At 40.4% G+C, this 71657-nt stretch overlaps 3 protein-coding genes across 11 annotated transcripts in view; 2 read left to right on the forward strand and 1 right to left on the reverse strand.

The window, feature by feature from the left end:
* PDE4A (phosphodiesterase 4A) overlaps window positions 1-10787 on the forward strand; it is a 498332-nt gene extending 487545 nt beyond the window's left edge. For all 4 annotated transcript variants that reach the window (XM_087956926.1, XM_026681997.2, XM_026681998.2 and 1 more), the window contains 4 exons: window positions 2142-2296; window positions 4293-4415; window positions 5439-5621; window positions 7081-10787. In XM_087956926.1, coding sequence (XP_087813052.1) covers window positions 2142-2296; window positions 4293-4415; window positions 5439-5621; window positions 7081-7452 — 833 coding nt within the window. In that variant the 3' untranslated portion in view covers window positions 7453-10787. The remainder of the gene's footprint in view (window positions 1-2141; window positions 2297-4292; window positions 4416-5438; window positions 5622-7080) is intronic.
* Window positions 10788-17367: 6580 nt separating this feature from the next.
* On the forward strand, window positions 17368-34318 carry KEAP1 (kelch like ECH associated protein 1). 3 transcript variants are annotated; one of them, XM_026681948.2, is made up of 6 exons: window positions 17368-17617; window positions 24195-24858; window positions 27455-28140; window positions 28794-28999; window positions 30736-30912; window positions 31739-34318. In XM_026681948.2, the coding sequence occupies exons 2-6, from the start codon at window positions 24316-24318 to the stop codon at window positions 31903-31905; spliced, it is 1779 nt and encodes a 592-aa protein (XP_026537733.1). In that variant the 5' UTR covers window positions 17368-17617; window positions 24195-24315; the 3' UTR covers window positions 31906-34318. The 3 variants fall into 3 exon arrangements, with proteins under 3 accessions (XP_026537733.1, XP_087813070.1, XP_087813069.1); XM_087956944.1 differs by lacking the exon at window positions 17368-17617 and adding an exon at window positions 17640-17882; XM_087956943.1 differs by lacking the exon at window positions 17368-17617 and adding an exon at window positions 17758-18412.
* On the reverse strand, window positions 31737-44676 carry SPC24 (SPC24 component of NDC80 kinetochore complex). Of its 4 annotated transcripts, none has more exons than XM_026681949.2 (7): window positions 44074-44676; window positions 42747-42931; window positions 37840-37984; window positions 35702-35794; window positions 34900-34976; window positions 32802-34569; window positions 31737-32751 (listed from the first exon to the last, which is right to left on the reverse strand). In XM_026681949.2, the coding sequence occupies exons 2-6, from the start codon at window positions 42916-42918 to the stop codon at window positions 34463-34465; spliced, it is 594 nt and encodes a 197-aa protein (XP_026537734.2). In that variant the 5' UTR covers window positions 42919-42931; window positions 44074-44676; the 3' UTR covers window positions 31737-32751; window positions 32802-34462. The 4 variants fall into 4 exon arrangements, with proteins under 4 accessions (XP_026537734.2, XP_087813078.1, XP_087813077.1 ...); XM_087956952.1 differs by having other exon boundaries at window positions 42747-42945; window positions 44074-44195; XM_087956951.1 differs by having other exon boundaries at window positions 44023-44163.
* Window positions 44677-71657: the final 26981 nt, after the last annotated feature.

Raw genomic sequence — 71657 nt, forward strand, 5'->3', positions numbered from 1 at the left:
GATATAACTAAGGCATCTGGTACTGTAACCAAATATGATATTTCCAATAATTGGTGAAAATAGCATATTAGCTTTTGCAGTGCACTTCTGATCATCACTGAAAAACGAGGCATCCAAATTCTACACTGAGTCCAGTTTTAAATTTCTATTTCTTTTGGTTTCTCTTCTGTACCTTGGTCTTAACCTGGATTGAGATTCTGTTGGCCCTTATCCAGATAAAAAAATCTAATGTTTTTGCACTTCTAGCTGGTAGATAATTGTCCTGTGGAATTTCCCTCTTTTAGCTTCAGACTCAAAGAAACATCAGATACAAAAAATGTCAAGTGCGTTCCATGCCTGGAAAAGTCAGTCAAGAAAACAGACAAGTTAACTCTTAAGAGGAATTAGTCCATGTATTAATTCTCATACTACTTTTTTAGCTTAAATGCTTAAGTTCTATGTAGATGGAGGTCTGTGTTAATGAGAAGTATCAGATGGAAGGAAACCATTTGAGAATATAATAGAATCTATCTTTCTTTATCACCAGGTCTTCTTGTCTTACTACCCAAGCTCAAGCTTGCTTTTGCTCAGTACTTTCCCAAAGTGCCAATGAACGAGTGTTGTAGACAGTTTAATGTCAAATAAACTCAGTTGAGAACTTTAACAGATAACAAATTAACAGAGTTGGAAGGGACTTTGTAGATCATCTAGTTCCACCACCCAAGCAGGAAACCCTACACCATTTCTGACAGAAATGGCAGTCGTCTCTTCTTAAAGCTTCCAGTGATGAAGCTCCCTTTGGGGTACTCTAAAGCAGTGATCCCCAACCTTTTTTATGCCGCGGCCCGGTATTATGCCGCTGGGCGCCGCCATCTTTTTTTGACGAAAAAGTGCTTCCGTGACCTCACCGAAGCACCTTTTCATCAAAAAGATGGTGGCGCCACACTTCGGTGAGCTTTTCGGGTAGAAATGGCTTTCTACCCGGAAAAGCTCACCGGAAGCACTTTTTATCAAAAAGATGGCGGCACCCAGCAACCAGCGCCGGACTTGTTCCGTCCGGTCCGCGGACCGGCGGTTGGGGACCCCTGCTCTAAAGCACAGAACTGTGTATAAATAGAATAAAACATCAAATGGTAAAACTGGTAAAAACTCTTCTGTCAAATTAGAATATAAATACCTAAGTCATCTGTATACCTTACTGCAGAAGGACTTTTTCATTGTGTTACAGATGAAAGAAGTACTAATATTTGGGAGTGAGGAAGACCACACAGTGCCAGCAGTTGAAAGTCTATGATTTTCCTAGTCTGTTGAACTGAAACAAGAAACTACCCTAAAATGACAGAAAAACAGAAATTGCTTAAGCTTTATGAAGAACGTCTGAAATCAAAGATGCTGCTGTTTTCCCATCCAACAATTTCCCAGCTAGAATAACTGGACAAAATTGTTTTGTTCTGATCTCTTTGGTAGAGGTAGTGCTTAATTAGGATTTGTCTGATCTTTGAGTTATTCAGATGTATTTCATTAAGCCATAACAGAGTGCAAAGGATAGACAGAAGATATGAAAGGGCCTTGAGACTAATGAGATAGAAGTGTATAAATATATGTATGTAAGAGAGAGGGGAGAGAAAGATCAGCTACTGAATGTAAGAATTCTATGAGTTAAAGTTGTAGCAAATGTGGAATGCACTAGAATGGGGGGAAATTGTTCTGTAAAGGATGTTCCATTTTGTCAGGCCTCTGGCTTCAAAAGAGGTAGTGATTTTTCATGGGATGTTCTTTTTTTTTTGCTTGCTTTTTATTTATTTTTCCTTCCATTCAATTATATCCATTTTCAAAGACTTCCCTGCAGTTTTCTTGGTAATGTATTTTAGAAATAGTTTGTCATTGCCTCCCACCTATAGCTGAAAGTGACTGGCTCAAGATTATCCAGCCGACTTTGTGCTTAAGGTGGGAGGAGAACTCATGGTCTCCTGGTTTTTAGCCTCATGCCTTAATGATTTTAGTGATATTAAACAGGCTCTCAGGTACTTTTTTGATTAGACGGATAGATTATTGGATGTGTTCCATCTGCTGCTTGAAACATCATTGGCCATACTTCCATGAGCAAATAAAACCCTCCTATTCTCCATAACCCTCTCATTGTCTGTGTCCCTCCCTTGCAGATTCAGAGCTAGCATTGATGTATAATGATGAGTCTGTTCTGGAGAACCATCACCTAGCTGTGGGTTTCAAGCTGCTGCAGGAAGAGAACTGTGACATCTTCCAGAACCTGAGCAAGCGACAGCGGCAGACCTTGCGCAAGATGGTCATTGACATGGTGAGCTTGGGATGAAGGTGGGATTGGTTCTTGTGGAAAAACTTGTTTCTTATTTCCTGCAGCGTTTCCAATTAGAAGTCCCATCCTCCTTTACTGGGAGAAACCTAATGCTTCTTGGAAGAGTTATACCTTATACGGAAGAAACATATTTCTGGCAGACCATGTGTAACATGGGAAACGGATGGTTTTGTCTTGGAGGAAAATAATTGTGTTCCCTGAAATTCCTGTGTTTCTCCCTGCACGCATTTCTGCTGCTTCAGAGGTCCAAAAATTAACACAGGAAAGATTAAGAAAGTATACAAAGCCAAATCTCAGTCAGAGGAAAGGAGGCTACCCTGGAAAAGGCTAAGTTAAACTAGTTGTTTTCTTACCAGCTTCCATATGGGGAGCTCCTTGACCAGAAGCTTCTGGTCCTCCTTTTTTACTGATATTTGGCTAGCTTCTTAGCAGGATAGATATCTGAAAGAGACCTCAACCCATTTTACTACATAATAATTACACCATAATGGCAGAACCAATCTCAGATGCCCTAAATGGAAGTGGGCACCTTTCTGAAGGCCAACTCCATGAATTGGTGTGAAAACTACAGGATAGGTAGCAGCTCTACATCTCAAGCAAAAAGGGCCAGCTAATCCAGCGGGGTGTGGGGGGGGGGTATTTAAGGAAAGCAGCCACTTCTGAACACTGCCTGCTCCTTTGGCTGTGCATCATTTAATGTTCTCAGTATTCTTTTTGTTATTATCTTGGTGAAAACCTTGTAGATGACTGAAAGAAGTCCTATTGGGTGATAGTTCTTTAAATCATTTTTGGCCCCGTTCTTGCATAAAAGAACTTCAGCATTTTTTCATTTTTTCTTCTCTGAGGCATCTCAGGTAGAGTTTTGCTAGTATCTTGTGTAAACTGTGACCACCAGGTTTCAACATATGGCACTTGATACTTCCTCCACTAGAATAACTGACATTTCCTCTTTTGTGGATGTTATTATTTTTGAGTGATCTTGATCTTTGTATAGCCCTGAATAGAATTTTCCCAGTATTTCTAACATTTCCTGTCTTGTCCTACACACAGAGCCATCTTCACATTTTAAGGCAAAAACCTTCTTTCTTGTACTTATAAACTTGCATTTTGCTCTATTAATCCATTTGTTTACTTCAATTGTCTTTTTTCACAAGCTTCATGTTAAACTGACGTGTTTCTTCTTGGATATGTTTTTTATGGTCTTGCAAAGTTCAACGTACTCCAGTTTATTGGTGAAACTTCAGTATTTTTCATTGTCTATTTTTTATTAAATCCATAGTTTTAAGTCATATATGAGGATTTAAAAATAGTAATTTCTTTCTAAATTACATTTTGAAGAGATATGGGGAGGAGGGAGAGGTAGAACATCCCCTTTGTTTTTTAAGTACAGAAATTCATTTAACCAAGAATAAGCCAGGTGAAACCGTGAAGATTTTCCCCCTTGTTTACTTTTATTTTATCCTGACAATCAACTGTTCATAGCAATTTCTAATTACTTTACAGAATCTCCAAATTGTTTGGTTAGTACCTTTTCCTAGTCTCCAATAGGAACAGGTGTCCCCCCTCCAAAAAAAAAAAAAATATTGGAAAGGGGGTTCTGAACTGTGTCCTCTAGGGCTTTCTCTAGAAACCATGGAATGACTTAAAAGAATCAATGTATAATATATTGAATCTGGTTATTTTTAAGGATCTTGAAGTTTTCTCATGAAATGGATGATAGATAGGAACTTGCCTTGGATCAAGAACTAGGCTGTGTCCTGAGTTGGCATGTGATCTTGGTAGACTGGTCTTTGAAGTATTCAGAATGTCAAAGTTAACTCAATCTACCACAGCCTCTGGCTTATGGACTCAGCAAAGCTTGCTCAGGATCATATCCATAAAAGTGTCTTTATCAAGTTGGAAGGTGGGCAGGTATGAATGTGTGGTGTGAAAGGAGTGAGGAGCAACATCTTTGTTTATTTCGGTAATTATTTTTCAGGTCTTGGCGACTGACATGTCCAAACACATGAGTCTCTTGGCTGATCTGAAGACAATGGTGGAGACCAAAAAAGTGACCAGTTCAGGGGTGCTTTTGCTGGACAATTACACTGACAGAATACAGGTGAGTGAGGTCCATACACCTTGAATGAAGAGAAAGGGGGGGAAAAATCAGATATGGACAAGATAGACAGCTGGAAGCTAAACTTTTCCCAGACAATCTAAGTAAGGATGATGCAAAACTAGCATTGAGCTTGTCTGAGCTAGTCCAACCTCCTGGCTAAGCAGGGGGTTGGATTAGAAGACTCTTCCAACTTTGTTATTCTATTCTATTCTAAGAAGCTGCCTTGGCAATCTCTTAAATGGAACTCCATTTCTTCCAAAGAAGTGTCGTTTGGGTTGACATCCCAGTCCATCGCTTAACGTTTTATATTGTCAAGGTTAATATTTTTAACTTTGTTCTTTTGTTTAGAATGCTTTTGTTCCACTTGACAACATGCCTCCGAGCATCACAAAAATTTACCAGGGGTTACACTGTATTCACACTGGCCCACCATATACTACAGCATTTTTCCTAGCTGTTGATATGAAACAGGAAATGAATAATGATAACTTTATAAGTTAATTTTGTTAAGGTGGTATGTGCATGCCATTCCTTTCCTGGATTTTTAATTTGCCGTTCTCCTATTGTAGGGGTCTCCAACCTCCAGGCTGCAGCCCATTACGGGACTGTAGCCTATTTGGAACCATGCCATGCAAATGGTGGGCCAACTTGTGCCAGTGGTGGGCCAGCATGCATGCACATGCACGCACTGCTCAACTTCCACAAGTCAAACTGTGCGCAGATACGCGTGCGTGCTGACCCACCACTCACACAAATTGAGCTATGTGTGCATGGCAGCCTGGCATTTGTGCATGGTCCCCTCCCCCTGCCAGCCTGCCAACCACAAAGGCTGGGGATTACTGTCCTATTGGGTTCTGTGCCATAGAAATGTTCCATTGAAGCTCTCCAGTCTTATTCACACAATATCCCACAGCATTCCGTTTTTAGAGCCTTGATACTCTGAACGGTATTGATGGGGGTGCAGGCACAGGTGTCCCACACCGAAGCCTCTGACTGGCCCTTCATTTCTGCCAATTTCCTCAGGTCCTACGGAACATGGTTCACTGTGCAGATTTGAGCAACCCCACAAAGCCTTTGGAGTTGTATCGGCAGTGGACAGACCGGATCATGGAGGAGTTCTTCAGGCAGGGTGACAAAGAACGGGAGCGAGGCATGGAGATCAGCCCTATGTGTGACAAGCACACAGCCTCTGTGGAGAAGTCACAGGTATGTGTGGTAGCTGTATGGGGCCATAGCTCAGTTAAGGAGGAAGAAAGATTCTGTTCCTATTCTCCCTACTTCTCCATTTCTGCCAGCATTCAGAACAGGAAAAACCTTGTCTGGGGGTTGGGTATTTGTTGCTATAGAAACCTTAGCTCCATTACAACGCAGCTTCATCCCAAAGTTGCAGTAGAGGAACATGGGTGTTTCGTTATATAAGACATTTGCAACGAAAAATTTATTGGAGATTATAGTAGGTGGGTCCCTTGCACATCCCCCTCTACCAAAAAATTCTACCTAAAGAAAGTAGCAGAGCTTGATCATTGAACTAGAAGCAGCCGATATTGATGCTCTCCACCATGACAGCATCTTAAATGGCCTTTCGGACCAGGCCTTTTTTTTAATTAGGAAGGTTCATCCTGGACTCTTCACTTAACCAGCAAATTGTGCTCCCACTCCATGAATTAAATCTGCCCTTGTTTACTAGGAATACTTTTTCACCCACTCCACCCCCTTATTGTTTAGGCTGTTAAAGTTATACATTGTGCAGTTTAACTGGGCAAAAGTGAGGAGTAACTCCAACATTTCATTTAAAAATGCTCTATACTGTTTTAAAATATTTTTTAAACTCCCTACGATTCAGAAGTCCATTCCGGTATGAATGGGAATTGCAGCATTTTAAAATGCATGTGATCATGTTTCTTGGGGGGGGGGGGATTTGCTCCAGATTGCAAGATAGCCTTTTCTCTTGTGGGACTGCATCTTCTATATTCTGTTGCTTTTGAAATTTTAAAACAATTCTTACATACTTCTGCAAAAGCATTTTCTTTGTATGTACAATATGGTTATTTCATATACAATATTAGTGCTAATTTTACCATTTAAAGATATATTTGTGTACAGAAGGTGCAGAATTTGCTGTGAAGTTTTACTGAACTCAACATTTCTCCCCCTCCCCCAAGTTTTATATATATATTCAGATCATAAAATTGAAGATATGGAATCCACCCTTTTTGAATGACAAGTATCAAACCAATGGAAATGTTCCATTTGAGATGTTGGCTTTAGATTCCCAAGAATGCTAAATTTGGAAGTATCAGAGCAGACAGTGAATTCCATTTTATACTTACAGTCATGACACAAATTTACCTCTTGAGTAGGAAGTCTTAAGGGAAAAACAGGTTTCTGCATCCACCTGTTCTAAAATTCTATTTGGCAAACTCTTGAATCGTATTTGAGAAACTCGGATGAAGGCTCCAGTAATGGACCGATGGGACATACCCACCTTTTTCTTTCATTGCTTGCATTATTTAGGGACTCTCTCTCTCTGTCTCTCCTCTTTCTCCTCTCTCTTTCTCTCTCTCTCTCTCGTTTTGTGGGTGAACCTTTGCTGGGTGTTCTTCAGTAGTTGGGTGGGAGTGGGCCACTCCCATTGTCAGTCTAACTTCCTCTCCTCCTCCGTCAGGTGGGATTCATTGACTATATTGTGCACCCATTGTGGGAGACATGGGCCGACCTCGTCCATCCTGACGCACAGGACATTTTGGACACTCTTGAGGACAACAGGGACTGGTACCACAGCATGATCCCCCAAAGTCCCTCCCCACCTCCAGACGATGCCGAGAAGGATGAGGAGTCCTGTCTAGAGAAATTCCAGTTTGAACTGACCCTGGAGGAGGAAGGGGAGGACTCAGAACCATCCGAGAAGGACCGCAGCAGTCCTGGAGACGAGGACAACAGCTACTACACAGCCACAGAAGAACAACACGAGTCCCAGGATGGGCAGGACAGACGAACGGACAGTACAGCAGTTGGCACATCCCTTGGCGCATCATGACTGTGGGAAGGGACAGCTGAAGAAAGCAAGCTCACCTACAGACACACACACCGAAGTTTTCATGAGGGAGGGGTGGGGATAAAAAAAAATGGAAAAAAAACTCATTTTTTATTTTTATTGTATTTTTTATAAAATGAAAACTAAGAAAAAAAGGGGGGATGGGGAATACACACAACAACTGTAGAACCAGGTTGGCCCCAGCAGAGGGTAGTAGCCTGCTGCTGTAGTGACTGGCCCAAGCACTCCAGAAATATTTTTTCATTTTTTCCCCCCCCTTCCCTTCATTATTTCTGACTGGTTGTTTTTAATTACTTCATTTTGCTAACTTTTTTAGACTTCTGCAACCAGGAAAGGGAAGAGGGCACTGATGATGTGAGGCATGTATGTAGCAGGTGAGAGGCAAAAGCCAATAGAATTATTTTTAAAACAGTGATTTTGCCTATTTGTAGTAAAAACAGATGAAAGTGCAGGAGCTTGACAACAAAAACTGGTAACCATTTGACATAGATGCACACAGAGAGAGGTTCCCATAGGTCAGTGTTTTCCAACCGCAGCAACTTTTACAATGTTTGGATTTCAACTCCTAAAGTTCCCTACCCAGCCCTCCTGGCTGGGACGATTCTGGGAATTAAAATCCACACAAATGTGCTGAGGTTGAGAAACCCTGCTGTAATTCCTTTGTCCTCCCCATTTAGCTCATGTATTTGTGCCTTTATTTCATTGGAGCTCTTCAGAGGGTGTCAGAATCTTAACTCCTCTTCTCCAAGTGTCCCTTTAGAATAGCTGGAGGTTGGAGTCCAGCGCCACCTGGAGGTCTATATATTTTTTTCAGTTCCCAGGTGGACCTTCAAACATTGGAGAAGGGTGAGAGGAAAAGTATTGTTTTTATTTTTGTAAGTTATTTTTTTAAGCTAGTGGTTATTTATTTTTGTGAATTTACATAGATTTGATTTTTATTATGAACTGATGAGAAAGTTTGCCTTTGAGGATTTTGTTGCTGTTGCTATTGTTCAGGTTTTTTTTCTCCCTTCTTGGAGCAGTTCTGTTTTCTATTTAATGTATAGTTTGCAGGTGTGGATTTTTAATTTTTTGCCTACAATGCCATAGACTTCTCCCAGAGCAAATGGGAGAAGATACTATTTTACAGAAAATGAAACTAAAAAGGGAACAAGAATCAAAAACATTCTATCCAAGTTTTTGAATAGCTGAGTCTTCCTCCGTTCCTCATTTTGCACAAAAATAAAAAGGCAATATGGCCAGGATCAAATATTTATGCTGGCCAACTTGCTTAGACAGCTCTCAGCTGGGGATCTCAGGTGTGAGTATTCCTTCCTCCAGGTTGGGGATGGAATCAGCAGATAAGAGGACTGGAGATAGGGGTGGTGTACGCTGAGTGATGTTTGTATTATCAATGATTTGCAATTTTATCTTCTTTATCTGTATCTGGATGCTGGTTGATGAATCCGACATACAGTGCTCACAGGTTTCTCAGCTACAAAAAGTAGGTGTATAGAAAGGATCTTCTCATTTCCCCCAGAAGAATAGAAAATTAGCAGCCTCTCCTAATGATCTTTATTTTTGTGTGATGTGGTGTATCAACAAGGCTGGAACACAAACATTGATTTATAGAGTTGAAACTGGAATAGGAGAGATGAGTTTGGTTTTAATCCATAATTTCAGAAGAAAGAGCCTGTAACATCCTTGGTTCCAGGTCTCAGACACCCTCGGCTACATAGTAATGGATGGAGTGAGATGGAGCCCATCTGTTTTATTGGCTCAGAAAGCCGTATCACTTAGCTATAAAGTAAGGAGCAAATTGCTTAGATCAGATTTGAGACTCCATTCTAGGAGTTCAGGATAATCAAATGAAAAAGTCTCCTGCCTTGAAATCAGGTTTAGAGACAATTCTGCCAACAGTAGTTAGCCAAAGGGAATCTGACAGATTTCCTTGTTCCTGTAGAGGCTGTGAAAGTAATCTGAGTCTTGCTCCACATGTTACCACGTCAGATCCCTCTTTCCTCCATCCTGGAGGTGTCTGTAATGGCGGTTCTTCCCAGAAAAACAGAGCCTGTATTGGCATGACAGAAAATAAAACTAGGCCCCTCTATGAACCTGCTCTTGATTATCATCTCCCAGGAGAAATCTGTTTGGCTGCTTATTTTCTTTGCCTTAACTAGCGAAACTGATTTGCTAAATGCAGCATCCTTGCATCTTGGCATTGAAGGGAGAGCATTTTCCCATTCCCAAAATGCTTACATCACATCAAATATTTGTTGGTACGCCACTAGTCTTTCACTGGAAAAGGAATGCTGCAGGATCCAACCTTCAAAGTTGCAGGACCACGATCCTCTTGGCATTGTTTCTCTGCCTCTGTGGACTAGTCTTGGGCTGGTTGATGTGTGGGCATATTCCCCACCCCTTTGCTAAACAGCCATGCCTCCTGCTGTTTACTAGTAGGAAGACAGCTGTAGTTTTGGATTTGTTGAGTTTCTTGATGGCAGAGCCATTGAGTGTGTAGCCTAGTTCAGCTTCTCTTCCAGATTCCTGAGGGAGAAGATACACTGCCCCTCCCCCTTTGTCCCTCTTATACGGCTACCCAGCATCAGTGCACAACTCCCATAATCCCCCACACACACACCTTGTAAGAGGTGAGGGTGAAGCAATAACAACTAAGCCCTTTTCCTGCCCCCATCGCTACAACTGAACTGTTGAACCAAAGCCAAATCTCCTCTTTTGCAAAGGTCTCATTCCACACATGGATGCCACCCACTTTGCATTGGCTGCTCCTTGGCCAGCTCTCTTAGCATGCAAGCTTACCAAAGTAAATGTTTCAGGCGTAGGTCAGCCCAAGCTTGGAAGAGGAAGTTGTGGGATAGGTGCTGGGGCTGCTGCTTGGGTAGACCAGAGGGCTGGCCTGAGACCATGACAGCTTTGGTTAGCCACATCATACCCTTGGAGAAGACCAGCTGCACAGAGAGCCTTGGCAAGGTTGCTGTCCCTTGGTGGCCCGCCTGCTAAGAGCTGCCATCCCTGCATTGCCAGTCTTTGCAAGGAGGCCGGTGTAGGGCATCTCCTTTCCAACCCAAGGGAAAAAACATGGCCATTTCTGAACACAGTACTGTAGCTATTTTCTTTGTATTTTTACTTTTCTTTCTTGAAGCCTCAATTGTAAGGGATAAATAAGAAAGAGAATCTCTTTCTAATTTTCTGTATAGCTTTTATTTTTGTATGCAGTTCTGTTCCACAAGTTTGTTGGGTCAGGTTTGGACTGTACATAATTGTGAATAAGCAGATTGTAAATTATTCTAAAAAGTAAAAAGAATCTTGCAAACAAGATCCCCTTTCCCCTGCTGGCCCTTCCTCTCCCACCCTCCACTCTTGCCAGGGGTCACGCTGTGTGTGCTTGAGAGCGTCCAGGGAGAAGAAGAAGAAGAAGGAGAGCTCTGGGAGACTCTCCAGCTGCATTCCCTCAAGGGTTCCTCTAGGGCACAGATCCCATTGCAATCCCTCCTCCTCCTCCAGCACCACACCTTTCTCCTGTCTGTGTATTTATGGTGTAATATAGACCCACTGGACATTGTAGACTTGTCATTTTTCCTTGCAGTGTCGTTAATCAGCTGTTGCGATGTTCTCTCTCAGATGTTACCAAAACCGTTCAACAGCCAAGCTCACAAATAAATCAGGAGGAAGGGATTCTCTGTGCCTCCAACTATGACCTGGCTTCTCTGCAAGGCTGGGTGAATTGGGGAGGGGAGGGGAGAGTTGGGAAAGATGCAGCTGCAGCCTTCTCTGAACTGGCAACTTCTCAAGGTGTTTGACTACAGTTCCCATCATTTTCACCCAGGGTGATAACCCCATGGATGACAAAGGCTTTTGGTTGGATGCATTGGGAGAACACTAGGTTGAGCAAGCTATGGCGGTAATTTTCAGCTGCCCAAATCATTAATAGGAGGAGGATAAATAATATTTCAGCTAAAGGAATGCTCTCCTCCTCCAGTGGATTATTCAAAGACTTTTGAGCCTTAATGCTAGAAGGCAATTAAGCACTAACTTCATGAATGGAAGGTAAAATAAATGAAATAATTTATTTCAACGGATTAGGCTAGATAAAAGGGGAGGAAAAAATGGCCCTACATGTGAAGGATGTGCCTTCATATATTGAGACTCTGGATGAGGATCCAACTGAGACCCTGTAGGTAAGAATAAAATGGTGAAACAATAAAGTTATTACTGAGGAGCGTGGTATAGGCACATCTGGATTATATCTCCCTGGGTTGAACTGTGGGATCCTTGGGGAGGGTAATTTTATGGGAGACTTTAAGAGTTCCCAAATTACTCAGTGTTCTTGTTTCATGTTGGGGATTGACTCTTAGATCTGGTCCTGAATCCTATTATATAATATATTGACACGCTGTACAAATGAGAGGTGGAAAGGGGGTGGGAGGAACAGTTTTGGAAATTGTGGACGCATGTAGTAAAAGAAGGATGGCTATAATAACTAAAAATATTGAAGTTAAAAAGGCTGCAGCACAAAAGGAACTTAGCCTTAGCAACATAACAGGCTTTTTGGCAAAGGAACCATGCCTCTAGTCTCCTTACCCTATGCAAAGAGACTGCACAAATCCAGATGAGCCCTAACAGGCAACAGATTTTTTTAGAAATCCCCTTAAACCTTTTGCTGTCTCGAAATGGTCAGTAAATCAAATTCTAAGGTTAATAATACATATAGTACATACTAAGTTGGGAAAAAATTACATGGATATATTTGAGCACTCCCCCCACAGCTAAACCTGGCCAAACTGAGCCAAAAACATTTATGCAGCAATGTCTATATTCTCAATCATCCAGGTCACAGTTAACCCAAAGGTGGTTTTTTTCAGACTTTTTCAAAGAAAAAGTCCAGTTGCCTCCTGAAAAAGAACCTTTGGGACATTTACACAGCAACTGCCTTCTGGTAGGACAAATTTGGGTGGCTACTAGCAATAGCACTTAAGACTTATATACCGCTTTACAGTGCTTTACAGCCCCCTCTAAGCGGTTTACATATTGCTCCCAACAATTTTGGATCCTCATTTTACCCACCTCAGAAAGAGGTGAGTCAACCTTGAGCTTGATGAGATTTGAGTGGCCAAATTGCAGGCAGCCGGCAATCAGCAGAAGTAGCCTGCAATACTCCACTCTAATCACTGCACCACCATGGCTACTACATGCAGGCAAGAGAAATGAACCTGCTATCAGCTACTAGCTATTGGTCAACAGGTCAAGCGTTCTTTTAAATTAAATTAAAGCCTATACTCACTTGCAGTACATTCCTTGATATTCTTTACCATATGTCCTATTGCCATTTTTCTTTACGGGTTTCAAATGCAAGGTCATAATCCATTTAGCTTAGCACATGCTGATTCATACAAAGTACCATCACTCAAGGCCATTTCATTAGTCAGTTTCTCAAATTTCCAGTAGTCACGCTGCATTATACGTAAGAGCCATGGTGGCAGAGACTAGAATGCAGTACTGTTTGATTCTCACCAGTTCAAGTTGACTCAGCCTTCCATCTTTCTGAGATTGGTGAAATGACAGATTGTTGGGGGCAATGTGCTGACTCTGTAAACCGCTTAAAGAGGGATGTAAAGCACTGAAGCATTATATATGTCTAAGTGCCATTGCTGTTATTACTTCTATAATTCAGTGAACCAAATTTCACTCAATGATCCACTTTCTTGAACCATTAACTTCCCAGTAAGACAATTGATGGTAAAAAAAAAAGAAGTGTAAACTCTGCTAGTCTAAACTGGAGATTGTACAAATGAATGACTGGCCTACTATTTTGTAAATAGCACTTAGGCTGTGAATGGGAGAAGCATTGCCAACTCCTACATTTCCCTGTTGATAAGTATGATCTCCAGAAAGCAGCAAGCAAAGTTTCCAATTAAGTATCGCCCATTTGCATTCTCCAGAACAAATCCTTGGTGAAAATAAAAATCCTGCACTGTCACTCTGAAAAAGCCATTCAACATCCTAGGAGGTTAGAGGTTACTGGCAGTAAATGGAAGGGAGGGCGGTGATACTAAGTGAGAGAGCAATGTATGCTGGTTGGATACTAGTGGCTACAATTGCCTTTAGTACCCAAGTGAGTCTAGCTTGTCACTAAGAACATCAGTATTCCTCTCAAAGTACACATACAACCTTGCCCATGAGTAGAAAAGAAATCCTGTTGCATATGGTGAGAAGGCCTGCCTTTACTTAGCCCAGAAGTCCATCTACTCAATTCTTCCTATGTTCAACCTGCTTTATTCTTATTCATCAAGGATTGGGGGAAAATGGAAAGGATCTTTCAAAGGTTATTTTGCAATTATTAGTTATTTAATTAGAAAAGAAGTACATATGTTCTGTCCGTGTACATCGCAGAAATAAGGCATCACTATAGCAGTTTCTCTGGGATGCATGGATTGATTCTGGCTGAAGGAAGCAGTCCTGAAAATACCTTACTAGCAAGTCAGGCAGTGCTTTATAGAATTTTGAATTACACTAAAAAGGCTGATAGGAAGGCAGTGTAGATCTGCAATACCAGCATAATATGATCATTGCAACAGATGCCAGCTAATATCTGGGCCTTCGCATGATGAACTTGGCTAAGTGGAGCTTTTGAGTGATCTTCAGAATGGTCTTCCACGTATAGAGTACAGTGCATGACTGGAATGATGGCAGCATTAGTTACAGCTGTGAGGTCCTCCTGCTCCTGGTAGGACTGTAACTGGTGTGGCAAAACTTAGGGAAAGGCCTCCTGGCCATGCCTTCACCTGCCAATCTATCAATAACCAGGAGGACCTCTCCAATAAAGGGTTTTATTGCATTAACCTTGTAGCAGGTGGAAGGAGATATTGCTGTTAAACGAGTTGCTCCATTTTTATAGATCACCAAATAAGACTCAGACCTCCAGATCTGGGATGATGCCCCTTATGAGCCCCTCTATGAGGGAGATGAGCGATTAAGAAGATTGATAAATAAATAAATACTACAGATCTCCTCCTTCTGTGCCTCTCCATCCAGAGACAACACTAGGGCAATCACAACACCTCAAAGTACGAATGGCAACTCCATCTTCTTGCTTGAACTCAAGATGCCAAAGGTATGCTTGGTGTAGCCAAAGACCTATGGTTGGCAATGGCAATTGCTTCCGATAAAAAAGTTGACAGAAAGAATCTGGGAATAGAAGCATCAACATAAGAAGGAAAATTCATCTTGAGACAACTTAAATTGCATTGGGAGGGAAAGGCATCAATACCCAAAGCACCATTCTCAGGTGGATGAATAGTTATTTCTCAATATCATCCCAGATTTGGAGATCTCAGAATGACCTTTATTTGGTCAGCTGTAAAAATGGAACAGTTCCTTTAACAGCAGTGTCTGCTGCCTGTCATCTGCTATAGTTAATGCAATAGAACGGGGGTGTCAAACTCAAGGCCCACAGGATGCTTAGATGTGGCCCATGGGGCCACCCTGGAAACAGAAGGTCTGGGTCGCAGTGCCTCTGCCAACAAAAATGGAGCTCGGGGGGTACGTGCGGCCCTCACAAGCTTCATTTCAGCTGTGAAGGCCTCCTGCAGCCCTCTGCCAGCAAAAATGGAGCACCCCTGAGCTCTGTTTTCACTGGCAGAGGGCTGCAGGCCATCACATTCAAAAACAGAGCTCACAAGGGCCACGCATGGCCCTCCCAAGCTCCGTTTTTGCTGGCAGAGGGTTGCAGGAGGCCACCACAGCTGAAAACAGAGTTCGGGAGCCCTTTTTGCTGGCGGAGCGCTCGGGCCACAGGTGCCCCCAACACAAGTGATGTCAAGCTGGCCACGCCCCCCGTCAAACACAACCCTAATGTGGCCCTCAATGAAGTTGAGTTTGACACCCCTGCAATAGAAGAATCCTTCATCATCTCAATTCCTCCTTTCTACAAGTGAGACCACTAGAATTGCATTTAAATGCTTTGCCTCTGCTGTCATCTCCTGGACACATTGTGCAACCACAAGTCCCAGGAAGAAGGGCTATCTTTGCAGCTGCAAGCTTTCAAACTCTTCAGCAGAGACCTGTTTTGCTGCTTGCTGAGGCTGAAATCAATTGCAGAAACACAATTCTGATTATCATACTATAGCAGCTTTCCTTAAGGTACTGCCCCCCAAACCCAACCTTGGATTGGGATTATGGGAGAATTAACTGGGAAATTCTGAGTTATAGACCCAAAAATCTCAAGGATATCAAGTTGGGCAAGACTCTGGTAACTCTTGTGAAAATAATTTGAGCCCTATGTAGATGAAGGAAGTAGGTAGAGATTGCTAATAAACTTTGCAGTGGAAACAGCAATTGTTGCTGGTGCTATTCATCTGTGTGGCAAGGACTGTGGTGTTCCACCAGTCACATACATGAGTCATGCTTACAGGCCCTTTGATAATTAGCAAAAGAACAGATGGAAAATGGAAAAGGATCCAGACTCCCAGCCAAATACACTATTATCAATGTTCCAGGAGAACAGTCACATTTATGAACTAGAATAGTGAATTCACAATGGAAGTACAAAGGACTGCAGAAGAATCTGACCATAAAATTTTAATGAAGCAAATTAAATTCAACAGCCAATGGATGGGATATGGCTGTCAGAAGCTTTGAGAACCCATGTGTACATTAAAAAAGACATAAGATTTCCCACTAGAAATGCTTTGGCAATGTCCCTGTGGCCACTTGAATTCCACCATTTAGCACTGCATGAAGATTATGTGAGATTTCAGATATTTGGCAGGACGTCTGTAAAGGATAAATAAGTTTTATCTACTATTTGATTCATCATTCACTCTGTTGATGGGAGGCAATATTACATCTTTTTAAAAATATCTCAAACGACTACATACTCACACATCTGCTGAATTTTGAAAACATCTGTGTAGCTGAATCCAAATTATAACCACAGCTGTTTAAAACAGGGTTTCTCAATCTTGGCATTCTTTTTATTTTTGCATTTTTGAACCACTCATCACCTTCAAAGAGGGCCTATAAAATGTGAGCTTCAACTCCCAGAATTTCGCAGCCAACATGAATTCAGGGAGTTGAAGTCCACCCATCTTAATGTTGCCAAGGCTGACAAACACTGCTTTAAACAATTGGGAATCAGAACTGACAAATCCCTACACCCAAATCTCCAAAACTGAGTAGGTTTCCATCCCCCACAAATGTGTAATGACTCTTCCATTTTCCATTTTCCTCTTTCCATTTCTTCTTCCAGAGAAACCCAGATTGAGCTCGACTCTCAGCAATGGAAGCTCACCGGGTGATTTAGGCCAATCTGAGGGGAAAGTGAAGCGTCAAGGGCTCCTGGAAGAACATTAGAGCAACTAAATCTCGCCAACTGCAATTAAATGAACCGCCACAATCTCGTCAAATTCCTGTCGTCAGCTCAAAATGTTGATGGGAAACCCGGGAGCCGTCCGGTTGGGATTGGATTTTCTTTATCCCCACCGCCACCCACCCACTATTGGAGCGCTGCAAGCTCCCCTCCTCAAATTAAAACCCCCTTTGAGTGCCTTAAGGGGTTGCCCTCCTCCCCGCACCCTCACGCCGGCATTGAAAGTAATTCCTGCAACCCTAAATTTTGCAAACGTCTTTGAAAGCTTCCGCCGTTGCCGCCCGCTTTCCTTCTCGGGCCAGATCGGGAAAGTGAGCCGCAGCCCGCTCGAGGCTCCCAGCTCTGCGCGAGAGGAGTTGGAAGCGCTTCCGCGCATTTGCAATGGGCGTACCTCCCTCCCTCTTGTCTTCGCTTTCGCCTTTCCCCAGCGTGGAACTTCCATTCCCTTCCCCGGGTTGGCCTCGCCTTTGGATCCGCCTCCGCGCCCGCCCGGCCCCGTGCTTTCTTTCCTTTAGCGATCCGCCTCCCCTGAGAACCGAGTCGGCCTGTGCTTGGCAAGCTGAGGGACTCTTATTCTGAAAGCGGGGCGGCTGGTGCTCTCACTTGCTTAGTCATGGTGACTTACACCCCATCTTCTTCTCCTCCTCCTTCTCCCGCCCTCCCCACCCGCAGCGGCGGCTGCCTGCACTATGGAGGAACAGAGGAGGTGGGGCGCACAGCTGGACGGAGGTGGGGAAGGAGGCGGCGGCCGAAGCGGGCATCGGGGGCAACCATGGAGGGGTGAGTAGACCCTCGCGCCAGCGCTTCTGGACCCGTGCACGGGCGGGAGCTTGCCGCGCGCGCTGTGCCGCGCCTCGCTCTCTCCATCCCTTCCCGAGCAACGGAGCGCGTTAGAGGCTCGGATCCACCTTTCTGGCGGGGGTTGGAAGGCTGCGCCGGGGCTGCAAGGCTTCCTTGCTCTCTCCTTCCCGTAGCTCCGAGGGGCGACCGATGGCGGGGAGGGAGAATGGCTGGAGTTCTTGTCACCCGCCGCGAGCGGGACAAGGTAGCTCGTCCTGGGCTTCGGAGCGGCGGGAGCCCGAACGCCGCCTCCGCCTTTGTTATGTGGTGGGCACGGCGGCTGTTGTGATTACGAGAGGGAGAGGTGCGAGGGGGTGCAGACTTCCGGCCTTTGCCGTTGGAGCGGGAGAGACGGGCGAGCTCGAGGCCTGGAGGTGGCGGCGTCTCTGGCTCGAAGTTGGAAGAGCGCAATTTTGAACCGTGCCGGTGGGATCTCGGGTGATGTCGGTGTGAGTCTGATCCAAGCGCGTACAAGGGATCTCGGGCTGACGTCTTACATTCTGTGAAAGAAATGAACGGCCCGCAGTCTGGACAGGGAACACAGTGGGGAAATCAGAGCATGCTGGGCCGAGTTGTCCTGGTGGAAGAACACGTGTGAGCCGTAAACGAAATGGCCGAGTTTGTAGGTGGCTGCCGGAGAACTGTACTTAGATATCGGGCAGCAGTTCCGTGTCGTCCAGCCGTCTGGGCCTACCACAGTGACAGCAACCAAGCTCCCTTCAGCGTCTCCTTTAGGTGACCTCATCCTTAATTGTCAGCTAAAGCTTGGAGAAGCAGGGAATACAGAGTTGTGAGGAGAGGTAGTGTGTTGATGGATTCTTAATTGATAATCTGTAAAAAAAACATAATTCAAAATATATTGCACACTGTGATTTTTGGAAATTCAAGATTTACAAAAGTGCCCCCCCCCCCCCCAATTTCTTAGGGCCCTTCCATATCTGTTGCATTTCAGAAATGCTACATAGGAGTTTCATTCTCCTTCAAGCCCAGGTGCCTGAGCTAGTGCTGACTTGGAGCTGCAACTCAGCACGTATTTGAAGGCCTTGAGTGATGCTATCTGAAAAGCAACCGGAGAGATGCAACTTTCTATCTTGAAAAAAAATAGTTCATTTCATTTCCAAGCTTCCATGTTACTATGGTTTTTATGTTCTGTCAACTGTTATGGAAGGAAGTGCTTCTTGATTAAACAAGGCAAGTAAAATTGGGAGCAAAGATTACCTGTCATACTTTGGTTTTCATTCACAACTAAAAGAGCAAGCTGGAGCTTTGTGGTGTTCAAATAGTTGTTGTTTTGCTGATCCAATAATACTGTACTTGATTAATCTAGCAACTAAAGCAGGAGATTGTGCTGACTACAACTTTTAGTGGTCTTCACCTATATGGATAACAAGGGTGCTGGGCATTGTAGTTCAGCAACACTTGAGGACCACAGGTATTCCACAGGAAATAAAGTTAGGTCTCCTTTAAATTGAACTCAACTCCGGGTGACTACCTGGCATTTCCATGTAGTTTTCTTGACAACAACGTATCAGGGGTGGGTTTCTACTGGTTCTGTCCACCTCTGTAGAACCGGTAGCTCTGAAGAGCAGCAGACATAGAACAGGTTCTGTCTGCTGCTGTTTTGGCCCACCCCCCTGGCCGGGGTCTTACCTGATCTTTATTTCCTGCTTTTTCAACCGCAGCTGCTTTGCACGACACAGCTGCAGTTGAAAAAGCAGGAAAAAAGGACTTTTCCAACCACTGCGCACTTGCACGCAGTCACACTTGTGCAACTCACACACAGCGACAGAATTGGTAGTTATACCAGTCGGATCCCATCCCTGCAACGTACAAATAGCTTGCTGCTGCCTGAGGTGTTTGTTTTTTTTCAATTGTTTTCCAGTCTGGAATTTTTCTGTGTTAAGTAGTAACCAGGTAGGTCCAATGCTGCTTAGAGTCTTGAGCATAATTATAAAGTTTGCTTTATTTAAAAGAAAAAAATATTTTGGTATGATTTAATATTCCTAAACTGTAGAATGGAGTAGTCAGAAATAAATTCTTTGCTCTAATAAAGGTTGCACCAAAGATTGATCATTTAATTTCTATTACCAATGTGAGCAAGCCTAGAGAAGCTAAATTGGGAAAAGGAATTCTAACAAGGAATTAGATCAAACTGTTGTAAGTTGGAAGCAGGCAAATACTCATTTGGCTTAATTGTGTTTTTAACATCTTCCAAAAACCGATGGATAACATAATAGCTTGACTAGCTACAGAATAAACCTAGGAATGCAGGTATAAAAGACTCTAGATTCATAAGTTTCTTTCTTGGAATCTCTGCAAGCACAACAGTTTTATGTTATTCTCATGCGAAATCCTTGGAAGAGGCCTTCCTGCTCCAGGTGTAGAGCAGAAGTGGTAATTGGCAAGGTTTCTTGGCATGGTTTTCAACAACTCTCAGCCTATTTCTGCTCAACATGCACACTTGTCCTCTCCTTAAAGAAACTGTTCCTCAGCAGGAATGCAAGAATGGGGTGGGTTTTTTGCATCATCGTTTACAGAGAGCAGTTGAGTGAGGCACTTGTATCAAGTTCTAAAGTTGATCTCCTAAAAGCACATGACTTTGGAAGGAGGAAGGCTTTGTTTACCTGTAGCAGTAGATAATGATCTGGCCTTCTAGATTATCCTCCTGGGCTTCATAACATGGTCAAAGTGTGCTTACTTAGAATGATTACTGCTTTAATTGGAAGTAGTTGCAAGATTTAAAGGAATATGCACATATGTCCATTTTATTATTTCACATATATTCATTTGTTTGTAGTTTACAGGGTTTTTTTCTTTTATTCCAAACTCAGATCTAGAAAAGAATTAGAAAATGGCCAAAACTTTGATGGCCTGGCCAAACCTAATACTGATATGATTTTTGTGACATTTCTTTACTTTATTATTAATTTATATCCCACCTTTATTATTTTTACAAATAACTCAAGGTGGCAAACGTATCCAATACTTCTTTCCCCTACCCATTTTGTCCACAACAACAAACCCCATGAGATAAGCTGGACTGGGAGAGTGGCCCAAAGTTACTCAGCTGGCTTTTATGGTTAAGACAGGACTAGAACTCATGGTCTCTGTTTCTAGTCTGATGCCTTAACCCAGGGGTATCAGATTTGCAGCGTCACGTTGTCACGTGACATATTGCAACATTTTCCCCCTTCACTAAACCAGGGATGGGCATGGCCAGCACATGACGCATCCAGCCCACAGGCTGCGTGTTTGACACCCTGCCTTAACTGCTAGACTGACAATAGGGTAAGTTCTGACAACTCTGAATTTGTATGTTATAGCCAGAATTTCAAACATGCATGGCAGTCAGTTCTTGACTACTTTTGCTTGCTACAGTTGTTGGGGGAAAAACATGGATGCTTCTTCTAAGGATATATATCATATTTACAAGCATCCTTGGCTGGCTCCTAACAAGTCAGAATCAGAAGCTGTGATTTCTTTTTGGCATCTATTCCCTGAGTTTTTGGGAAGGAGAAGCCTGGTTTATAATCCATTTATTAGAAAAAAATATACATATTTAGACCCTAAAGAGAGGAACCAAACAGAAGCATGTACTAGAATGATGGTCCAGTCATGATACGTCACATTTTGTGACAATTCCAGCTAACTCCAACATGTAAATATTCCCATTTCATTTAATACATGACTTTCTGCTCTGATGCTAACATTTTGGAAGCAAATCTTGTATTTGTATTAGATCAGGTTTAGGAGCAACTGACGTAATTATGGAGATGCCCGGATATGATTGTTTTGATTCCCTTCCTAGGACATGTGCAACGTTTGTCCACTGTTCTTTCAACATCTCTTAAAATATTTGAAGATGACTACAGCTCATCTACTGAATTAGAAAAAATACACAGAAATACATCAGATCTTGTTAGTACCTCACTTATGTTATTAGGCGATAAGCCCTTCAACACTGGAATTATTTTGGTAGACTATTGGATTTATTACTTTTAGGAAAGCGCATCCTTCCCTTTCTAACCCATCATAGAATATGGATACTGGAACTATGATAAACAAGAGTTCTTTAGAACCCTTCTAGCACACTAGACTGTTTGGACAAAAGATGTAACCATATAGCCTTGTTGTTCCAGGTGCCTTTAATGTGCTCATCAAGTTGAGTTTATCAGTGTTAAGATGGGTAAGATTTACCCTCTAACAAATTCCATATGCTGATATTAAAGCCTGCTAACTACTATGTTTGGTCTGTACTGATGATGTAATTGATAACATTCTACAGAGAAGATTCTGCCAATAAAAAATAATTTTATATTAAGGCAGCAGCTGTATTTTTTAAAAAATAACAAATTGTTGAGCTGGGATACTTGCACATCTAAATTAGGGTATATGTGGGCAAACTGATGTTCACAAGTACAATAGTGAGAACCCCGATACAAAACTTAAATTTTCCCATTTCTTCATATTTTCCAACTTTACTATATTTTTGTTATCTTATTAAAATAAAATTTTAGAATGCTGTCTTCCCCAAACCTCTTTCAATTTTTCACCCCTATCCTGAGTATTTTGTAACCCAGAGGAAACCAGATACTTCCTTGTGCCCAATTAGATGACTCAGTTAAGACCATGTTTCTGGCTTTATAATTCATTTTATAGGTGTGTGCTTCAGAAGAAAAATGCATCCTCTCTGACACAGTTAACATTTCTAGTTAGACAGAAGAAGCCTGTATTTGTTTATGTTGGACTGAGTGTTGCTCCTAGTCCTCTCATTCTGGTCTGATGAAGTCTCGATTGCTTCTCTTCCAACATGAGAGGTCTGTCATGAGAGCAGAGCTTTGAATCAGAGCAATATCTGTGGGAAAAGTGAGGTAGTTTGTGAATTTTGCTCGGGAAGGACATCAGGAACTGGTAAGACAAACCATCCATAATGGGGCATATCCATCCTAAGGACTCTATCTAAAATTACTACATGGAGAGTAGGAAATGGGTATTATGAAGAAATTCAGTCTTAAATAGTTATCTCCTTGGCAACTTGTAGCTTGTTTTCTTAGGTCATGGGAGGCGAGTCAAGCTTGAGGAAACGGGGCAAAATGTCAAAATCCTCAATTCACATTCCGCACAAAGGTAAAGAGATTTCAGGCTGCTTGAATTTAATTGCTACTGTGCTGAAATTGCTGGATCCACCAATCAGATTAGAAGCACAATACAGTACATTTAGGAGCAGCCTGTCCTTTAAACCTGGAGCCCATTTTGAACCTAGGGGTTTATGTTCAATAGCGATTAGAATCTTATGTATGCTGATTTGCCACCTGAAAGCCTAAACATTCCTGCTATATGCTGTCATCTTGTTTTGGTGGAATAAGCCAGGATAATTTTCACTGTATGCACCAGCTGGACTGGATTCCCCAGGCATTTGTGTTTGGCAAGTTTTAAATCCCTGAACATATAGCAATGGTGTGTGTAGTTGTGTATGAAAGCACCGTTCTTGTTGCATGTGACCATGTAAACTGAGTATGCAGCTGCTACAGTAATCTAATCAAAAACCCATGCCCCCCGCCCCCGGCTCAATGCAATGCCATTTTAAAGAATCTTCATTGGAGAGGCACAGTAAATAATTGCTGTCCATCTCGCTGCAAATACACTACTCGCCTTCTGTTAAATTTCAAGGGCCTTTTGTTTTTCTTCACTTCATTGGATTGATTTAAACTTTTGGTTTAAATGCCTTTCATAAATAAGCCACGTCTGTGAATTAAAAGAAATGGACAGGTAGCAGTGAAGCGGTTTACAGGGATGTCTTATTCTTCAAAGCCTCATCCATTATGAGCCAGCTTGCGTATTTAGTCAGTTTCTCTTGGCTTCCAGTTTGGCCTGAATACAAGGGCAAGCCACTTATGAAAAATCTTGCCATGAAAACTTCAGGGACTTGTCCAGGCAGTTGCTAAGAGTCACTACTACTTGTAGGCACCCTGAAAAGCCGCAAACTATTGTGAAGGAGGAATATGAATTAATCTTACAATAGTATATTGATTGCAGTGCAAATCGTGGAGGAAATACCTACAAACCTCAGTGGCCCTGGAATGACTAAGCAGTCCTAAGGTATAGCCTGCTGACTCATAGTGACTGTGTTAAGTAGCACAGAATGGCACTGTATGGCACAGAAAGTTATCTGTGCTTCCGATTGACCTGAAGGAACGCATGAAAAGGACATCTTTGTCCCTCTTCTAATTGAAAAAAAAAGGGAGTGGATAGCTTAATCTGAGCAATATTCCCTCATAAGTATTTTTATTTTTAAACTCTTTTTAATTCTATTTCAAGTGTATCTGATATTCTTTGAAGCGAAGATTGCAGGTTCTGTGTCTGGCAAACCTCACATATATGTGTGCCCGTTTCACAGATGTGGGAAGGTTAAGGATGATCTTCTGGAGTGAGGCAGCAGTGCAAAGCCAGAAGTGAGATGTTGCCTTGGGTCGTACACTACCTAACCAAACCTCTTGCTTCTCTGTCCCCTGTGCAGGTATCAAGACTTCGCTGCATGGCAGGCCTCTGTAGGAAGGCCCTCAGCTTAGCTGCCTCTGCTGGTGCCCCTGTTCTTTTCCTGCATTCCTTCGTGCAATGACCACAGGACTGCTTCTGTGATGTATGATCCAGAGTGCAAGGCGGAGGTGACTCCTTCACACAATGGCAGTCGCACCTTCAGCTACACCCTTGAGGATCACACCAAACAAGCTTTTAACATTATGAATCAGTTGCGCCTAAGTCAGCAACTTTGTGACGTCACCTTGCGGGTCAAATATAAGGACATTCCCCCGGCCGACTTTCAGGCCCACAAGGTGGTGCTGGCCTCCTCCAGCCCAGTCTTCAAAGCCATGTTCACCATGGGCCTCCGGGAGCAGGGTATGGAGATAATCCCCATTGAGGGCATCCACCCCAAAGTAATGGAGCGCCTCATTGAGTTTGCCTACACCGCCTCCATTTCCGTGGGTGAGCAGTGTGTGCTGCATGTTATGAATGGGGCCGTCATGTACCAGATAGACAGTGTGGTGAAGGCCTGCTGTGACTTTTTGGTGCAGCAGCTGGACCCCAGCAATGCCATTGGCATCGCCAACTTCGCTGAACAGATTGCCTGTACCGAACTGCACCAGCGGGCACGGGAATATATCTACATGCATTTTGGAGAGGTAAGACCCTGCGCAAGGAAAGGGCACCAAGGGGAACAGGAGGAGACGGGGTATACCGGTGTTCAAAGGAGGTCTGAATCAGAATATGGCCTTGCTTTTGACTGCCTTTCACAATTTATTTTCTGTTCTTGGTTATGAAAGAACAACTCTTCTATCTCTTCCAAAGAGGCAAGATACTATTTCTCCCCCTCCCCCCCCTTTTTTTTCTGTGCTGCAAATCTTTCCTAGTTACCACCTGGATGTCTGGTATAGACTCATTGTGTTTCTGCAAACATAAGGGGCTGGAAACTTGTTGTTTTGTGGTAATTGCTTAATGAACCCTGAAAAGTTGGAAAAAATAATTCTGTAGCCATCAGTGGCTTCTGCCTCTTTTCTAAATTTGCAAATAGAATGAAGCTAATGAGTTGGTTCATATGTTTATTAAATTTATATCCTGCCTTTCATTCAGGAGTCCTAAGTGGAAGAGTCCTTCCTTTTTTTCTCCCCACCACCTCTTCCCTATCAGAGATTGGGCGTAAGTATAATAGACCCAAAGTCATCAAGTGAGCTTCCATGGCTGAGGCTGGTTAAGAAACTGGACCTCTCTGTTCCTAGCAGAGCCCTTAGCCATTAAACTTGCCCACCCCCAGTATTTCTGCTGGGAGACCCAATCATCTGGCTAAACAGGGCAAAATAAAATAGGGAGACTGTATGTCACGTGAGACTCTGCAGGAAAGGGGGTATTTTCCTGTCCGTATGCAAAATCTGTCCATAGGTTTTGTGTCAATGAATGTAGCGCTGCTCCATGTTTGTTCATAATATTCAAAAATATCCTCCCTCTTTTTTTTATTTTGTCATCTTCAGAAGAGAAGTTGGCGGTCTTGTTGCTAAGGTCCCAACAATAACTAGCCTGTAAGAATTTTGCTTGCTTTCTTATTAAATTACAAGAGTAAATGCCAATCTCTATTTTAGGGGGAAGAATTGAGAATACTGTAGACTGTCAGGAGAGGTATGGCTTCCTCTTTTTTCATTGCAGGGTTCATTTTCCAGCCATTTCAGAAGCCTAGAGGAAACAGGGTGTTAGCTATTTCTGTGTTAGATCTGCCACTCCCTGCTGATCCAGCACAAACTAACATGGATTGGCAAAGGACCCTGGCATTGCTTTTTTCCTGCTCCATAGAAATCCCTTTGATTTCTATGCTGAATGCACCAGAAAGAGTTTTGTCATCGGAGACTAATAAAGCTTTGCTTTGTGTTATTAGTGAAAGCCCATCCAAAAGGGCTGACCAAGTAGAACAGTATCCCTAATTTTGTAGCCCATATGCCTTCCTTGGGTTTCCTTCATTGTCAATCCCAAACATGAGTGATTAGATAAAGGAAAGCCAGGTAGTGGTTACTCCCCTTCATCTCTCTGCACATCCTTTGTTTTTGCACAGTAACTTGGTTAGAATTCCTGGTTGCTGTTGGCAAAAGATTTAAAGGCAAAGCTGCAGCAGAGGCACGGGAAGAAATCATCAGATAGAATACCCAGGCACACTACACATTTTTTATGTGTGCAAAGCATTACCATAGAAATGGGACACAATATGATGATTGGATTGGTGGTATTTTGTGTTGTACAGTTGTGCAGTTTACAATGTTTTGGCTGCAGTGAACAAGCCATATTTGGGTTTGGATTAATATAAACATTCAACCTTTGTGACAAAGATGGGGAATTTACTGTTTAGAGTCAGTCCAATAAATTGACCAGATGTTCAAATGCAATGACAAACTAAACCTTCCACAGGGAAACCTTTTGTTAGAAACAAAGTTAATTCAATACCTGGATTTTATGAGACCATAAAAGAACTTGTATGTAATCCGACATCCGTTTTGTATCTGAAGCCTAATCTGTAACTGCCAGCCTCAGAATTTAAGATTGGGTTTCATCAGATACAAAACTTGCAAAGATGGCTTGAATTCAGCCAGTTGTGAACAATAGTATTGAGTCTGTAAGAATCCACTCATTCTCCTTTTAGGATTTTTATCAGTCCAAAACCTTTGCTCTAGGCAGCCTTAATGACTGACAAAATAAAAATCTGCTTATGGATTCTAGAATGCTGCTAGATCATCGTTTCATACTGATAATTTCAGAGGCTATAAATTCTATTTTTTTTTCAAAACTTTATTTATATTCTTTAAACTTAGGGCAGTTCTTCATAGCAGCCTTCAACTACTGGTTGATTCTAACTGAAGATGAACCTGGTTTTAAGAAATCTCTGTTTGGATTTCAAGTTTTGACCATGATGCTGGTCAGATGTTCTTTTTGGACCTTATTTTTTACGGGTCCTGAATGGTGGATTCCTCTGCTTCTTTATCTTACCTGCAAGTGCTAGAAAAGCAGTTGCCAGTTGCTTTCTTTTCTGCAGATCTCTGCAGGCATGTGTTTTCCCTCTGTGTGACATTCAGCCACCATCCAATGATCTGTGCAGAAAGAGTCCTAGAGCTCATCTAGAGCAGATTTTGCTTGCTTCTGATGAGCATATCATCTGTCTGTTGTTGACATCATCATTAGAAGGGGAAGCCACCCTTCCAAACTTTTGTGGTTTTGCTCACGGTCTCTCTTCTCCTCCGGTAGGTGTCAAAGCAGGAGGAGTTCTTCAACCTTTCACATTGCCAGCTGGTGACCCTGATCAGCCGAGATGAGCTGAACGTGCGCTGTGAGTCAGAAGTCTTCCATGCTTGCATTAACTGGGTGAAATATGACTGTGAGAACCGGCGCCTCTATGTCCAGGCCTTGCTGAAAGCTGTGCGCTGCCATTCCCTCACGCCACACTTTCTCCAAATGCAGCTGCAGAAGTGTGAAATCCTCAAGTCGGACTCCCGTTGCAAGGACTACTTGGCCAAGATCTTCCAGGATCTCACCCTGCACAAACCCACTAATGACATGCCCTGCCGTGCACCCAAGGTGGGTCAGCTGATCTACACAGCAGGGGGCTACTTTCGCCACTCCCTGAGCTACCTGGAGGCTTACAATCCTTCCGATGGCTCCTGGATCCGACTGGCTGACCTGCAGGTGCCTCGCAGCGGCTTGGCTGGCTGCGTAGTGAGCGGACTGTTCTATGCAGTGGGGGGCAGGAACAACTCTCCCGATGGCAACATGGACTCGGATGCCATTGACTGCTATAACCCCATGACCAATCGGTGGTCTCCCTGCGCCCCTATGAGTGTGGCCCGTAACCGAATTGGTGTGGGAGTAATTGATGGTATGATCTACGCGGTGGGCGGTTCATTTGGGAGCACTCATCACAACAGCGTGGAGAGGTAAGGGAAAAATCTTCCCAAATCTGGCTTGTATATTCTGCTCCCTTGCAAGGCAGCCTTCACAAATGCGAAATGGACGTAGAAGGCTCTAGAGACCCGGGCGATGTAATTTGCTCTGGTTGTATCCTTTTGAAGATTTCTCCTGTTTTTCAAAAGTGACGTTTTTATTCAGACCTGGCACGAAGAGACTTAAGCAGGTTTATGAGAGAAGGGGTGTCTCGAGTATCTGCACAATGTGATTGGATAGCTTGGGCTGTTCCCATGTGGAGGAGGAAAAGAGATTGATGCTGGCTTTCCCATCAGCCTGTCCGTAGTAATATCGGAATGAGGCCTTCCTGGCAAAGGTAACAGGGACACCTGGATTTTTTTCTCCAGTACTTAGAAGTATTGATAAAGGAAGACAGCACATAGAAGAGTTAATGGTGCAGATGAGATAGAGTGTTTTGGAGAGCCTATAAAATGGTAGTAGAGGGCCTGAAGAAAATCCACCGTGCTTCATCTCCTTCCTGTTTCATCCTTCATCCAGCTTTCTCCCTTCTTCAGTGGCTGCAGGGAACTGGCACAGTAAATCAGCAACTGTCAATTAGCATCCTTGTTCAAACAACCTAGACAGCAGAAACAAGTACCTGATGTAGCTTCTCTTTTTCCTCCAGGTACGAGCCGGAGCGTGATGAATGGCAGTCGGTAGCTCCTATGCTGACGCGGCGGATTGGGGTCGGCGTGGCTGTGCTGAACCGTCTCCTATATGCTGTGGGGGGCTATGATGGCACTAACCGCCACAACACCGCCGAATGCTACTACCCAGAGCGCGATGAATGGGAGACAATTGTGTCAATGAAAACTATTCGGAGTGGAGCAGGTATGTGCAGCAGCAGGAACTCCATACTTGGGGATACAGATGTAAAATTTCTGCAAACTACAGGGTGGGAAAAACTGGTCTTTTCTTTGTATTTTAATGGAAATTTAAAATTTGGGAAAATGGCAATATATGTACTTTTATAAGAGTCACTTTCACATTGCGATTCTAAGAATGTGCAATATGTATAACTTGGTTTATTCATGTCCCTCTTGTCCCCTCTTTGCAAGATCTTTGCTCTTCTGATGGTCTAGAACAGGGGTTCCCAACCACCGGTCCGCGGACCGGTACCGGTCCGTGGAACAAGTCCTACCGGGCAGCTGGTTTAAGCCGCCTTTTTTGATGAAAAGTGCTTCCGTGAGCTTTTCCGGTAGAAAGCTCACCGGAAGCACTTTTTCATCAAAAAGATGGCGGCGCCCAGCTAATGCCGGTACCGGGCCGCGCCATAAAAAGGTTGGGGATACCGGGCCGCGGCATAAGAAAGGTTGGGGATCACTGGTCTAGAAAGTATTCCTGTAACAAGTTGTAGGGCACCATTTGGGGGAAATAATTGACAGCAACATAGGAATCCTTTGTCATGCTCCTTTCATAAATCTAAGAAAACAAAGTTCTTTGTTGCTTTGCTTCACTTTTTTTATTCTCTCCAAAAAATTTCATTTTTTTCTCAAAAAAATAAGGCAGGGGCAATTATCCTCTGAGCTTTTTTATGTCTAACTTCAACAGAGAATCTTCATAGTTGCACATTGTAACTAGCTGCTGTCTTCTCTCTTTTGTTGTTCCACCTCCTCAATTTAAGTCTGTTATCTTGGTGGAGGAGTAAATTTGGGCTCTATGACTTTGTTCTTTGTTGCCGGGGATGGTAGCGGTATCCAGAAATGAGTAGGAATACCTAACAGGCAGTTATGTAATATGTTAGCTAAGCACTTGGTATATAAAATCCAAGCAGAATTAGATGCTGGCAGCACAGAGTTCAAAGATGTAACGGCTTACGATATCATCTGGGAAGGTTGAATCTTGAAGAAATGGGCAGAATTCTTGGGTGCAATGAGCTGTACTGGCTATGGGCTTGATTCCTACCAGTTGCTAGAGATTGGCAGCAAGCAACCTTTGGTGAGGTGAGAAGAAATCACAAGCTGCCAACCTGAGTGCCTGGATCGCAGTCATGTGACCGCAAGAGTGGCGCAGTGGACAGAACCTTCACACTTCAGTGCCATTATAACTTTGAATGGGCCCTGGACGACTACCTGTAATACAATAAACTGGACTATGGTTGGGTGGTGCTTCAGACCCAACTGGTGATAGTTGTCCAATTTAGTTTTACACTGGAGTTCTGGATCTAAATTGAAATGGATGAACTCGAAGTTGATTTTCGTTGCAGCAAGAGTAGATTAGCAAGCTCATGCCTGCTAATTCCATGGTATTCATATGCTTGGGGAGATTTCCCTACATTCAAAGACCAGTGTAGATGTTTCCTTGCTTCTTGTTTGATGCCAAAAAATGGACATTCTAGGTCCAAGAATAACACTGCCTCCTACCTGAGAAATATTGTCCAGGATAGGTAGAAAAGATTTCCAGGCATTGCTAAAAGGCCCTCCAGGCATTGTTAAACTCTAACCTAGCCCTAAATAGGCTTTCCACTTCAGATTAAGGTTGCAAGAGATCCTGATCTTGAGAATGTGTTATCCCCTGAGTGTTTGAATAATTCATGCCTGTCTTAATGCTGTTCTTTCCTAATGCAGGAGTTTGTGCTCTGAATAACTGCATATATGCCATGGGAGGCTACGATGGAACAAATCAATTGAACAGCGTGGAGCGCTATGATGTGGAGGTGGGCACCTGGTCCTTTGTGGCACCCATGAAGCACCGTCGGAGTGCCCTCGGGGTCACTGTATACCAAGGCAAGATCTACGTGTTAGGTACGTTGGCCAAGGATTACAGCAAGTTCTTTTTGGCTGGATGTGGGAAGTACAGGCAGCAGTCACACAAGCTATGGGCATTGGTCCCAGGGATAGCTTAGTTCACTTGGTTAATGGGGTGGAAACAGAAGCCATATTTTGTTTGCTACAGTTAATAATCTATTCTTGCACATATTTACTTGGATAGCTTAGTGAGCTCTTGAGTACATTACATGGAGACACACTGGGTTGAAATCAATGATACAGATGTGTGTAGAAGTGCTCTTACTTATTAACGCGCACACTCTATCTCCAAATAGCAGTTTTGGTAAGATTCCCCCATGTAAGTGTTGAAGCGTTTCCATCTGCTGAAACACTGGGCTCTTGGAAATCTTGATAAAAAAAACCAGGACAAACATAACATTCCATAATAATTACAATTCAGGGCCATTTATATTCTTATTTGTATGATGCCATCAAAATTTTGCCCCATTCAGCATGAGAAATACATGTTGCCACCTTACAGAAGACACACTGGATATAGCAAAGCAACAGGATTTATACCAGCAAGAGGCAGGTTTTTTTCCAGCTGGACGTCTTACATGTTCATTATGGCTAAGACTCTTCCCATCCTCTTTTTCTTGTTGCTGAGATTTCACATGGCTTTTGCCAAATAGAGCTACTTTCTACCCAGAGAATTAGAGTTGTACTGTGAATACAAAGCTGTCCTGCGCAGTTGGAAGACAAGGCTTTGGGGTGCTGCTTCTGATTCATCTCAGTTCAGTCAAGGGCCTTCAAGGTAGCCTCTGGCCTCTCTTGGTTCTAATTGCTAATTGTTTTCCTGCAGGTGGCTATGATGGACAAACATTTCTGGACAGCGTTGAATGTTACGATTCCACTACAGATACTTGGACCGAAGTAACTTGTATGACATCAGGCCGCAGTGGGGTAGGCGTTGCCATTACCATGGAGCCATGCTGCAAACAAACTGAGCAGCAAAAATGCCATTGTTAATGGTAACGTGGAATGTGCTCCACTTCCCTTCAAATGGAGAGGAGAAAAACAAATGGGAGAAGATTCAGTATTATAAAATACCTGCTGCCAAGTTGTATTCTGCCAGAATAAAGGAAACGTGCCAAAAAGATGAGAAATGCTTTAAATCCCATTTGAACTGACCTTGAGGCAGCCATGAAGAACAGCTTTTGCTCTGTGCTTTACAAAGGGTAGCAGCTACAGTAAGTCTGTTGCCTCTCCATGCTGCTCCTGCCTCAGTTTGGGATGGATGCGTCAGTGAAGAAGGAAACCTCTCTGGGACAACTACAGGAAAGCTCAATTCACAGCGGCTGTCTCTTTTCTGGCCCCTGGCAGTGAATGGACCTTCAGGAAATGACCTCCAAATCGGGATGGGTGGAAGTATTTTGTACATAATGCAGCCCTGAGCCCTCCTTAGAAATGTGTATTATTCATACAGTTTGGCGGCCAGTTCAAGGTTAATTTTTTTGCTTGTCAAGTTTGTACAGGTGCAGGTGAGGAAATGGGAAAAGTTGTGAGGCACTCTTCTGTGGTTGCTGATCTGCAGGTAGAGTGCATTCAGAAAGTATTCAGAGTCAGACCTTCACTTTTGTCAATTTTGTTATGCTGCAGCCCAATTCTACAATGGTTGAAATTCCTTTTTTCCCCTGATTAATCTACACTCAGTACTCCATAATGACCAAGTGAAAAGAAAAAATTTAGATGTTTGTAAATTTATTAAGAATAAACTGAAATATCTCATTGGCCTAAGTATTCAGACACTTTACTCAGTACTTTATTGAAGCACCTTTGGCAGCAATTACAGCCTGTCTTTTTGGGTATGCACACCTGGGTTGGGGGATTTTCACACCTGGGTTGAAAATTGGTTGAAAATCAACTGGGTTGATTGCACACCTGGGTTGGGGGATTTTCTGCCATTCTTCCTTGCATTTTTCCTTCCTTCAAGTTCAGTCGGGTTGGATGGTGACCATTAGTGGACAGCCATTTTCAGGTCCCTCCAGAGATGTTCAATAGGGTTCAAGACGGGGCTCTGGCTGGGCCACTCTAGGACATTCACAGAGTTATCCCTAAGCCACTCCTGTGTTGTCTTGGCTGTTGTTTAGGATCATTATCATGTTGGAAAGTGAACCTTTGGCCCAGTCTGAGGTCCTGAGCACTGTAGAACAGGTTTTCATTGTACTTTGCTCCATCTGGCTTTCCCTCAACTCTGATCAGTCCCTGCTGTTGAAAAACCACCACCATAGCATGATGCTGCCATTACCATGCTTCACTGTTGGGATGGGCAGATGATGAGCGTTGCTTGGTTTCCTCCAGACATAACATTTAGAATTGAGGCTAAGCAATTCAATTTTGATTTCATCAGACCGGAAAACCTTGTTCCACACAGTCGTGACAGTCCTTCAGATGCTTTTGTGCAAACTCCAGGTCGGTTTTCCTGTGTTTTGCACTGAGGCTAGCCGCTCTGCCATAAAGCCCATATCGGTGGGGGGGGTTTCTAGAACTTTGTCCCATCTACACATAGAATCTCTGGAGCTCAGTCAGAGTGACCATTGGATTCTTGATCGCCTCTCTTAATAATGCTCCCCCAATTGCTCAGGTTGACCTGGGGACCAGCTCTTGGAAGAGTCCTGGTTGCGCCAAATTTCTTTGATTTGGAAATGATGGAGACCACTGTGATCTTAGGAACCTTCAGTGCAGCAGAAATTTTATTATAGTCTTCCCCAGATCTGTGCCTTGCTATAATCCTGTCTCTGAGCTCTGTAGGCAGTAGTTCCTTTGACCTGAGGGCTTTTGCTGTGCTACAGTATGCATTGTCAGCTGCAAAAGCCTTCTAAGGAGAGGTGTGTGGCTTTCCAAATCATGTTCAATTTAATTTGCCAGAGGTGGACTCCAGTCAAGCTGTGGGAACATGTCAGCAACCATCGAGAGAAATGGGAGGCACCGGAACTAAATTTCAAGTGTTGTTGCTAAAGGTCTGAATATGATATGAATATGAATATAAATGCAAATGTGATATTTCGGGTTTTTTTTTCTTTTTAATAAATTTCAGACATTTCTAAAATTCTGTTTTCACTGTCATTATGGAGTACTGAGTATAGATTAATGAAAAAAAATGAGTTTCAACTATATAATCGGGCTGCATCATAACAAAATTGACAAAAGGGTCTGAATGCTTTCTGAATGCGCTGTAGGTGAACACTGATCACTACAACTTGAAAACCTCAGGTGGACCTTTGCCTATGCTGCTTTTCTATTACCCCACAAGGAAGGGCTTACCCAGATGGCTACCTACGTTTTTCCCCCTGACCTGTGGATGGTACATCCTCTTAGGAAACTGGTTTTGAAGTTCTACTCACATGAATAAAACACTTTTTGTGATTAGTATTAATATTTATTTTGCTTCAGTCTGTATTATTCCATTAATACTCTTCAGAATACTGCTGTGCCAAAAAGTATAACACAGAATGAGCCACTGAAATATATTTTACTCCTAGGAATATCTACTATATTATGTACTGTTTGCCAAAAGCTTCTTTATTCACCATGATGTATTCACCAGGTTCCAGAGGTAATCACTGATAAAGCAAGGAGAATGTTGGCTACTGTCAAGGTTGATAGATTGAGCAATATCTGGTCCATAATGGGCTGAGAACAAAGGAAAAGGTTAAGGAAAAAGTTACTCAAGTTTTTTCCCTGATCCAACCCCCCAGTTCCATGGAATGAAACATACCAGGCTCCACAACCAAGAAAGGCACATTGAGATTCTTCTAAGCAGTTTCCTTTATGTTCCTCACCTATAGAAGAAATCTTTCCGAACTAAAGCAAACTACTTGCACCATAAAACAAACTGGGAGCTATTAGGGAGGAGCTGTATTCACTCCCTTTCGCCCTCAAACTATAATAGTGGGGTGTTCTGCTTCTCTGGAATTCACTCCCTCTCCCCCTCCTGGGAATCCAGACATTACAAAAGGATACTTCCTTTGATCAGGGGTGGTTCACAAGAATAGTCCCAGTCAATCTGGCAGATCTGATAATACAGATGTACAAGATACCTGGCAGACATAACAAAACATGAGTTCCTTGTTCTGGTGCAGATCCTATCAATATCTACAACTGCTGAAATCTGTTCATAGGCTGTGTTGGCTAATGATTCACAGACCTCATGTCAAATGAATCTGGAAAATGCAAAGCAAGGGAAAGCTGGCTGTGTGGTGATTTCCTGGAGTGCTGCTTCTTGTTCAAAGCAGGATGTCTCAAAGTAGTCAATATCTATTCCCAAAGGGAGTAGTAGTGGTCTATTAAAGTAATTTTTATTAAATTATCTTCAAAAAACAAATATTTGAAGACTGATGAATAATCTGAGGTTTCATGAAGGGGTTGTTCAACTGAGGAGTTTGGGGACCCTGATTAAAAACCTGCTTTTTCCCATTGTCCCATTTTAAAAAAAGCATGCAAGTGTTCCAAGTGTACTATATGCATTAACTAATTACAAATGTCCACAAATGTATATTTTTACTTAAGTCCATAACTTCAAAGCAAGTTTGTCAATCTACATGTATCCCCTTGGCAAATCAAAAGGAAATTTGGGAGGGGAAAATAACATACATTAACGTAACTTTTTTATGGTTTGATCAGTTTTAATAATTTAGAATGGTTATATGGCTGTCCAACTCAAATTACTTGCATAAAGGAAATGGATCGCCAAGATAGAAGCCGAGTAGCCTAGTCTTGTAATTCAGCTTTTGCAAATGAGAGATTAGGTAAGATTTTTACTCACGTAGCTGACATAGATCTCTCAGCTTCTTCTGTTGCGTTCTGCTGCTGCTGCTTGCTTTCTTCTCTCAAAGTCTCCAGCTCTTTTCTTAATTCAGTATATTGTGTGAGTGAAGGAATCCAAGTAATTCTCCAAACTAACAGAGGTCTTAATAATACTCCAACAATAATAGTTTCCATATTGTGGACAATGGTGCTGTGTTACCTGAACCATGTTTCAAAATAAGTGCCTGGAAAACTTTTTATCCTTGGTATTTAGGCACCAAAATACACTTCTACACCAATTAATCCATTGGTTGTCCTGTTTTCTTTTGCAACAGAATCAAAATCTGAGCAAGAGAGTTAAGTGAACTGCTCCCGGTGGAAAAAAAATGCAAACTGTCTCAACCTTTTTGAAAAGGCCATACATGGAATTGTTTATTGACTCACTTTGATTTTCAAAATCCAAATGAATTAAAGCAAAATCTAATTAGTTTATAGAACATGTCATTGTTTTCTTGCCCTGAATAAACTTTATAGATGGCAGGTGTGATTGGAATCCTGCTCAGAACACCAATTTTAACAAGCCAAAGAAGATTCTTAGACAACATAGTACTCAATGGATAAAAAATATTATAACAAATAAAGAATGTGCCCTAAAGGACAGTTACCTGCAATAAACAGGAAAGACCTTAAAATGTTAGAAAAGAAGACTCTACCGTCCATTTTTTTTTCTTTCACATTCTAAAACCACCCTTGCCTGTAATATTTCCCAATATACCAACTTACTTTTGCTAAAATGTCCATGTGACAGAAGCCTGGATTCAGCAAATTGTCCAGCTCTGATTAATGGAGAGGCACTTATACATATACACCAGATTACCTTATACCAACAGTTAAGGTAGGTGGCTAAAGGGCCAAAAGCAACTAGACCAGGGCTTCCAGCATCATGCGCTGGCCACGCCCAGGTTAGCAAAGGGGAAAAAGGTGATATGCCCCGTGATGATGCCGGGACGGTGTGAGTTTGACACCCCTGAACTAGACCAACAACAGGTAATTCTTGCTTAATGATGGTAATGGGACCAGCAACTCCATCACTAAGCAGTTGACATCATGAGACACTGGCTGATGATGGCTCTCTCCCAGCACTTTTAGCTGCTAAGTGAATTCCACACAGTTGTTAAGCATGACATCCTATGGTTGCCATTTGTGATTTCCTGCCTGACTCCCCATTTAACTTTATAGGAAGTGACAGGGAAGGTTATGTTTATGTTATAAAGATTATAAAGTGTTGGTTATGACCGCTAAAGCCCTGCATTGCATAGGTCCAGACTACTTGAACCGTCTTGTCCTGCTAAGACACGGTCGCTCTACTCATGCCAGCAAAGGAGGTCTGCTGAGGACCCTGTCAATCAAAGAGTACATCACTGGAGATGGTTGATGGACTAACTTGCTGACCCCACCTCCCTCCTGCTTCCACTCCGCATATTACTGTATTACCACTGTTTATTTCTGTTCCATTCCTCTACTATTGTTATATTTACAATTTTATCTTTTTTTTTCTGTTTTATTGTTGTACGCCATCCAGAGTAACCCCACAGCAAAATGGGCACCAAATTTAATAAATAAAGAATAAATAAATGGCAATCACCTGACTGTAGGATGCTGAGACAGTTGTAAATACAGGCTAGTCACCAAGTACCAAATTGTAATCAGGTCATCTGCACTTACACTATGATCATCAGAATTTTGAGGATCAGTTGTAAACTCCAGTCATTCACCTCCACTGAAACTTTGAGTGGTCATTGAGAGGCTGCTTGTAAGAAAGAACTATCTGGACTTTTGGTTTCAACATCTTTAGAGCTATGCCGACTCTTCCATGGAGCCTAATAGGACACAATTTCTGTCAAGCCAACAAGACATTTACAGGTGGCTCAGATGCTGGGCTTCCTGTTCATGACACCAGAAATACTTGGGGGGGTGGAATTATCTTTAATCCTAAGGTAGGACCATACAACAAAGATAAAAGTTTATAGCTAAGAAACTCACCATGCTGTTTTACATATATTACATCGCCTTTTCCTGCATACAGTACTTTATTAGGATAAATAATGGTTGATTTAACTTGCTGCTTTCTCACCAGAAGCCAACATGAAAGGATATTTAGTACTGATCCTCAATTTTTCATCCTTTTTATTTGTCTGAAGCAATTTTTGTTCAATTTTCTGGAGCTTTTGCATACTCGCCTTCAACTCCTCTTCCCTGTCAGAAAGTCTCTGTGCCACTTTCTCCTCAGTAATCATGAGCTCTATAGTGAAAGCAGAATACAGCATATATCCAGTTAAAATATAAATGGTTGGCAAAACCGAATTTCAGCATTTTCTTTCTCATTATCTATTAAAATATTCAACAAATTTCTACAAATTCTTTCTTCAGACTGCTTATTTTAACTGCAGCCAATGATTCTTGAAATACTTTATCAGTTTTCTTCAATTTGATGTTCTCCAAACATAGAAAGATTTATCATAATTCTTGCTAGTATAGCAACAATTCATTAATTTGACAACCCTAGTTTGGGGGAAATAATCCATAAAATATACAACATGGGTGTGCAGTATGCACCATGAACAAACCATTATCTTTAAAGAATAGTTGGTTTCAAACGACCCATATCCAAGCTAAAACATGTCGTTTGATTTATGTGACAAAATGGATCTTACTTGTTTACAATGTAAATTAAAATACAAATTTCTGACATGAGGAAATAGTAAAAAAAAACAAAAAAAACCAAAGTGGAAAATTTCTTTGATGGCAATGTTTGCAGTGATGATAATGGAAATGGGGAAAGAAATGAAACAGGAAAAGGACATGAGAAATGAATGTACTCATTGGTTATTCAGTTGTGTAATCATTGCTGTATTAGGAAGCTCCCCGGTGCTTCCTATAGATACCAATGGCTGCTTTCTCTGCTTTTATCACATGGAGATCAGTAGCAGTTCAGAATGGGAAGGAAAGGCATGGGAAAACCAGTCAGATAATAGATGCTGAGAGCTGCAAAATTGGTAATGGTGGGATCATGAAGATTTATTTATTTTTAACAAACCAGGGCAACATATGCCAACCTTGCACGACTTGTCAGGGATTTTCCTACAGGTTTTAATAAATTGAAAGAGGGAGCACCCAAAACTTTCCAACTTTTTCCCTGCCAAACCTTGACCATTTCAAAACAGTAGAATTTCCAAAACTACAATTTGATTCATGTTTAAAACAACATATTTTCTCCACTGGGTACACAGCCATAATCCAAATTCAGTGGGCTAAAATAAACAATTGGAATACTAAAGAAAGGTCAAATAAGCACCTCTGGATCAATTTAGTCTTTGAGTTTAGCAATGTGAGAATGGGTAAGCTGTGGCCCTTTGGTGGCCCATGCTCACTTTCAAGTCTTTGACTTGAACTCTTTACAGTAAACTTAAAAAAAAACTCAGAGGTGACTTCCGGTTTGGGCTTCAGCGATGAACCGAAATCCACGATCGTGCGCAGTTTCGATCTGTGCTCCCCGCTTGAGCTTTGGATTCGGGGCTGAAGCCACCCCGTAGAGGTGGTGAAGAGGGGGGAGATTGCTAGCTGAGTGGAGGGGAGCCGCATCTCTCCTCCATGGCTGGTCTAAACTCCCTTTCCTGAAGGCGGTTGCAGCAGTGGTCAGAAATGGCCACCTCAAAGAGGAACCCGACTGGATAAGAATGTGCAGGAGGAAGTCAAAGAGGAAAGCAGGACAGACAGGGCTAAACACAGAGAATATCTAAGCAAGGCACCCCGAATCTAAAAGTATTTAGAGGGATACTTCTGAAAGAAGATTTCTAAGCGGCGAAGGAGAGAAAAGGAGGTTAAAAATCCCTTTTCCTACTTTTATATTGACAATTACAAATGGTATGGAATGTTAAAAGGAAGATTTAAATAAGAAATTTGTGTTAATCTACTTTGACACTAATAGGCAACTTTAAGCTGAAATCTAAGTGTCAAAAGGAGAATAAAGGTGTTTTGGGTTTTTTAAATAAAGGTGTTTTGGGTCATTTTAAAGCCCTAAAAAGGAGAAGAGTGGAGGAAAAAGGGTGGAACTTGGAATAATCAAATAACGGAATGCCACCTGGAAAAACAAAGGGAAACTTCAAAAAGACTCCCAAGGATACATTGTAACTGAAACCTTACTAAAAGATACAGTAACCCATGGAAAGGAAAAGAAAGAAACAAGAAGGAACAGTCTGGGATTATTTGGTGATTTTAAAAAAAAAGTTTTGGCTTTTTTTTTTTAACTTAAAGTCAATCAGATGGTTGTTTAAAAGTGTTTAAAATGGTATCACTCCTGGAGGAATGAAAAATGAGTCTTAAAAAACAGAAAGAAGATGCAGAAGAGGGAAGAAGATCCTTTGACTTTGTATTTGAATTTTTTGAAATGGAGATCCTGAACTATGAAAAGCAAAAGGAAAAGCTTCAAGAGCAAGAAGAAGGGCAGGACAAAGAAGAAGCCATTTTTAATGATCAAACAATGCAATGTGGGGTGAAAAGGGGAAAAGGAGCTAAAAGTTTGAGATTAAAGGGAGCAGCCAAAAAGAAAAATAGTCTGAAAAAGAAGCATAACAGTAAGGAGACGCAGAAAAGAAAATTACAGAAGGGAAAATTAGAGAGAAGCATATAAAAAAAGGGATGAGAAAAAGGGGGGGGAGATAGAAAGGGAAAGAACTTGTGAGGGACAAAAGCAGGAAATAAAGAAAAAGGGGAAACATACTAGGATTAAAGGTATTTGCTCAGCTAAAAAACACAGAGACAATGGCTAAATTAAGTTAAAAGTGAGGATTCGGCAAAGGTACAAAAGATAAGTGTTGTGACAGTAGAATATAGTGATGAGTTAGAAATGAAATAAGTAAATAATCTACACTGCTCAAAAAAATAAAGGGAACACAAAAATAAGACATCCTAGATCTGAATGAATGAAATATTCTTATTAAATACTTTGTTCATTACATAGTTGAATGTGCTGACAACAAAATCACACACAAAAATTATCAATGGAAATCAAATTTAGCAACCCATGGAGGTCTGGGTTTGGAGTTACACTCAAAATTAAAGTGGAAAAAAACACTACAGGCTGATCCAACTTTGATGTAATGTTCTTAAAACATGTCAAAATGAGGCTCAGTAGTGTGTGTGGCCTCCACGTGCCTGTATGACCTCCCTACAATGCCTGGGCATGCTCCTGATGAGGTGGCGAACGGTCTCCTGAGGGATCTCCTCCCACACCTGGACTAAAGCATCCCCCAACTCCTGGACAGTCTGTGGTGCAACGTGGCATTGGTGGATGGAGTGAGACATGATGTCCCAGTTGTGCTCAATTGGATTCAGGTCTGGGGAACTCATTACTCTGAGAAGCACAGAGCAGAAGACACAAGCCTGAAGATGATGAATGAGACTTCATCAAAACGTTGCCTAGATACTTCCAATCTTACGCGGAAGAAAACCCAAATAACCAAAGATCCACATACAAATACCCGCGAGAACCTCAGAAAACACACACACACACACACACACACATATATATACATACATACATACATACATACATACATGCTATTTTCTTAGAATTTTTTTGTGTATTTTCAAGGGGAAGTACCAAGCAGAATCTGAATGATGAGATTTACATGATATAAAATAGATATTAGAAATTTGAATGTTATAATTTTAGAATGCACAAATTTAATGTTTAATAAGATTTCATATGATACTAACTATAAGATTCAAAGGTGTTGCACTCCGATTGGCAATCATAGGGGAAATTTTGCTTTTTAAGAATGTTGGAAGAGAACATATGAAATTGTAAACAAGACAGACAAAAGTATAAGTATAATGAATAAAAAGATATAGAAATTTAGGCAAAAGAAATGCAATTGAATAAGAAGAAAATGAGATAACTATAAAAGAAAATTAAGAGAAGTAAAAGGAGAAATAATGAGAAGTTGGAAAAAGAGTGAAAAGATATGAAGTTGAACACATAAGATGAATATGTATATGAAATTGTGTCTGTATGGAAATGTGATAACCTGGAATCATGCTGTATCAAATAAGATGTTTTATTTGTTATGTTTTGTTAAAAACCAATGAAACTTTATTTAAAAAAAACAAGAGGTAAATCTTTTTAACCTAGAAATGTAGGTTAACCTGGAATCATGCTGTATCAAATAAGATGTTTTATTTGTTATGTTTTGTTAAAAACCAATGAAACTTTATTTAAAAAAAACAAGAGGTAAATCTTTTTAACCTAGAAATGTATAATTCAAATATATTATATTTTAATTATATATGTGACTTATATCAAAGTAAGACTGTTCTATTTTCAGCATACAATACTTTGAAGCACTGTTTTCCAAAATAGTATAAAATTTAATTTTATCTCTGGTCATCACTGGAGGTTTTTAAGAAGAGACTGGACAGTCTCTTGTCTGAAATGGTATAGGGTCTCCTGCTTCAGCAGGGAGGCTGGACTAGAAGACCTCCAAGTTCCCATCCAGCTCTACTCTGATTAATTTGATTTTTATTATAACAAATGTTGCAAATCACAATATATTTCAAAACAAAAAAAATTAAATCTCTTTGTGTGTGTTGTATATTTGTATAAAACCAGTGGCTTGTCGTCATTGGTTGCACTGATTATTACTGTTAGAATAATTTAAAATGAGCATAGAACCTAGAAAATTGAGCTCTGATTCTAATTACATTCATATATTTTATTTTATTTAAATGCCACCTAATATTACACAGCTTTACAGTGACATTGGACTTAAATCTTTACTGTTTTGTCAGTCTATTTCAATGATTCTAACTTAACTTCCATTTTTAAAAAAATAACTGCTTCATACTAAACCATTTCCTACTTTTTAAAAATGCCACACAATTTACACGGTTAAGCAAGCCCTGATCAGATTATCAGTGGTTAAGTTTAAATTTTCCTCTTTAAGTGACAAAAGTACCAACAAAGTCTTGACTGCAGCATTAAGTCAGGAAAAGCCAAAAAGTACCTTTGACCAGCTGTTTTGCGGTCTTCTGGGTATTCAAGAGTTTGTCAATCATTTGATCCTGTTGGGACAGATTCTGCTTCAGTATGTCCGCTGTCTTGCCTTCTGTCAGCAGTTTGAGCACCTCCCTTCTCACTTTTTCCATATATTCAATTCGTTCACTGACAGCAGCCATTGCAAGAGCCAAACTAAGGGAAAAATCCTGATGTTTGAGGGAATCTTAGTAAGGCAAGGCTCCTTAGGAAGGAAAAGTGAATACCTACCAAGTTTATACCTGAAGCCCAGTATAAGCCCTTTATTACAAAAGGCAATCCTTTATTTCAGAAAGTTGTCCATTAGAGTTACTTAAGTTAATTATTTGTTTTCTTGGTTTTGCTCTTGATTTTTCATTTGTAGAACAAAGTTATATGATCCTCTCTCTGGTTTGTCCCTTTTCCAGGTCTGTATTTTATGTTTTCCAAGAAAATATGCTCACTGTAATATTAGGATAGTATAATGGCTAAGGTGCTAAATAGCTTTTCCATGTCCTCCATCTTCACTGATGGAAACTCACTGGGTGACTTTGGCCTACCATTCTCTCTACCTACCTACTTTAAAAGATTGCTGTGGTCAATAAATGAACAGGATGCTATGTACACCACCTTTTCCTCTTTGGAACAAAAGATGGGATATATAGGTAGCCCTTGACTCACAACCATTCGTTTAGTGGCTGTTTGAAGTTACAACAGCACTGGAAAAAGTGGCATGACCATTTTTTTTTTACTTATCGACCATTACAGCATCCCTTTAGTCAGGTGATCAAAATTTGGACGCTTGGCATCTGAAGTATGCATTTATGACAGTTGCAGTGTCCCAGGTCACGTGATCATCTTTTGTAACCTTTCGACAAGCAGAGTTAATGTAGCCACCATGTCACTAACTGAACAACTGCAGCGATTAGTTTAACAACTGTCCTGCTTAGGAACAGAAATTCTGGGCTCAATTGTGGTTGTAAGTAGAGGACTACCTCTGCTAAAGGGCAGCAGGACTGCTACTTCTGAAGAAGAAATGGGATATATGAACCAAACAAACAAACCAAGTTAAAAGGGGGCTTCTTGTATACAAAGCAAAGCCTACAATAGCACAGGAAATGGTGGGAATGGTCCAGCAGGCAAACCAGCTCCTTATTGACATGCACTTCCAATACAGCGCTAAAACTGAATTTTGGGCAATTAATACAAGCTCCGAGAGACGGTTTCCCTCTCCCGGACTTCGAACGCGTGTACGTGAGAATCCATACCGTGCAACTGCCCACCCTCGCCACTCGAGCGCAACTCCTTCACTCCTTTACCCAACGCCGCCGACCCAGGCGAATCCAATCCTGGCGCCCTTAAACCTATTAGGAATACGCCACTCCTATTGGTCGCCGCCAAGATCCGCAGAGGGCTGATTGGTCGCCTGCATCACGTGGCCCCCCAAAATGGACGCGTTCAAAAGTTCTATTCCGCATGCGCAATCCGCCACTGTCTTGCAGGTTTTCCCGAGTTTCCAAGAAGTAGGAAAGTTAAGAGGTGCGCACTGCTGCAATTTTTTTCGACGCTCTTATTAAAACTAGAGTGGATTTTCTCATGGTAGTTTCTGATATGAGGGTGTAGTTGATCGTCAGTAGATATTATAACTGTCTTAATCTTGAAAAAGAGCAAAATCTACATCGATTTTCAGTTTTTCGCCGAATTATGTCCGTTGAACCTTTTCATACTTCTGCCACCTTCTGTTCACGCATGTGCTTAACGATTTTCCCCCTCCCACTTTATGCGCATGCGCCCACTACTCTCATCTTCCCCACTCAGCAAATGGGTCATTTTGAAAGGTGTGCTCTGACCTTTAACAGACGACAGAGGGCGCCACTTCGCCTCACGGATCAATTGTCTAAAACTAAAAGCTTAAAACAGCACTGAAAAAGAACAGACAGTTTTGCATAAATTTTGCATATTTCCAGCTATGTGTATAGATGCCAAATTAGAAACAATCCTTGGTAAACCAGTATGCCTTTATCGTCGGAAGAAAAGGCTCTGATTAGATGATCTATCATGAATGCTAAAAATTGCTGGGTAATTCTAGCTGTTGAAATGGGCAGTTCTTTAGCAAGAGGGCACTTTTAAATTGAAATGTATTTTCATGTGTACTTTATTTATATAGTGCTTTTATCTTATCTTTACAATAGCAATAATTAATAGCAAATATATTTATTTAGTAACCAAATTATTTGCTGAACAATTTTGAGGGCCCAAGTATAAAACTGTAATATAGTTTCCTCTCATACACATATGAAACTGTAATCCCATTAACCATTTTATGAATTATTAAATAAAAATATCTTTTTTAATTATCTATGGAGATTCTCGGTTTTACAGGTCATGGTTGTTCTAAAAAACAACTGGATTTTTTTAGTTTTTTCTTTGAAAACGTTTCGTTACTCATCCAAGAAGCTTCAGAAGTGAAGAAGCTTCTTGGGTGAGAAGCAAAATGTTTTCAAAAGGGAAATCAAGAAAGTGCAGTTGCCTTTTAGAAAAAAGCACCGTTACATTTAATTTTCATTACAATTGTCTGAGCCAAGATGTAAAAACTCTATCTGAAGAAGTGTCCATTAGCTTCATGTAGCTTCATTGTTCATCATTATTTTCATCATTAGCTTCATTATTTGAATCCTATATGTTTTTTGTTTGACCGTCTAATTCTTTATAGTTAACCAGACCTGGCAATATAAATGGGGTTATGTGTATCATGCAACGTTTGAAATCATCTCATACAGACTGCTGTTGCATAGTGCTCCTAAACTGCTCAATTGAAGATTTAGCAGCTGCATTTGGACATCAACACATGTAGTTGGTGCTAATGTTGAATTGCCTTTTCAGGGGCATGTTGTTTGAATCCAACCACCTCAATTAACTAATGATTCAATGTATCTGCACAGTCAGAAAAATGGATAGTTAGATTAAGCATATTTGGGCAAAAGTAGCCACAGTGAAGCCCAGATTTCTCTCCTTAAAAAAGTAGCTATTGCTTTTTCTATTTCAACAATCATGTTGAGCAATTGGATCTCTGAACACTGCTCCCCCTCCCTTCATGCTCTCAGGTTTAACCTTGATAGTGGTTATTCACAAACAGATCCTGCTCTAACCCAATGATATCTATTTATATTCTGAAAAAAAAACTGGACAAGTAACATCATTCACACATAGGAGTTATTCTTCCATGTATTTTCCAAAGTAATGTGCCATTTTATGCTACAAGACCCTTCTACAATCCATACAAGCCATATATGACAACTCCAAGCAAAAGACACTTGCTGGTAACCAAAAAAAGATAATAATGTAAAAACAGAGAGGAGGATTTCACGTCCCCCTCTCCTCCCTTCCCCCCTCCCCATATTTTCCCAGTCAGATTAAAGAATTTGAGCTTTAGCAAGGGAGCTTCAGAGGCAGACTAAACTAAAAAAGCTATCAAGGCTTTTTAAAGTTCAGCTCCATCTTTGGAAGCTTGAAGTGAAGAAGGGGTTCTTTTCACTCTATGTGATTTCCTTAGCTTATTGAATGCTTAGATGTTCTGGGTTATCGGCAGCAACTCTTTTCTAAAGGGCAACTGTCAGGAATGGAATGACCATTATCCTGTACTTCGAATGTCATTACCTTCGGATTTCATGGATATCTGCCAAAGCAACAAAGTAAGGCAAGAACAAGGGTCAGTGAAATCAACAGTAGTAAAGCAAAGTCATTTAAAATCCAAAAGAAAAAGGAGAAGTATACATCAGAGGGGGAGAAACAGAAAAGGAAGAAAAATATGAGGCCAAAGAGTAGGAAGAGACCAGCAATATTTTTGTCAGAGAAGGAAGAAGTAAAGCAGACAAATTCTGGCTGTAGGGCAGACCCAAATAAAAGAGCTTATTACAATCTACTCTAAAATGAATAAAGTAGCAAAGAAGCACTCATTTTGCACTCCATTTGTGTCTCAGTGCTGCACAATGCAATTTCTTGTATGATTTGTGTGTTGTTGTTTTTCCAGAATGGTTGCTTTTTTAAAATCTGTGTTCTCTATGAGGCCCAGTCTGACTTGCTTGGGAACCAAATCATCTTCAACTGCATAGTCTTTAAAACTAAAATTGTTACCTGTCTGCTTAAGATTTCTTCTTTGAGGTCATCATATCTAGCAGGAAGGAGCATGGGAAATTGTTGTGGCTCGGAGGTTTGAGCCTGCTTTGTCAGAGGACACAGACTTGGATAATGAGGAAGAGGAGGATTTGGCTCTGAGGTTTGAGCCTGCTTTGCTAGAGGACACAGACTTGGACAATGAGGAAGAGGAGGATTTGGCTCTGAGGTTTGAGCCTGCTTTGTTAGAGGATTTGGAATTGCCTTCCTCCCCAGGACTTTCCTCCTTGACAGGACCTTCCCCCCTGATTGTGCCTCAGGTGTTGGCAGATAATCAGGAGAACGTATCAGAGCCTCTGACTGAGGATCAAGCCGAGGAATGCTGGCTTGATGCGAGGCAACGGCGCAGGCAAAAGTGTAAGTTGCAACGTAACAGGAAAGGACGAATTAGAGACTGAGATGAGGGACTGACACACCCCACAGAGAATAAAAGTGGGTGTGTTCGCTCTGAGAATTTGTTCGGGACAACGTGTTAATTTGTGAGAGCAGCTCCAATGGATTCTGTGTGTGTGGCGATAGCCTGTGATTTATGTTCTTGCTTTATTATCGGACTTGGCAGACAGCTTGTGTGAGACTGCCAAGAACTTGCCTGGCCAAAGGAATTTAACCCTGTCATTACTGGTCTTGTCTGCTTGTGTATATTCCTTTGGAAACTTGGACTTCTCACTTCGTTGGCACAGGTGAGACATAACAGGAAATCATCTGTGTTCTTGAGCAAGAGGGAAGCATCTTAATCCCCTGGAAAGAAATGGATTTAAGTCTACCTTCCTTAAACGAAAAGGCTAAAGTATAAAATGCTATAAGTAAAGGTTGTCCCACAAACCTTTTGTTTTTTGATGGTGAGTTTTATTCTGTTTGTTTGTTTTACAGCAAGTAGCCATAGGGCCACAAAATTTTAGTGGGGAAATTTCAAAAAAGGGATGATGAGTTTCCCAATGATTTTTAGGTAGATAACCTGATTGCCTAAGCCCTAAAATAGACTACCACCTTTTTTTTTAAAAAAAAAAAGGTAATATCCCCCAAATTCGATCTCCCCTCCCCTGCCCCCAAATAAAGAAAAATCTTCCCTGTGATTTTGCATCAATTCTACATCATGGCTTCATGTTATTCATATAATTGGCCCAGATAATATGGCCACTTGCCTTCCCTGTCCAAATTAAATATTGACTCTGGCCTTAAAAAAAAAAAAATCACCCCTTTGTGATTTAGAAGATCTTCCTCTCTGCTCTTGGAGGCTATTACTCAGGAAATATCATTTTAAAAGGACATGGAGAGAAATAATAACATTCCTAGGGTCATTGCCACATCTGGACCTGTTACAGTTCTAGATGGAGTAGGATAGTAGATTGCAATCATCCAATGTGATCCATACTAGAAGTCTTCTTAAGGCTGTATTAAAAATTTGTCCATGATTTCCTTAGAAATATGCTGAGTAAGTGACAAGGTCAAGCAGATCAAGAGCATCCCTAGGAAAGTATTGTGGAGAAAAAAAATATTCCAACTTTAAGAACCCGGAGAAGCAGCTCAAAAAAGGATGAATCAAGGATCCCACCTGAATGCTGAAACTGACAAGAGAACTGTGAAGAAAGAAAGATGGTCAGAAATCAGATTCCAAGAAATCTCTTGAAACTTATCAGGGGGGACACTGACAAATAATTGCCATTTGTGCAAAGAGAGGCAGGAAGAGGCAAATAGGGTTCAGAGGAAAGGGGACATGGGAGACCCCTGAAGAAAGAAAATCAGTTTTCTCAGTTGCCTATGCAAATCAGTTTGCATATCCAATCTAGAAGGGAGGGAGGGAGGGAGGAAATGAACAGGGCAGATTTGTGTGTGGCATTTTCATAATATATTTTAGATACTGCTATTTAAAGTACAATGGCAGGCCGCTTACCAACCCTTCTTAGCCTCTATCCTTTTCCAAGATAGAGAGACCCCCCCCGCCGCGCGCGCGCGCCTTTCCCTTTTCTTTTTCCCGCCCCAGACGGCTTCCCTGAATGTGGTAAAGAGCACTAGATCTCATGCGGATTCCCAGCACGCGTCCTTTCCTACCCTCTTGTGTTTCTTCTTGTAGAGACAAGAGGCGCCTGGTTACGACCCCAGACGCGCCGCTTCTGCTGCGAGAGGCAGGCGCAAGCGGCACGAGCCAATCGCCGCATCTCGCTGGAGACTCCCCGGGGGGGGAGGGGCGCGGGGGGAGGGGGGGGGGGACGAGGCGACGTCAGTCACCATGGACAGCGCCTACAGTAGCTCGGCCCCGCTTCTCTCCCCAGCTCTCAGACCTCTTCTGCGCCCCGACCTCACCCCGTTTTTTCCCCTTTTCTCTGCCTGCCCTTCTGGAATTGCAAACCGGTAGTGTGCTTGCTTTTGCAAGGAAGGGTTGCTCCGAAAGAAATCGGACACCACATTATCCAAACAGTGCCGAGACTGGGGCATTTTCCGAAGTAACAAAAATCTTTAAAGCTAGACTTGTGATTATATTACTCGTAAGGGACAATGGGTGTGTATGTGTGTACAGGGATGACACTTTGGCCGAGATTTCCCTTTTAGAATATTTTTATGTGGGGCTCTCTTTTTATTCCCCCCTTCCTTGAAATTTAAACCACATTTTACAAGCTTCCTGTCTCAAAATACTCTTCATCAACCTTGCCTCATCTAAAAAAAAAGAAAAGAAAAAGCTAAGTAGGGTCAGATCTGGTTAGTTTTTGCCATACATTTCAGCAATCTATTTTTGGCAGCAGGATCAAAACGGATTCCGGGGATCCCACAAAGGCTTGGATTGCAGTACTGGGGCCGCAGGCAGCTCTCCTGTCAAGGAAAAGAAAAAGATCAATCTGGACTAAACATATGAATAAGCAATGTCTTATGAAAGAAAAGAAATTAATTGAAGAATTGAAGAATGAAGGTACATTATATTTGAAAGAAAAAAAAAAGGTTGCTGGGGATCAGTTTAAATATCAGTTTTGAAAGTGCCTGCCAAGTTTGGATTTCTCCATACAATGAAATAAATAATTCTAATAAGCTAGGAGTGTAAATTCTTTTAGTTGGTCCACATGAATATTACTTGCACTAACGCTGAAAAATGCTTTTCCTCAACAACATCCAATTTACTTGAAGAAAACCAGAGCTCAGCCTCTTCCCTTTCTCCTCTAGTCATCTTCAAGCTGGTACATACTGAATGAGACCTTACCCTTGAACATAGCTTGGTAGTGTCAGGTGATCAAACATAAAAAAGGCAACTGCATAAATATTTACATCCTGGTGCATTTTAATAAATCAATCACATTCTCAGGAGAGTTTTGGATGACAAGATGCTTCAAACAGTCTGCCACGAAGCACTGGAGGAAATCTCTTTGACAATAAGACACATTTCTCCAAACACGTCAAGATATAACTTCTTTTGCGGCTCTGCATATGTTTGTCTGTACTGATGCATGCATATATGCAGGGGCATTTTCCTATGTGTGTTTTTGATCTTCATGTCTCTGCAATCTTCAGTTCAAAATGCAGCCACTAGAAGAAGATTTCCTAAAACCAGGCAATCAAAATTGCACTATTCTCATTGGTCACCATCTACGCTGGTTGCCAATTTACTTTGGAATGTTGGTTTTGATGTTTTGGATTCTAAGGAGCACAGAGACATAATATCCTCTCCTTTCATAAGAACTTGCTGGAGAACATTCCATCAAGAGCATCCATTATGAATACACTCCTTTGCGTTCTCCTAATATTTGAGGTTCAACAAATGGACATGGAAAAAAAGCACTTTCCCAGTTGTACCAACATTTTATTTTTCTGTTGCAATTATGGACCCCTGAATAAATCAGTGAGTCTCAGAGTGTAGTCCACTAGCCTGCTGCCCCATGTTTCCATATTTCTCTTCAGAAGTTGCAGAGCAATGGAAAGACATTGAAATAAAAAATGTCTCTCCCTAGTTAAACAAAAAACTCATCCCAGCACTTTTGGAGGGCGGAGCTGGCGTCGCGATGATACGGCATGCGATCTTGGAGGTCTGAGATCGCTGCCGATATCTTTGCTCCTGGACGATCCTATCGGATCTAAACCATCCCGAAGAGACGGTGAAAGTGAAGAGCGCATCCTGTCGATCCCAGGGATACCGCAAAGTCCCTGGTAGATCCAGGAGAAGCTCTTCTTGCCAGCGGCAAAGAGGCAGCCATTAAAGCTGCTGAAGTTGGGACAGCTCCAAAACAGAAGAGAATAGAAAGAGAGAGCGTGCCGGTTTGGTGAGAACTTTTTTTTTATTCTAAGATCTGAAAGGAAAGAAGGAAAAGAAAGAATCTGTAAAAGTTTTGACAGAAGTGATTAAGCGGCGATTTTAAACAGGAATGTCAAAGTAATGTGTTGTTTTTTTTCTCATTGCTGGATTTTGTATTTTGAAACTGGACTGGTTTTTTCGTTTACATCTATTTTTTTTTCTCCTTTTTGATTTTGTAATATTTTAGGCTAGAGGCTCCCTTTAGTTATTTCTTTTTTAAATAATATCTTTTTCTTTTTTTATTAATTCTTATTATATCTTGCTCGGAAAAGGAGGGGGAAAGTGAGAGCAAATAAACTTTGTAACACTGCCAACTAGAGGCTTGAAAATATTCTATTTCCCTGTGACCAGACAAAGCTGAGAAAGAAAGAACTGAGACTCTTTTTCAAGGACATTGCTATTTGATAAGATTGAGGGAAGAGCATGGGAGAGTATTATTGCAGGTGCTCTTCTGGGTTTCTATCAACAGCTGAAGTCTGGTGTTGAAACCTATGGGGGGGAAAGGTGATAAGTTTTTGGAGAAGAGAGCTATAATAAGAGCCTTGGATAATTAAACAAAGTGCAGTGTGCCCTTTTTACTTTTTCTAAGTTGTGCTATCCCTCCTCACCAGCTTTATTGTATTTCATTTTATCTTTTTTTCTTGTAATAACTATATGGGTTTTTGGCTTTGTTGGAGCTTGTCTTTGTTTTTCTTTTTTTCTTTGGAAGTCCAATCTTTACGTTTGCTTTTTATTTTAAAGGGAAAGCCTTAAAAGCCTTTTTTCCCCCTTTCCTGGTATTTTTGTTTTTTCATCTACCTTTCTGGTTTATTCTCATGCACTCTTTTCTATTTGAGACCTTTCAATTGGATTAAGGTGTTAAAGAACCTGAAGAATTTTTCCTTTTCCTTTTTTTTCCTTTTTTTTTCTTAAGCCTTTTTCTTCATCTAACTATTGATTGGATTAAGGTATACAAGAACCTGAAGAAATTTTGTCCTCCCTTTTTTTTCTTTTTTTATCATTATTATTGGGCTTCTTTTTTTTTTTACTATTTTTATTTTGAACTATAATTGGTTACTTCACAATTGGATTAAGGTTTAGAAGAACCTGAAGATTTTGAATTGCTTAAAATGAGTAGGAAATTTACAGCTCCTGGTTCTTCAACTTCTACTTCTTCCTCTCCACCATCCGGCGGACAACGTTCAATACAGACAATGTTAAAGCAAGAAAAAGAACAAGAAAAAGTGACTCTGCAGATGATTATGCAAGGAATTCAAAATATTCAAGCAAGATCAGAGAATATTGAAAAGAGAATAGAGAACATTGAACAAAGAACAGAGAACATTGAAAAAAGAACAGGGAAAACCGATGAAAAAGTGGAGAACATCCAACAAATGATGTTGAAGTACAATGAGAGATTCCAAAAAATTGAAGAAGAAGATAAACAAAGAGACAAGAAGATTGGAGATATTGATAATAGATTAACGGTGGTTGAACAAGATAAAAGTGGTATGTTGAGATGGGAGATGGATAGATCAGAATTCTATCTTAGATTCCAAAATGTAGAGGAAGAAAAAGGACAAAACTTAGCTGAGATAATGATAGAAATACTGGCTGAAGCTTTGGAAATAACTCAAGAGAAGATGATGGATGGAATAGATGAGGTTTATCGAGTTTTCACAAGATATGCGATGAGAAATAGCTTACCAAGAGAAGTTCACATTAGATTTACAAAGAAAGCCATTAAAACGCAAATATTGCAAGTGGCAAAAGAGAGAACTTTGAAATATAAAGATAAGGAGATTGTGGTCTTGAAACAAATACCCAGAAGAGTGAGACAGATGAGAAGAGAATACCGATTCCTGACTAAAATGATACTTTAAAAAGAGGTGAATTATAGATGGCTGATTCCAGAAGGTTTAATGTTCACATGGCAAGAACAGAGACATAGAATCGATTCAATTGAGAAAGCAGAACTTTTCCACGCATAATTTTTTGGAAGGAGAGAAGAAGAGGCAGAAAAAGAGATCTCACTAATTGAATTCCAAGAGGACTGCCAAATGGCGACTGAAAAAGAAGAAGGTGCAGTAGGTGGAAAGGTGGAAGCCAAAGAACAATGTGAACTAAGATCTACAAGAGCTGCTAAACCTAACTATAAAATATAACCATGGAAGAGAAAAAAATGATTACAATTAATATAAATGGACTTAACTCAGCCATTAAAAGAAGGAAAACCTTTCACAAATTAGAGAAATTAAAATTTGATATAATTTGTCTACAAGAAGTACATATTAAAAAACAATATGAACAATTGTTGGTGCAACCAAAATTAGGGAAAATATTTACTTCCTTGACACAATGCAAGAAAAGAGGAGTGGTTTTATATATTAAAGAGACTACCCCAGCAAAATTGATTTATACCGATGATGATGGAAGAATACTAATGGTGGAAATAATGGACAATAATACGAAAACACTCCTGATTGCAATTTATGCTCCGAATGACAAACAAGAAGAATTCTATAAAAAATTACATATGAAAATAATTGAACTGGACTATGCTAATATAGTTATGGGACATTTTAATGGAATTGTAGACAATAAATTGGACTATACAGCACAGAAAACAATAAAGCAAAACAGAAAGACTCTCCCTAAATCTTTTTTTTAAATGGTAGATGAAATAAACTTAAAAGATACATGGAGAGAAAGAAATGCTAAAACTAAACAATACACCTTCTATTCAAATAGATACTTATCATGGTCCAAAATAGATATGATATGGATGTCAATAGAATTAATAACTAATATTCAAGAAATAAATATTGAAACAAGTACTTTGGCAGATCACAATCCAATGACAATTAAATGGAAAGGACAAAAAAGAAGATCTAGATGGATGTTAAATAATACTATTTTAAAGGAAAAAGACTTCACACAGTGGATGGAGAAAGAATTGGCTTTTTTCTTTAGAGGAAACAAAAAAGAAGATACATCAATTCAGAATGTACGGGATACAATGAAGGCATATGTTAGAGGCTTGATAATAGACTATACAAGGAAAAGAAATACCATGAAAAGATTAGCCTCTAAGGCCTTAGAGGATGAGAATAAAAGACTTGAAAAAGAGCTACAGAAAATGCTACAGAAAAAGGATATCAAGCTAAAAATGGATATAATTAAACATAAAATGGGTCAAATAGAAAAAGAAGAATTAGCACAGAAAATTAGAGGTGCTAAACAGAACTACTTTGAAGACGCAAACAAACCAGGTAGATGGTTAGCATATAAATTGAGAAAGGAGAAAGAATCAAGGAAAATATTGCAATTAATAGATGATCAAGGCCAAGTTTGCCATGGTAGTAAAGAGAAGAAGGAAATCATTCGAGACTTCTATGGGAAATTATATATGCAAGAGAATATTGATGAGGAAAGAGTTAAACAGTACTTACAGAATGCTAATTTACCTCAGATACCTAAAGAGATTGAAAAAATGTTAGAAAGCAATATAACGATGATGGAGTTAACTGAAGCACTCAAGAAGCAAAATAATGGAAAGGCACCAGGCCCAGATGGACTTCCGGCAGAATTTTATAAAACATTACAAGAATCGTTGAATCTTCCATTGCTAGAAGTTATGAATTAAGTTATGTTAAAGAAGAAGATACCTAAATCATGGTCAGAAGCCTATATTACACTTATTCCAAAAGAGGAGGCCGACCCATTACAAATTAAGAACTATAGACCCATTTCTCTACTAAATGCAGATTATAAAATTTTTGCTTCAATATTGGCAGAAAGACTTAAAAAAATATTTAAATAATTTTATCCATCCTGATCAAAATGGATTTCTGCCAAAGAGACAAATTAAAGACAATATGAGAGTAATCTTGGACACCTTGGAATACTACGAGGCACATCCTGAAAAACAAATGGCTCTGATATTCCTAGATGCACAGAAGGCATTTGATAATGTGAATTGGCGATTCATGTTATTACTGTTGGAACAGATGGGTTTTGCTAGAAAATTTATTCAAGCAATAGAAGCTATATACTATAAGCAGACGGCAAAGGTAATGATAGAGGGAGAACTGACAGACTCTATCAATATAAGAAAAGGAACAAGACAAGGGTGCCCACTATCACCTTTGTTGTTTGTGTTAACTTTGGAAGTGCTAAACAGAAATATTAGAGATGAAAAGAATATAAAAGGAATGAAAATAAAAAAGGAAGAATTTAAGCTGCAAGCATTTGCAGATGATCTGGTTTTCATCTTAGAAGACCCTTTAGAAACAGCATCAAAATTGATAGAAAAGATAGAGACATATGGAAAGGTGGCTGGTTTGAAAATAAATAAAGATAAGACAAAGATCTTGACAAAGAATATGCTATCAAGACAAAAGGAAGAACTGGCAGACCTATTGAAAATTCAAGTCACGAATAAGATCAAGTACTTGGGGATATATTTGAAAGCAAAATGTAGTACATTAAAAGAGAATAACTATATCAAACTTAAACAGCAGATAGCGCTAGATCTGGCAAAATGGGAAAATTTACAACTGTCACTAATAGGGAGAATTTCAACAATCAAGATGAATATATTACCCAGAATTTTATATTTGTTTCAAACAATTCCAATTAGGCTTGGAAAAGATTACTTTGAAGATCTAAATAAAATTGTGTTGAAATATATATGGCAAGGTAAGAAAGCGAGAATAAAGTTAAAACTTTTGCAAGATGCTAGAATTAGAGGAGGATTTGGTTTGCCTAATTAGGAGTTGTACTATCAAGCTACAAATCTGATGTGGGTTAAGGAATGGATAACACTAAGAAACACTAGATTGTTGACATTAGAAGGACATGATTTGTTGTTGGGGTGGCATGCTTTTTTGGTATAAAGGAACTAAAACACAGGGGTATTTTAGAAGACATTATATACAGGAGTCTCTGTGGAGTCCAGTCTGGTTATCGACTATTGAAGCATTTTCTTATCCTATAATATACAAAAAGGAACAAACAGTTAGATATGGTGAAATATTGAATGAAAAGGATGAACTCAAATCTATACAAAAACTAGAGGAACAAGGTATAAAGATGAATTGGTTTTCATATGCGCAAATATATTCAAGGTATGATAAAGATTCTAAAACAGAAGGTTTATGATAAATTGACTGATTTAGATAAGATTTTGACAGGTACTGATGAAAAGGTTATTTAAAAACTGTATGGATATTTATTAGAAATTAAATTAGAAGAAGAACAAGTTCAGGAAACTATGACTGCTTGGGGGAAGAATTTTGGATATGGGATCGATTTAGAGAAATGGCAAAAATTGTGGTCTCAAAATTATAAAATGACAATGTCAACAGCATATAAAGAAAATTTGTATAAGATGTTTTACAGGTGGCATTTCCCCCCAACAAGAATAGCAAGAATGTTCAAGAATAAATCCGAAAAATGTTGGAAATGTCATCAGACACCTGGCTCATATTACCATATGTGGTGGACTTGTGCGGATGCTAAAAAATACTGGACTAAAATCCACATGTGGTTGGAAAAAATGACAAAAAACATATAGATTTGAAACCAGAGATATTTTTATTAGGAATTTTACCTGAAAATATATAGTAAAGGCTTGAAATACCTGATTGTAAATGTGTTGACAGCGGCTAGGATTGTATTTGCTAAAAACTGGAAAAATGAGAAAACACCATCACAGGAGGAAATAATTAAGAAAATATTGGAATGTGCTGAAATGAGTAGATTGACATTTGAAATTAGAGAACAAGAGGATAAACAATTTTATAAAATTTGGGATCTTTTCTATCAATGGTTAGATAATAAAATACAGTAATGAAATATGTAGACTTTTACAAAATAATAAATATATAAAGATGTACTTCTTTCTTATTATATCTACAAAATGATTTTGGGATAGATTTGGGATGATAATATGAACTGTTATAAAATAAACTAAGTAAATTATGATTATCTTGTAAAACATGAATGAATTAAAGTATAGTCAAATGATTGATTAATAATGATACCAAGGTATTTAATTTTTGATTGAAATATGAGATTATATGCAATGCAATTGTAATTGAAGACTACGAAATGGAAGCACAAAACAATTTGTAAACCAACCGGCACACTGTATGTACACATATGGAAGATAGCTTGATGTTTTTATGTTTTGTTTGTTTATGTTTGTTTTTAAAAACTAATAAAAATTAAAAAAAAAACACCTCATCCCGGCACTTTTAATAGCACAAGAGTTGTGCTTTGGAGTTAATAATTTGAAGATTGTTTGCATTGCCTAAACTTTTAAAATCTACTTTAACTAAACACTGATTCCAAAACTGAATCCAAAATTATTTACCATATTTTGTATTTCCATGACACATAAAAATAACCACTTAATACAAGCTTGATCTTCAAGCATGTTCTTTAGTAGAAACCACTGAGTTCTAAGAGACTGGGGTGGCTGGATGTTTGGCCCGATGAAAGACCTTGTTTAGATACTGTATTTTTCATCACTTGCCCTATTTTCACTTTTGTTTGGGGACATGTCTAATCCAGCTTTCCCTAATACAAATCTAGAACTTTAATCATTGCTCTGCCTATACTGTTGCTGCAGTAATATTATGTATATAATCATCCAAATGGCTGGTACCCCAAACAGCTCCCTTTCCAAAAGAAAGCATTGTCCTGTGGCTTACTTAGGGGTTATGCCCCGATTGCACCAGTCCAGGATATGCACAAAGTGCCACCCTGGAAATCTGGATTACTGCCTGTATATCTGCTAAAATGGGACCGCTAGAGAATTGCTCTAAGCAGCTAAACTAGGGTTGGCTGTGCTTTTTGGATTCATCAATGCCAACTGATGTACTTAAATGCTCTGCATTAGACTTGCTCTTCTCACCCCTGTAATCCCCATTCAATATACTGATCTTGGCCATCTCCTGGCCTTGTGTCAAGACTGAAAAAATGGGCTGGATGCTGCTGGCCCACAGAGTGCACTTTAGTAGAGATAACTTCTGCAGCTCTTGTGTCCCTGACCACAAGAGCCATACAGGATTTTTTTTTTAATTGAGAAACCTCCAGGATAAAAGTGAAATTGGAAAGTAAATGAACAGGGCTGTCAAAGCAATTCATGCTCTAAATTTCCCTGGAAAAATCACAGATCTCCAGTTAAGAAAATCTTAATCATTTAGGAGTTACCTCCTGCTCTAATTAACCACAATGTGTGGGCTTCGTGTTTCCCTCATGGGAAGTGCAATCAATACACATCACTTATAATTTTCCTTGCCCCCACCCAGAATGACTTGGAAAAGGAACGTATGATATATTTTTCAGGAAAAACAAAGAAGCAGGCTCCAGCTTTGTTAGTGATTGCAGCTTAAGACCAGGGAAATCCTGCACCCAGACATAATTAAAATGGAAAGCTGAATCTTCTGCTGGTTTAAAGGCACAACTCAAAACACTGGCATTCTTTTATTATGCAAGCTGCATTTTCTAGTTAAATAAATCTCTGTTTTAAATTATTAACATGCAACACTCGGGCACAGAAAGTTACTGTAATATAATCTGTTCCTAGATTAGATTTTCCTGATTTCTAATGATCCTGCTGCCTTTAATGCTAACCATTTTCCTTTTATTTGTTTTATAGATGGTTCTGTTAATAGATTGATCTACTTTTCTTGGAATCCATTGATTTTCTTGTTCAAATTATAGCAATGGGCAATGTCTGAGCTGGCATGACTCTCTTCTATCACTCTCATATCCAAGACAGGCAGATGAAGCATTTAGGGGACCTTTGCCTGGGACATACCAGCCATGATTTTTGAACCCCAGACTCCCAGACTCTCACAGTAGTTTGATGTCACTCTGACTACTACGCTATCCAGCCCCAATACATACTTTGTTGATTAGTTTTTTAATGGTCCTCTACTTCACATTTTCTGTAGTGTTTTTATACACTATCAAGTAGAAGTGCTTAAAAACTAACACAGTCATATGCAAATACTTCCAATGTAACACCCTTTGTTGGATTTTCTGTGGCAGGCAACTTCAACTACCCCCTTCTGCATTCTTTTAACTAACATAAAGAACAGGATTCTGCCTAACACCAAACCAGTCCAAATGGTGACCAACAGGAGGGGTAAACAGGCACCACCCTTAAGGGCATCCGACTAACCAATGTGTGACCGTACAAGATATCATTGCTCTGAGTCTGATGTCTGAAGGAGCTGCCTTGCTTTAGACAGCGGTAAGGTTATCGCAGTCTGTGACCCTGGATCATAATAGTCTATCAGTGTATCCGAAATAGGATGACCTGTTCCTAAGAACATTAAAGAACAGCATTAAGCTGTTCTGAAACCGATTCTACAGAGACTTCAGTGACACAGCTGCCTTCCCTCAGGGTAAATGGATTGAGGATGTACCTTATAAAAGACGAGAAGCATAAAGCTCTACATAACAACAGAGATGTGGTCTCAGATGTCCCTGGCAAACCTATTACTGTAGTTATTTTCCCTTGGGACAAGAGCCTGCTTGCAAGCAGATACACGTCTAACTTTTGTCTCCTTGGCAATGGAAGACCCATATTTGCAAATCTACTCTCCCCAGCTGGAGATCATAGTTTTGAATTTCCATGACAACTACACTTCATGTGTTGGAATATCTTGCAAAAATGTGTGTGTGTGGAAAATTTGACCATGGCCACATAAAGCTAAGGCTTTGGTTTTCAGTTTCTGCCTCCATAGCAACGTGCTGGTGTTCCAGCATTTCCAGCCTTAATTATGCCTTGTGGCATGGAAGAGACAGTTCAGCTCAGCCTAGGCACTGGGAGGCCTAAATAGACTTCAAAGAACCATTTCCCTGTTTCTGCCTCCTTGTTCTCCTTACAGATTTTCACCTTATCTTCAACCCAGTGGTGGGATTCAAATTTTTTTACTACCGGTTCTGTGGGCGTGGCATGTTTGGTAGGCATGGCTTGGCAGTCATGTGACTGGGTGGGCATGGCTTGGTGATTATGTGATTGGGTGGAATGACTGGGTGGTCATGTGACTGGGTGGGCATGGCCAAGTCGACGGCACTGACTTCTTTGCCCTAATGTATTACCTACAAAAAGAAGATATACAAAAGGTAGTTTATTATTTCGTGCACTTACTACTTAAATAAGAATAAAATAAGTATAAAAAACAATAAAAGAGGTACACAAGTACTTACGTAAGAACAGTAAAAGTGCTGTGTGTCTTCAACATCACTGACTTTTTTGCCCTAATGAATAACCTGCAAAAAGAAGTTATACAAAAAGATATGCAAAAAGGAAATTTATTATTTTGTGCACTTATTACTTAAATAATAATAAAATAAGTATAAAAAGCAATAAAACAGGTACACAAGTATTTACATAAGAACAATAAAAGTGCTGTGTGTCTTCAACATCAACGACTTTTTTGCCCTAATAAATAACCTGCAAAAAGAAGATATACAAAAAGGAAGTTTTTTACTTCATGCACTTACTACTTAAATAAAAATAAAATAAGTGCACAAAACAATATATTACAATAAAGCATGAACTGGCTGAATACCACCACTGGTAACACAGATGTTAAGTGAAACTGGCTTCCCCTTGACCTTGCTTGTCTGAAGGTCATAAAAGGGGAATCACATGACCCCGGGACACTACAACAGTTAGAAGTACAAGTCAGTTGCCAAGAAACCAAGTTCTTTATATCTTTTCTTAAGCCATCCTCGCCTTGCAATCCTCTTTTCCCTCTCCAATATATTATCAGAGGCACCTCCCATTCCCAATTCAATCATTCAGATTCAAAAATAATTTTCTACCTCTGAACCAACTAAAATCCATTTAATGCTTTGATAGAAAGGGGCAGGACAAGATCAGTTTTCAATAGGTAATTTGGTAGATGTAATTTCAATAGGTAATTTGGTAGGTTTAATAGGTAGGTTTAATAGATTTGACTGATTTCTGAAAAGGCCTGTTGTATCCTGTCCATGCATAGTCATAATCTGATCGAATACACAGGTAGACCTCAACTTACAACAGTTCATTTAGTGATCGTTCAAAGTTACAATGTCACTGAAAAAAGTGACATGATCATTTTTCACACATTTTTCACTGACCATGATTGCATGTAAATCATGGTCAGGTGATTTACATTTGGATGCTTGACAACTGGCTCATATTTATGATGCTTGCAGTGTCATAGATTCACGTGATCACCTTTTGCAACCTTCTGACAAGCAAAAACAACGGGGACTCCAGATTCACTTAACAACCATGTTACTCGTTTAACAACTTCAGTGATTCACTTAACAAATGTGGCAAGAAAAGTTGTAAAATGGGGCAAAACTCACTTAACAAATTTCTCACTTAAAAGCATAAACTTTGGGCTCAATTGTGGTCCTGTACTTAATTCCCTAATTTACCCATCCCTATCCTGCCTCTTGTGTTTAATTTCTCAACTGCATTACATGAATCTGAAAATCTGAAGCATACAAATATATTTCTAGTAAATGTTCAAAATTTGCAAATTCTGACCTGCAGAATTCCATCATAAAATAGCTGCTTCCATTCATTATATATTGGCTGTAAGCGTATTTCATTTTTTAGAAACCTATGACTTCCCAAACTGGCTAAGCCAAGTCCTGCCCTATGCTTATGCAGTAATCTAGGAAAACTGTTTCCATGTAAATTAACAACTCCTGTACATTTATCGCCACCCCCCCCCAAAAAAACCCCTCCAAACCTTGTTCTTTTCACTCTAGGAAAAGATGAGAGACACTTTAACATGATCAAGCATTCCCCTCTCAACCCTTCTCAAGACAATTCATCCTGACTATTTTGAATATTTTCATAACTATTCCGATGTCAGCGTACTTTAAACATATCGCATGGATATGTTTAAAAATTTATACAGAAAACCTCCTACCAATTAGTTTTGGTATTGCTGGCCAATAACTATGTACAGAAAACTTACCAGCCAATCAGTGTTTTGTGATTGATCACTAACAAGGTATCTCAGTTCACCTCTCAGGTCCACCCGTAAACATGCAAACTTCTACAAACATAAAAGATAATAAATCATTTTGATTTTGTCATGTGCAAAATGTTCCAGAAGAACTTTTTGGGAAATATTCCATTTTAATTCCAGTTCTCATTGATTTGGCCATTCCAAAGTTAGTCCTGGGTGTTTTATTTTTAATGTACGTAGGAAGTGATTTGATAAATTGGGCATATTCCAGCCTCCAAATATCATTTTGCATGGTGGCGAAGCTTTTCCTCCCCCCCCTTTTTTTCTTTTTCTTTTTGTATATGTTTTATCTGCAGTTTTTCCTTTAACAACCAGCATTCCACACACACCCCAATCATGGCAGCAGCCAGGCCGTTCCTAGGAGAGGGAAAGTGACCCGAATGAGGAATTTCCCACTTCAAACTCATTGTCATTTTCAAAATATGTTTAAATAACCAGGCTCAAATTATCCTATTTCATATCCTGTTATGCCCTGTGATGGAAGAGCGGATGAATCATCTTGTCTGGGTATCAACCTATACCTTCATCAGGAATTACACAAAAGAGATAGAAGCATATAATGAAGAACTGACAATTTTTTAACATGTAGCAATTTTCGACATTTCAGGATGTGTTTCTTTTTTAAAAAAAAATGTGAGTTTGTGTATGTGCATATGCATATGCACATGCAGTGAATGTACACAGATTTCACCCAATTGGTGCAATTGGTTCATTCACCGCAAAGCAGCAGGGAAGGGCCAACTGGTGTGTTAAATGGATATGGCCCACCTGGCTTATGCCTTTCCTTTTTCCGTGTCCATCCTTTCCAGCACCCTGCTGCTTCCGGGCAGGGATTTAACAGGCAAAGTGTAGAGAGCCTATTTTTTCATTCCCATTCAATAGGGTTAGGGTTTTTTGGCGTGGGGGACGGACTTCTAGGTCTTTTTTGCCCTAATCGCTTAAAAAGGAATCATTCATAGGATTCTCCTGACGAATCAGAAGCCACACTTGCAGATCTTAGCAGCCTTGACGAAGACTCCCTGGACCTGGACCGCTTTCTTTAATTTAAAAAGGTATCTATTTCAGATTCTCCATGGAGCGCTGCCTTGTCCTGCCAAAGAGTCTTTTGCAGCTCAATGAAGCAATGAGCTATGCCATGCAGGGCCATCCAAGGCAGACAGGTCAGTGTGGAAGGCGCTGATACAAGGTGGCCCACTAGAGAAGGAAGTGGCAAACCTCTCCAGTATCCTTATTAAGAAAACTCTATGAAAGGTTTCACAAGATTAAAAGCCATGATGCCAGTAAATGACCCTCTCAAATCAGAAGTTGTCCAACATGCTACCTGGGAAGGGCAGAGAGTAAACACAAGTAACTCCAGAAAGAGCAAAGTGTTTGCATTTTTTATAGAAAGCATGAGGTACTAATAATAGCCTTTGATTCCTTCCTCAGATGCTTCCTCTGACACCTCTCCAGATGCCAGTTTGAGGGAGGGTGGAAAAAGTCCCTCAGGAGGTGAGTTGGTCAATGTCTCCAGGCAGCCGTCTGAGAGTCATTTAGCTCAGGGGTCCCCAACCGCCGGTCCGCGGACCGTCCGGGCCGCGGAACAAGCCTTACCGGGCCGCTGGTTGCTGGCGCCGCCATCTTTTGGTAAAAAAGCAATTTTTCGTCAAAAGATGGCGGCGCCAGCGCTTAGGAGCTTTTCCGGTAGAAAGCCATTTCTGCCGAAAAAGCTCACCAGAAGCGCTGGCGCCATTTGAAAAATCACTTCCGTGACGTCACCGGAAGTGATTTTTCGTCAAAAGATGGCGGCGCCCAGCTGATGCCGGAACCGGCATGCGCGCCAGCTGACGCCGGAACCGGGCAGCGGCGTCGAAAAGGTTGGGGATCCTGATTTAGCTGAAGCACAGCTGCAGCAGGGCAGCCCTGAGGCTTCAGGTGGGCAAAGAACTCAGCTGCAGAGGGTTAACTGCCTTGAGGAGGAACTGCCTTCTGCACCTCATCTGAGAACAGATAAGGCAGAGAAAAGGCAAGAGCAGTGAAGGTCATCCCGATTACTTGCAAGGAGGCAGCCTCACCCTTGTTGATGGGCTGTACCAGAAGCTGGCTATTTAATACAGCAGGCAGGCTGTTGTGCAAAGGAGAATGGCAAAGGAGAATGATTTCCCAGCCTTTATTGCATTTGTGAGGTGTTGGCCTACTGCACTATTCAAAATACCTCATGACCCTTTTAGGGAGGGAGTAGTCAGAAGAACCAATTAATGTAAACTGTGATCATCTGGCAGAGCATTTTGTGGATTATGGTTAAGATGAGTATTTTATGGATAAAAGCACTCACATTCACTGAGAGGCAGAAATCGATAGACAGGACTCACTGAAATGACCGAGCCAACATTTGCAATGTTACCAGAGAGATTTTTGAGCCTGTGGACTTTGAAGAAGTTGATGAGTTTTTTTCTGTGATCTTAGCTCCAGCACATTTATTTATGAATTTATAAACCACTTCAAGTCAATTGAAGAGAATGCAAAAGCAACAGCTGAGGCAATACAGTGTATAGATTGGAAAGCCAAATCCTGCCCTACTGACTAGTAAAAATGGCTAGGAAGTACACAAGGAATCAGATCCAGGAGATGGTCAATTGAGAGTGGAAGAGGATTCGATAGCTTTGAAGCAAGTGTCATTCATCTACCTTCAAGAAGCCAGCCCTGGACTTCCAGTTTGGGCGACGGACCGAAATCGTGATCATCCGCGGTTTTGATCCGTGGTCGCTGCTGGAGCGCCCCGAGCCACCTGGATTCGGGGCTGAAGCCACTTCATAGAGGTGGTGAAGAAGGGGGAGCCATCAGTGGGGTTGAGGAGAGTTGCATCTCTCCTCCTCGGCTGGCCATCACTCCCTTTCCCAAAGGCGGTTGCAGCGGTGGTCAGAAATGGCCACCTCAAAGAAGAACCCGACCAGACAAGATTGTGCAGGAGGAAGTTTAAAGGAGAAAGTTTGACTGACCGGGTTGAATGGAGAACATCTATTTAAGGTACCTGGAACCTGAATTTTAAAGACTAATACTATTCCTAAAAAAGATTTTAAGCTGCGAAAGGGAAAGGAAATGGAATTGGCTTTTTTTCCTCTAACATCGACAGTTTTAACTGACTTGGAACATTAAGAAGAAGAGATTTGAATAAGAAATTGATACTAATCCACTTTGACATTAATAGGCTATTTCTAGCTGAAAATGAAGTGTCAAAGGGATAAAAGATTCTTGGATAATTTAAAAACTTTCTTTAAAAAAAGAAAGAAAGCAGCGGAGGGAAAAAGGAAAGAAGAAAAAGAAGAAGCACAAGATGGAAGAGGATCTTTTGGCTTCGTATTTCAATTTTTAGAAATGGAGATCTTGAACTATGAAAAACAACAAGAAACACTGGCAGAACAAGAAGGGCGGGACAACGAAGAAGCCATCTTTAATGACCAAGCAATCTTAAGCGGGGTAAAAATGGGAAAGTGGGGAAAGGGAGTTTAAAACTTAAGCATTGAAGCAACAACCAAAAAAAAGAGTAATTTGAAAAGTAATCATATCAGGAAGAAGGAGAAGGGAGGATCACAGAAGGGAGAATCAGATAGAAAAAGGAATAAAAAGGGGAGGGAGAAGAAGAGAGGAAAGAGGGAAAGGAAAAGAAGCTACAAAAGACAGAAACAAGATATAGAGGTACAGGAAAAATGTACACGAATTAAAGGTATAAACCTATTTAAAAGACACAGAGACAATGGTTAAAAGAGAGGATTCTGCAAGGGTGCATGGGATAGCATTGTTATATAATATGTTAGATGATTGATAGAAAAAAAATTATATTGATGTGTAGTGGAATATTTGTTTGTAAAGAGAATAGGCTCTCAATGATTTAAAAAGAACATTAAAAAACTGAAAAGAAACATGGAAGATTTTTATCAGTTGATAAGATGAACTTGAATAAGAATAATAACTTTATTGACTACTGTTAATAACTATTGTTTGGTTTTTTATTTAAAGACAGTAATAAGTAAAATATGAAATATAGATGATTAAAGTGAAAGACAACTGATATTACTAGGTAATGTTTGTTAAAAGAAATAGAAATGTAAAATATTGTTATTAATATTAATGGCAGAGCTGTACTTGAATAGAATAATTATTCCATTTACTATTGTTATACATATATACACAGATATATATACTGATGATGGCAGATGAGATTCTGCTGAAACGTTGCTACAACTTTAAAAGAACAACTACAATGACGTGGGAAAATACCCGAACCAAGCCGAATACCATAGATATATATACATATATACTTTTTTCTTTTAAGAATTTAGTGTGTATTTTAAGGGAATGTACCAAGTAGAATTCGATTGAAACTAGGTATGTGTTATAAAATAGAGGCTAGAAAATGAATGTTATAACTGTAAAGATGTAACTTAATTTTTTAAATAAAATTTGAAAAATGTCTAGTAATTACAGGGGAAAATTTGTTTTATGCGAAAAGATAATATGAAATTGTAAACAGGACAGACGAAAGTATAAAAACATTGATTAGAAAGATTTTAAACATTAGAAAAAGATATGTAATTGAATTAAGAAAGGAATGAGGTAATTTAAAATAAGGCTATAGGAAGTAAAGAAAGGGAAAAGCTATCGAAAAAATTGTGAAAATAGTTATAAGATATGGATTAGAATGTATAAGATAAATATGTATTGAGTTTATGTCTGTATGGAGAAGTGATAACCTGGGGCCATGCTGTTCTCAAAAAAAGATATTTTATTTGTATTTGTATGTTTTGTGAAAACTTAAATAAAATGTTTATTTTAAAAAAAGCCAGCCCTGGATCTAATAGTAATGGACAACCACATCTGACCTCCAATCTCCTCTTTTTGGGGAAAGTTATTGAGAAAGTGATGGGATGACAGTTACAAAGAGTTTTGAAAGATATAGGTTACTAGGATCCATGGCAATCTTTCCTCAAGCCTGGATATGGGATATAAACCACCCTGGTTATTCTCACTAATGACTTTTGGCAGGATTTGGGTTGTGAGAGCCGGATAATTCCAGTCCTGCTGAACTTGCCTATGGCTTTTCATAATAACCATAGTTACCGTATCTCTCTGGATCACCTGTGAGGACTGGGAATTGAACGTTCTATATACAGCAATTCACTCGATTCCATTAGTTTGGGTTAAGTTTGGGTCATCAATGTGCAGAATATAACCAGTTGTCCCTGAGGCAGTGCAGTAGGCGTTCTAATCTGGTGCATGAAGCCGCCAGGGTTTGGATGGGTAGAAATAGCTTCAGATTCAGTCCAACCCTAACTTAGGATTCAGAAGACTTTTGCTTTCCAAATATTACCAACTGGATTGCTTTTCGAGTAAGTAAAGGCCTATGACCCGGGGCTCATGGTCTTCCTGTAACCAGTTTTACAGAGGTAAAATTGTTTTTCACCAGCTCTAGACTCCCCCCACCCCACCCGAAAACACCCCAGAATATTTTAAATATAAAGAACATCTGATGAACTATTTTGAGACAGAATTTGTTCAGGGGTAGGTTCTACATGATCTTTAGTTTTTGTTATGTTTTGTTCTGTCTTTTGTCAACAGTGTGCTTAAACTGGGAGGGGGGAGAGGGGGACAGCTGTCATTGTGGCCTTAGACTGAGGCCCTGAAAGACAGTAAAGCAAGAAAGGGGATAATTTCCACTGTGAAATACTTATTGGAGCCTGATCTGGGGAGAGAATGGGGAAAGTTGGATTCTATTCCTTTCCTAGGCAAGGAAGACCAATTGGATGACTTCATATCAGTCACTTTCTCTCATCTCTAGGTAGAAGGTAATGGTAAACAGCTTCTGAAAATGTGCCAAGAAAACTGTGGGGACTTGTCTATGTCACCATAAGACAAAATTGATTTTTTTTTAAAATCTACAAGACACTGTTTTATAACAAATTGGTAGGTTTTTAAAAGGACATACACAGAAGCCTAGGTGTAATTCTTCTCCTCTTCCTATGTTATGCTATGCTATGCTATGCTATGCTATGCTATGCTATGCTAAGGGTGTAATGGCAGCTACTGTAAGTTCTGATTCACTCAAAGGGATCACCAGCTTGCTGCAGGAAATACAGATATACTAGCATGTTCTTTATGGTCCTTTGTTGCATGTAAATGTCCCTTCCTTTTTAAACCAAAAACCTCCTGACCAAATCAAAGGGTATTTCTTTTGTCAAGTAACATTCAACTACTTTCCTGAAGTTTTAAATTGTCCTCTCTTAAATATGTAATCCTGTTGTATGGGTGAATTTCTATAAAAAATTTGTTATAGTTTGGAAAAGCAGTACTCAAGATCCTTGAAACAGAGACCAGGGATTGGCTAGAAATGATGTCACCAAGGTGTTGTTGTTTTTTTAAATTGCTGGTTCTCCATTTCCCTGAAAGAAACATTGGGTTTATGTCTCTGAGTGAGACCTGCTCTTTGGCTTGTTTTGAAGGGAAAAAAATGTCACTAACTGACATACTTATTATTTTAATAAAAGCTGCCTACTTTTATTAAAATATACCGGAGCTCCTCTGGACCAACCATGTCAATATTCATGCTAATTTAAGAAAAATGCTGAGATGCCAGAAATCTGATTGATTCTGACACATATGATGCTTGAAAATGACGCAGTGTTCCTACTTCTATATTTTCCCTGGAGAGTCAGTCCATAGGATGATTTTCTGATGGATTTGTATTATTAGCTCAGCCTGGTGTCTGCAACACAGAGGGGTCTTATTCTTTGAGCAACTGCTCTAGCCACATTAAATACATATGTGTATCACAAGAATGAAACAACATTCCACAATGAATGCTGGGACACAGCAATATAACATAAAAAGAATGCCTTGGAGCATGTGACAAGTTTATTTCATTTCACCTAAACTTTCCCCATGACAGACACATTTTAGATTCAGAATGTTTGGACCTTAACCACTGAAAGTGGACCAAGTATAATTCTGTGTTGTATCAACTTTGCTAAAGAAGGTTGGGCTGAGGAAGTCAGCAAACACTGTGAGAATGGACTTGGCTATAGAAAATGAACAAGTGTTTTTTTTTTTCCAGAATTGCTCATCTCATTCCATAGCTTTGGAAATAGGGAGAAAACAGTGTTGGCTATAAGGGTCTGTTCCAATCAAATCTATACTCCTTTTCAGAATCAAATTTGTCAGGAGTCCAGCAGCCTTCTTCAAAATGAGCCTGTATAAAAATATAGCTTAAACATAATGCACCTTGGCTCCAAGGAAGTATGCTGTACTTCAGTGGCCCGCAAAATTTTGGGCACCAGGGACCAATTCTGTAGAGAAAGAAATCAGGGGGCACAGTTTCGCCTGCTGCCTGCACCCCGCAGATGGGGCTTCGCTTGTTTGTGTGGCTTGGTTTCTGGCATGCCACGGCCCAGTGCCAGGCCTCAGACCGGGGGTTGTGGACCCCGAGGCACTTAATATCCTCTCAAACCTGCAAATCTTTGCTGTCTAGGGTACATGAGTCCTAGGTTCTTATCTATTCAGTCCAGCATGAAAACACAAACAGATTACAAACGTGTTATCCTTTCTTCTGAAAAATATCCTGTCTAGCCTACATGCCTGCAGCATTTCAGGAGTGAGCTTGGAAGGTAAACAGCATCTGCCATGATGTTTGGGTCTCCAGCAATTGAGGACAAACTGCCTTCACCAGCAGGCCTAGCTACCTCTTTGTCTGCTTTCTTTCTCTTTTCCTCTAATGGTGGGTCAGAGGCCAAATTCCCTTTCTTTCATTACGGAGCCTGCCTTGCCTGCACTTCTAACTTTAATAATAAATCACCTGCATGAATATTTTATCAAAGCTAATTTTGATTTGGTGAGGGGAACCCAGGCCATCTCCATTTGCTTTCAGGCTTAATTTTTCTGGGCATAGAAAAATCATTGGGCACAGAAGAAACAGGAGATGGCTATATTTCTGCCCCAACACTGCTCTAGTCTCACTCTCAAGATATAAGAAAAGTGCATTATTTTGTCTGTTCACCTAATATGCTGGATTGGAGCAGTATAGCAGGCAAGAGATGTTACAGATTCAAATCTCTCCCCTAACTCACTTTTCAGACAGAGCCAGTCAATTAGGTTGTACTTCTCACTTGTCTGCGACATTGGATGTGTGTTGAGGCAATATTGATTGGCCTTGCAGAGTTTTCTCTGAGAGGTAGCTTGAAGTGTTTTGATTATTAAAATGTACTCTTTTGGATCTTAAGTGTATGGCCTATGTGATGTGCCAAAGGCCATTGTGGTTTTGTTTATAAATATGTTGAGCCTTTTTGAACAGTATAGGATAAAACCATATTGCATTCTATGGCAACGTGATAAGATGAGGGAAGAATTCCATCACTATCAATACCACTATCAAAACCACTTACCAGGGTTTTTATTTTTTATTTTTTAATCTGAGCAAATGGAACAATGTGACAAAATAACTCTGATTACAAGTAGTCCTCACTTACTGACCACAGTAGGGAACAGCAATTCCATTGCTAAAGGGAACAGCTGTTAAGAGTGACATCACATAACCACACTGACTTGCAACATCAATTCCAACTGCAAATGTTAAGAGAATTGCCACAGATAGAGCAACATCATGGGACTGTGACTTGCAACTTCCTGCTAGCGTCCTCACTGAGTTTGCTTGTCAGAAACTAGCTGTGACTATTTGTCTGTGGAGATTCTCAGCTATCCAGGTCATGATTTTTTCTTCGAGGAAGAAGAAGAAAATGTTTCACTTCTCATCCAAGAAATTTCATCAGTTGTGATGGTGGGCGATGGAAGGATAGGTACTGATAGTTGAGACTAGATGGTGTGGGGGATGGAAGGATAGGTTCTGACAGGATGGAGGGGAATGGAAAGACTGCAAAGAAATACAATCAATTTCCTAGTTTCACATGCCTACAACTGTCATACTAGGGGGATGACTAGATAGCAGCAAATACTCAGTGTTCTGTATTCTGCACAGTAGTGGATTTGTAAGCTGTGCAGATGCAGATAGATAAACTCAACAAGACGTCCATAACAAAGTACATTTATTGATTCATCAGGTATCCTCATAACTCACATTTGTAATGAAGTTCTTCTTTAATGACCAATCCTTTGTATATCTGTCTTGTAGGTAAAAGATGGTTATCTCCTAACCCATCTCGTAGCGATAGAAGTAAAACAGTTACCACGAGTCCTTGAGTTCAGGCAAGAATGAGTAAAACCTCCCCCAACCCCTCAAGGGTCAATTTAGTGACCAATCACGATTACAGATGTGGTCATGTGACATGGATTACATTTCCCAGGATACCTTAACTACATTTACCATGATGCATTCCCTTAAGGGGACAGCTCACAATTGCTACCTAACTATCCAATTCCCATAAACTGGATGGAC

The sequence above is a fragment of the Notechis scutatus genome, chromosome 2 (assembly GCF_049901735.1).
Source record: "Notechis scutatus isolate UNSWTSFEM ecotype Mainland chromosome 2, rNotScu1.2, whole genome shotgun sequence".
In the NCBI taxonomy this organism is placed as follows: domain Eukaryota; kingdom Metazoa; phylum Chordata; class Lepidosauria; order Squamata; family Elapidae; genus Notechis; species Notechis scutatus.

What these genes read in the sequence shown, in the direction of transcription:
- KEAP1 (XM_026681948.2), top strand. Translation starts at nt 24,316, where the DNA reads ATGTATGATCCAGAGTGCAAGGCGGAGGTGACTCCTTCACACAATGGC. An exon ending in TCTACATGCATTTTGGAGAG is followed by an intron (nt 24,859 to 27,454) that starts GTAAGACCCTGC and finishes CTCCTCCGGTAG; the next exon opens with GTGTCAAAGCAGGAGGAGTT. An exon ending in CATCACAACAGCGTGGAGAG is followed by an intron (nt 28,141 to 28,793) that starts GTAAGGGAAAAA and finishes TTTTTCCTCCAG; the next exon opens with GTACGAGCCGGAGCGTGATG.
- SPC24 (XM_026681949.2), bottom strand. Translation starts at nt 42,918, where the DNA reads ATGGCTGCTGTCAGTGAACGAATTGAATATATGGAAAAAGTGAGAAGG. An exon ending in CGCAAAACAGCTGGTCAAAG is followed by an intron (nt 37,985 to 42,746) that starts GTACTTTTTGGC and finishes CTTTCACTATAG; the next exon opens with AGCTCATGATTACTGAGGAG. An exon ending in ACCACCCCTGATCAAAGGAA is followed by an intron (nt 34,570 to 34,899) that starts GTATCCTTTTGT and finishes CTTTGTTCTCAG; the next exon opens with CCCATTATGGACCAGATATT.